Raw genomic sequence first — 71,716 nt, 5'->3', positions numbered from 1 at the left:
AAGTTTGAAAATCATGATATATTTTGCACATTATTTTCTTATATATCATATATTAAGTATGGTTCCAAATGTAATTGTGTAAATAACTGCGATTGTGTAAAATAAATTTAGTTTTTTTTAACTTGGAGTCTTGGATTCTTATAACAACCACGGGGGGATTTACAGTGTTATGTGCATAGATTGTTGGTCAAAGACGGCCAGATTTAATTCAAGGGATTATACAAAAAGTTTGCATTAACTGTTTAGAAATTACAGTCATTTTTATAAACAGACCCCTATTTTCAGATGTTCAAAATTAATCGACAAGCAGTTTCATGGCCACCTGAGACGTCTTCCCTTGCTTTATTGTGAAGCAGTCACTCAAAAAATGCTTTTCACCGTAATTTTAAATATCAGTTCCAAAGAGAACCTTTGAGAAAGCGAAGAGTGTCGTCACTAAAGCTGAAAAAAAAATTTTTTTAAAATAAAGACACGGTTAAAATTTTAGGAGTGGTCACACCCACGACTTGAAAAAATAAATGCAATGGCCAGCTCAGCAACACCAAACAGCCTGAAAGACCACAAAAGGCAGCTGAAATGATGAATTATTTCCATGGTTAAGAAAAAAGACTTCATAACATCTAAAAAAAAGTCAAGACGAGGAGAAGGTAGGTGTATCATCATCATCATCATTACAGTCAAGAGACGCCTTCATTCACAAATGAATGCCTTCATGGAAATAAACAACAGGGTTCACAACAAGGTGAAAACCACTAATCATACCCAAGAACAGGAAGACCAAATAAGAATTTAGCAGAAGACATAACGTAAGCATAACATACTCTCTGTTAGGTTATGGGCTTGTATACTTGTCAGTGGAGTTTCTCAAGGCAGTGAAATGAGAAATTCTTCAGTTGTAAAGTCAGTCACCTGATGTCAGCCAACACAGGACACTTACTGAAGACAAAACCGAATGCAGAGTGAGCCACAAACAAGCATCAACTGCAGGTGGATGCTGCAGAGAATCTGAAGGGAGGTAGCAGTCATTGATTCCAACTGATTTTTACCCCCAGGAAATAAATAAAGAAATAAAAATGATCCATGCACTTGAAAGTGTGTTTGCTTGTCCAATTAATTCTGAGCCTCTGAAAATGGAGAACTATTTATGGAAACTATTGTAATTCCTAAAACATTTAATTTAATCTAAAAGTCTGGGCTTCAATCACATATTGATTGTTTCAATGATAAACCCACTGTGATGGTGTGCAAAGGCAGACAAATTGTGGCTCCAACTGTAATTGAAACCATGTGCCACCAGATGCCGCTATTTATTTGCCATTAAATCCGCGTTTGCGTTGACCAGGTAGTAACACTAGCAGGCTGCAAACGCGCACACGCACACACGCGCACACCGTCACCTGTCGGAGCGGGTGGAGATCACTGGAGCATCTCGCTGTCTCTGCCTCAGCAGGTTGTTGACTGACTGGCGATGACTTAATGAAGCACAACAACTGCGAGACCCTCCCCTGTAGCTGTCTTTGCTGTTCCCCAGCCTCTGCGATTGGAAGCACAGAGAATAGAGGAGCAGCTGTTGGACCGATGGATAAGAAGCATCAGTACGGTTCACTGGAGCGCACTGAATGGAGCAGAGACACCCACAAAGCAGGTTATCTAGTAAACAATTGCTGGTTTATAATTACTTTTCGATAATGTCAGTCACGTTTAAATGACGTCTTAAGTATGTGTATGTGTTTTTAGTTCGCTGCAGTATTACTAAATTCTGTGCATTCTGGTTTTAGTGTGAAATGTTCTCATTAGCATTGCATTGCTACAAATAGTGTCTCCTGTCTTAACTGTTTGGTGAACTTGTAGTGACCTCATTAGCTTTGTACACACACAAAAAAGGAAAAAAAAAACATTTTAATGTAATAATTTAATGTATCGAGCATAATAAAAAACAACAGTAGCAGTAGGCCTCCAACAAACAGCATTGTCTTTGAATATATTTATATCGTTTTGCGCTTATTAGTATACGTTCCTCGTTTGACAAACATGCATTATGTAAAGTTTATTTCTTGTGTTTATACAGCTATGTAATCTAAATATATGGGGAAATTTGTAAAACACACAATAATAGGCCTTAACAATTAATTGGGAGCGTTTTCAGCACTGATAGATCAGATCAATGTATTTATTCAGTAGCAGAACAAGCTGCAGCTCAGAAAATGTCAAGAATCCACAGGTGTCTATTGAGTGGCAGTGTGTGTCTGTGTGTGTGTGTGTGTGTGTGTATGTGTGTGTGTGCCTGTTTGTTTCCTTGCTTGATTAAAAGTAAGGTGAGGTTACTTAGAGACCAGCTATTCAAATAAGGAATAATAGCCCACATGTGGGTCTTGGCAGGACGCTGGCATCATCTATTAGTAACTAAAAAGATAACTCATTTACGCCTCTTTATGACATTAATTCAATTAGACAGATTACATTTTCTCAACAAAATGCCCAGTGCCTTGATTTGTCTGAATAACAGTCTAGTACTCAAATAATGAATGAAAAAAAAGGCAAGTGAAAATTTATTTTCAAGGAAAGTGACTTTAACTGTTAATTATCAGCATTTCTGTTTTTTTTTATTGTAATGTCTTTTTTTATTGTAGACTCTCTGTTAAGCCCTCTATGTTTTTCCTCTACACTAAATGATTTTCCCACCTCTCTCTCCTCTGTGTTTGCCTTGGGGTCTCTAATCAGGCTGATCTGTCTGTCAGTATGATGGTTTGCCTCATTAGGCATAGAACGTATCAGGGCAGTGTAAGAGAGAAAGTTGGAGTCAAAGAAAAGAGTAAAACTGAGCTCATAATTTAATTCACATCTTTAGGGGTTTGGATGAAAAGAAGGGCAGGGCAGAGTAGGAGAGATACAGAGTGAGGCGAAGCAAAGGCAGATGAGAAACACTAACAGTGAGAGTGAGAGAACGGAGAGAAGGTGTAAAGGAAGTCTAGTGATGAGTCATAACTGCTCAGTGGCAGAATTACTTGTCTTAGAGAGCCTTTGCAGCAGAGCATATTGTGTCTAATGATATAATTCAAAGTGCATTTGACTTGTTAACTACCCATGTAATAATAGATCTGACCCCAGGATACAATACAGTGTTAAAAACAGATGGGAAAATCCCTGTTCATAGTGACAGAAATATTTCCATGGTTGAGAAAAAAAACTTCACAACATTTAACCAAGTCAAGAGGTGGACGTACCATTGTAAAGGCCCACAATCACAAATGGAAATACAGAGGGTTTACAACGAGGTGCACACCACTGCTTATATATGAGAACAGGAAGACCAAATTAGGTTTTGTCAGGAAAAAATGTAAAAGACACTGTGCAGTTCTGAAAAGAAGTCATTTTTTACACTATAATGATGTAAAGAGAAAAGTATGCAGAAGCAGAAAAACATCTTTGATCCAAAGTATACCACATCATCTGTCAAACATGGTGGAGGCAGTGTTATGGCATGGGCTTGTAACGCCAGTGGGACCAGGTTACGAGTGTTTTTTTGATGATGTGACTCCTGACAGAAGTAACGGGATGATTTCTGAAGTGTACAGGGTTATACTCTCTGCTCAGATTTGGCCAAATGCTGCTAAACTAATTGGACACACTTCACAGTGCAAATAGATAATGAGCCAAAGCACACTACAAAAGCAACCCAAGAGTTTTTCACGACACATTATAGTGTTTAACCCAGATAGGAAAATCCATAATCGTGTTTAAAAAGAAGCTTCAGCGAGTTTTTGAGTAGACATACATGTAGTGAATTGTGTATAATATTTATCTTCATACATCACTACATCAACAGTAAATATACACTAAAAATGATCAAATAAAGTAAATAAGGCTGTGTTAATACAAGTCAGAGTGCCCTGTTCAAATAGAACTGAAAGAGAGTGAGAATAAATAGGTTTTAAACAGTGTTTTAAAATGACTGAGAGACTGGGAAGCTCTCAAGGTAGGAGTGTAGATTTCTGAAAGTTCAGCAGAGTAGTGAACGTTAAAACATTGCATTTCATTTATGTAAAACCCAGGTGGCCAGCTGATCAAATACTGTGCTGTGTCTTGTAAGTGACTATTTTCTTTTTCTTTCACTTGCCTCTATGCCATAATAACACACTTTTTAATCCCCATATCTAAACCTTACATATCACATCTAAGAACCAAAACTGAACACTTATCTACACCTAACTGAAACCTAAACCCCCAAAACTAAGTGTGAAGTCCTCCGATCATGCCACAATAAAGCTTTATGGCCTCGCTAAATGTTTGGAAAAATGCACACACTGCTGTGACCATGTCAAAAAAATGAAAAAACAGGTTGAGCACTTAACATAAGTGTGCTCCATTTTTTTTTACAATTCAGTGTCACCTTTTTACTGGAGACATTTCATGTCTGTAATTTTGATAACAAGAAGAGCACAGTTGGCACAGCAGTTAAAGAGACTGAAACAGATTGCTTCAGTTAAACACTGATTTCCCTGCGCTTCAAGTGTTAGCTATAAGCTGAGCTAATTGCCTCCTGGCTCCAGCTCCATAGACAGTCATTAGAGTAGTTCTTATTCTCTATAGTTGGTAAAAAAGTGAGAAAGCACACTGGCTCAAAGGTCAAAATGCTTTTTTTGAAATCTGATGACACAAATTTCTAGTTTTTACAGTTTTAAAGTAAGACAGTAGAACCAAATTGCTGAGAAATAATGATTATATGGAAACACAAAAGACCAGAGGCATGGGGAACCAATTATCACCTTGTCTTATTTTTTTGCTCATGGAAAGCTTCCCATTTCTATTGTCAGCTAGAAGTAATATTTTAAGATTAAGGTTATACACTGTTTTATAAAAATCTTTATACCTTTTTTGGGAGGGGGGGATTCCTCATTTAATTAAAGTATTAAAAAGACATGTAACGTTGATGTCTTTCAAATAAATATTCCCATTAACAGTTTATGTTCATGTCAGTCAATGTTCTCTGTTCTAAAGCGTCAGGGTTGTGTTGATGTTATGCTGATGTCACACATATGTCTCTTATGCAGCAAAAAAACCCCAAGCTAATCTTTCATAGCAATGTGAGTCCATGTAAACCTGCAGTTATCATGAAGTATGGTTAATGCTTTTTACCCTGAAGTCACCCTGGAGTTTGAATTTCTATTCTGCTTTTTGTCAGGCTAGTGCAGAATAAGTGTTTTCACTGCACTTTGAACCTAGACAGCTCTGCTCCACCCCAGGGCTAATTGAGGCTTGAATAGAGTTTCCATAATAAAGCTCCACTGAGTAATGGTGTGTATATAGAAAGACTTTAATGACCTCAGGAGGAAACAGGGACAGACTGTCAGAAGTGGTATCTCCCTGGCTGTGTTCCTCTCAGCCCATAATGTAAGGCTGCTCTCTGCAGGGAAGTGACAGGTGTCCAGCACCGCTACACTGATAAAAGGAACAACTCAAGACAAGAGGTGACCTGTTTCAGTTATAAAGTCACAGTAGCTGTCATTGTCGGACTTCAGCCATCTACTTTTAAAAAGGTCAGCTTAGATTTGTATTAAGTTTTTGCCTGTGTTTTCTGATCTACATGGCTAAAATAAATGTTTTGATAGAAATTTGTTGCAGTTTAATGTTTGAATTAGCAGCTGCTTATTGGTTGAGTTCAGTGAAGCTGCTTCTGCTGCTCACAGTGTACAGCAGCTGCTCTCAATGAAGTACTTTGTCTTTTTGTACCACACAAAATTTTCTGGATGCTTTGGGACAGATTGTGTCTATTTTCAGCAAGTTTTGCAAATTTTTATTGTGGGTTAATGTTTTAACAATTGATTTCTTATGATAAATCTAGAGCCTGACAGATGTCAGGTTATTTAGACCGATACCTGTACTGATATTTGGTGATTTAACAAGCTGATATGTCGGCCAATTACTTCTTATTTCTTTCAGACACATGAAATCCAACATTTATTATGTTAGTTATAAGATAACCTTTATTAGTCCCACACGTGGGAAATTTGTTTTATTACAGCAAAAAGTGGATAGTGCAAAGATACATAGCAAAAATTAGAAAAACACTGGAATAGGATAAGAGTAAGAATAAGATACTGAATATGACTCCTTGCTAAGATATTATAACAGTGCAATTCAAAAATTATCTTGTTTTATTGTCACAACAAGTGCCTCTTTAAGCTCTGCGACTTTACTCAGACCAGCTGGTTGTTATGTTTACATTTCCACAAGCATGGCCAACAAGGAAGTTGCAGAATGCCCTCTGGTGGGCAAACTATGCAAAATAAACACCCTTAAAATGGTTCAAGTGTTTTTCTTCACAGCCGTGCTTTATTTATTTATTTTTTATTTATCAACCATTAGGCTTTTGTTGGACGTCATCAAGGATCTCTGTGTTACAAATGACTGTTTGACTGTTTAACTGTTTAAATGCAAATGTCGATGTGCACATACCACAAATTCAGCATGTTGTAAAAATAATTTGTGAATTGTTTCATTGTTCCTATTGGCGTTCATTGTAAGTTATTTTGCGGCCAGTAGTTAATTATTAAATGTCTTTTAAGCACGCAAAACAAGAATATCACATAGTCACATACCTACAGATGGTAAATTTTATTTATGAACAGCACATGTGGAAATTATAAAAAAAAGGCAACTGCAAAATTTAAAAAAAATGTGAAATATTACTAATAAACGTTAAATATAACAACATGGAATAGAATGTATATTTTTTCTCTTGATGCATAGTGACACACAGTTAGAGACTTAATGAAGTCTCTGTACAGCACAACATAGCAGTGTAAACAAAACTGCAGTGGAAGGGGTTGACAGCTTTACTGCCTTACTTCCTGGCCTAACGCATCATGCAATTAAAGTGTTTGTGTGTATGCACAGTTATGTGTGTGTGGGGGCGACAGCCATGCAAGTTGTGCCAGCTGCTGACACATGGTAATTTGGCTGTGACACTCTGCTCTTCTGCTCATCTAGCAGCAGTTTCTGCTGCAGCTGTTTATACAGTTTAAAATGCAAATTCATATGCAGTTATGGTTCTGAAATGCCACAGTAGATCATCTTCAAAAGTGTGCACACACATCACCAATCTGTGTGTGGCATGTTTTAACCTACTGAAGAGTCGATAATCTAAATGCATTGTTAGGAATGTTGTGTTTTTTTCCAGCGTGTGGTCTTTTGTCCAACGTTCAGAAAGACTAAGTCTCTCGCTGTCTCTCTTTCAGAGGACGACGTGGTGTCCATGGCAGACTCCACCATCACCGTGGATGACATCGAGGGGGAGCTCTTTAAGATTGAGAGGATCAGGGATGTCCTGGTTAGGAGAGAGTCAGAGCTCAGATACATGTGAGGACTTAAAAACATTGTTTGCTGTGGGTGTGAAAATTCATTGCTTGTTAGATTTTAGTTGAGCTGACAGATGACTTATTTTGTCAATATTATTATGCTTAAATTTGCACAACAGAAGGTAAAATTAATGCATGAAAAATTGAGATCCAACTGTGTTATTGTTAAATCTTTACCACTAGGTGTGTAAAAATGAAAAATCGGACTTTACAACTGACAAGTAGGGTCTTTTTTTAAATCTACATCTAATAGATAATTACACTGAGTATAATGGTCATTTAAGCCTATAAAAAGAGGACAATGTAAAGTTATTTATATACTCTTTGTTTTGTACATCGTGCCACAATTTGCACCGAGAGCAGTCACTAATTCAAGAATGTGCACTTTCTGTATTCTGCAAAGCAGAAAATAAGAGCATGAAGGTTGCACAGTGGTGCATGAGTGTAAATATCCATCTTGGGCTCAGCTCACATTTCAGAAGCTGCACAGCTTTGAAAATGGTCTGCCTGAGATGTGGTTAGGATTATCTTGGGCCTATTTTTGCTGATGCATAAACATTTTAAAACCAAATTTCCATGGCAATCTATCCAAACTTACCCTTCAAATCTTGCTAAAAAAATTAACTGATTGATGGAGTGGCATGAATTTACTTACTAGGATGTACTAGTATTTTAAATTAGATTTGTAGAAGTCAGTTTTGAAACTTGGATGACTGTGTACATTTTTAGTTTAGATGCTTCAAATGCACCTTAATGTTATTTGAGATCAATCTTTTGATTTTCTACTTCAGTCCTGTAGGGCAACTTGTAGATTCTATAGTAAATCTGAATAAGATAAAGGATTCAGAGTTTTTAATAAATGCAGAAATTAAACTAAACAACCTATAAAATTTGCAGTGATGCTTTCCCTATTAAGAGCAGTGTAATCATTTAGGACACGTTTCAGAAATAAAACCTCAGGCATAATTCCTCTAATTTTTTTGTCTGTAATTCCCATCAGCTACACCCCAAACTACCCCCATTACAATTTCAATGGCTCCACTGCAGCTTCCACAAAGCTGGCTAATACATGGATATTTATTCATATACTCCTCTGGAAGATAGGCAATTGCCCTGCTCAGATGGCAGGGGGAATGCGAGGAGTGACGTGTGTGGAGTAGCAAGCAAGAGTCAAGCAAATGGAAAAATGGGAGACTGAAAGACCGAAAGAGTGGATAAGGAGGACATGGAGACTAGAGTAGCAATCTGAAGCAGCTATTTTCAGGGGACCTCATGCAAACAAATACCAGGATTTTTTTTTAATTTTTTTTGTCTATTAAGTTAAGTTTCTATTCCAAATCGCCATCTCTTGGCCATTGGCCATTTTATCAGATGCTCATGTAAGGATGGTATCTGACATAACAGGTAGACAAGTGTGGCGTTGAGTCTCTTTTTCTATTGACAGCGATGAATGTGTGTAATATGTATGAATGTGTGTGTAGCCTTTTCTGAGCCTGTATGTGTGTGGTTCGTGATAAAAGTCTGTTCATAGGATATAGAGTTCATGCGATGGCCTCTTGCTTGACAAGCAAGGCACGGAGGGGCTTCCATCCCTCTTCACTATCAGTAATGATCCACTCACACTGATTCTGTGAAGGGTCATTGAAACAGAGAACGGCTATCTGGCTCAGACCTGCTTCAGGGATTTCTGCTCAGAAAAGATTGTGTCACCTCCTTTGTTAAATATAAGATCAATAACAAGCTTTCTCTGTTTGAATTTCATTTTTTTTCCTATTCAAGAGTGAAGCAAGAATTTACTCTTGAATACGGTCGTCCATCCCCATAAATCTACTTTTAAGGGTCATCCACAGCGTCTCACAGCGGTTGAGGCCAGACGATAATGATGACCACATTATATTTCTCTTTGCCATTTTATTGACATGGCAACCAGGGATTCAGTAGTGTTTCGTGTATGGTGAAGATGTTGTTTGTCTTTTGTTCAGCAGGCACAGTTCTTTTTATTTTTTACCATGACAGAAAACGGTTGCTTAAGAAGTCCATGTCTTGATGAGGTCATTATCTCATTTCCCAGTGAGATGGTAAGTACAGACAATGCCTCCTTCTTGCTGATGGTAATGATGGTAATGGCCTTGCTGAACATCATGAACATTCAGGGGCAGGATGAAGGTTTATGCACAAACTCTGGAGAGGCTGGAGGATTTTGCACTGAGTGCTTGCTTTTACTCCAGAGACACTATCAGTTTCAAGTACCTGTTTGCTGCTAAATGATGATGTAAAGTCCCATTAGTAGGCCTTTCTCTGACTGAATTAATCAATTCTCTGAGTCACTAGTCTTTATCCCAGGCTACATGAGAACTGTATTTGTGTAACGAGCTCTTTAAGTGGGTTTGTCTTTAAATAATATAACCCTAACCATTATACCCTGGCAAACTACTGACCATGAATTCTGTTTAACAATGTATATGGATGAAGCAATATGTATGTGAAAAAAACAAGAAAAAGGCTTTAGTAAAAAACAAAATATGTTACTGACATTAATTGCAAAGTAATGTTGGAACATGTAGCGTAAAAAGTGCTCTGATTTTCATCATCTGCAGTGCTTACATAAGTGCTCTTTTTCTGTTTATGTGTGCATGTGTTTCTTTTACGCCATCATGCCTGAACAGGATGGATGACATTCAGCTGTGCAAAGAGATTACTCGTCTGAAGAAGGAGCTTCACAAATTAGTGTCCATACCAGGTAGAAGTCCTTTGGGTGTTCATGATTGCTGCTATTGGACCAAAACAAACAAACACACAAACAAAATCATTATGACATATTGGGAATAGGTTTATTCACTCTGTTGCCAAGAACAGGATGAGTAGATCAATTCCACTCCCACACATTTGGAGCTGAAGCCAGCAAGTGCTTAGCTATGTTAGCATAAAGAGCCAGGGCAAAACAGCTGGACAGGAAATTTCTAATATTCATGCCTTATCTAAAAGTTTGATTATGGCTTAGCATAAACAAATGGAAGTAAACAACAGGGATGCAAAAATAATTATGGACATCTTATCCTACTCTCCAAACCTGCTCTGCAGTGCAGTTCTTTTATTAACAGATGAAGCAAACAATTTACAATAAATAACTTAGCCACTGATGGTTGATCAAGAACTCAACTAAGGTTAGGTGCATTGTTTTAAAGATCTTGATAAAGTGTTTCCTTTGCTTCTGGTCTTTATACTGACTTGCTTTTTCCATAGGTTTCATTTTAACTCTTAACTATAAATGATTGAAGTCAACTGAAGGATCAATCAAAATTTTTGCATGTGCGTTATTATAGATAGCTGTTCATTCATCTGCGTGCACATACAAATACATATTACTGAAAGTAGCTAATGTGGGACATAGTCCTGATGTCGTCTTCTTTCGTGCTCTTCCAGATAATGACAAGTCCAATGATGACCGGCAGAAGGAGGAAGAGCTGCTACAGCAGATCCAAAAGCTGGTAGAGACCAGAGATTTCCTCGTGGATGATGTTGAATTTGAACGTCTCAGGTGTGCTTTCATCTCAATGATTTACAGATGGCCTAGACTGGAGTTCTTTGTTCACCTCCACACATGAAATCTGAGTGAATCATTAAAAATGCAGTCCTAATGCATATGCAGATCACATGGAAGTACATGTAGGGAAAAAAGCTTGATATGTTTTTTTTTTTCATCTTTCATCCCTTCTTAAAATCTTTATAATGACTGATAAGCCACAGATTCGCACCTCCTCAGTAGTCACTAATGCTGATAAATGTTTCTCTCAGTTCAGCACCCAAAATATGCATGTCTCCACAAAGGAGTTCTTTTGCTCCCCGTGAAAAAAGTTGAATGTTTCCTCGGGCGCGTTGCTGTGCGAGAGGGTCCCACAGAGCGCACAGCAGAGAGCCATTTCAATTAAAGATGTGTCAGGGTGCATCAATGAGCTCTGCAAGGGGAGCGCGTGCTGATTTAAAAAAAAAGAAAGAAAGAAAGAAAGAAAGAAAGAAAGAAATAGGTTTAATGAGCCAACTGATGTGGAAATGACACATAGTGCAGCATCATTGTTTATTAGTTTAAAGCAGGCTTACCATAGGTCAAGTGTGTAGTAGGTGCTTTAAGGACAAATGCACCTAAACTGTTCATGTTGTTTTTGAGATCTACTGTAATCAACTTCCAGTTTGTCCATTTTGCAGCAATAGAAAATAAATGCATCTTAAAATGTTGACCCAGATGCTTTGCTGTGAGGATGAATTTGCTACCAGAGTAGCATATTCATCCTCACAGGTTCAAACATTTCACATTTAATTTGCATAGCTTGAAATCTAACGTTGCCTGCGAGTGGACAACCACGTGTAGAATAATAAGCATGTTTTCTAGGTTTGATCTCAGAGTGTATAAAACACTGTTAGTTTGTCTGAGCAGCGCTTTCTGCTGGCAGCTGACGGCATGCTGTGAAATAGCTGCAGGGCTGCTGGGAAGGTGAGAGCCACGAAGAAGGAGAACGGCAGTGTGTTAATGGGTGCAGAGAGGAGAGGATGCATGTGACAGCGCCCAAGGCCACGTTGTCCATGCTCATAAATATAAAGCTCTCTCTTCTGTTATTTTACTTTACTTTTATAAAATCAGGACTATTTATCACAGGAGAAATCTTTCTGTGATCTTTACCCGAGAGTTTTTATCTTTAAGACACATTAAAATTTTTTCAACTGAATATAATTCATTAGATATCACTTTAAAATACATATGATATATATCCATATACAATAAACACTGCAAGTATCCAAGTTATATACACTTATTTGCATCGGGGGCTGTATTCAAATAACACAAAATGAGACTGCGACATTCACTAATACGCACTAAGCATATAGAAACCTTTGCCAGGAAATCTTAACTGCCAGAGGTGCATTAGCTCGCTTATCTAGTGGGTGTCTGGGGAGGATGTTTCATCTCTCTGCTTTAGTAAAAACCAGCCTTCTTGATTTTTAAGGATGCTTTGGATAATGAAAGAATACCTGTGGAAAAGATTTTCTTTTTAATATTCCTGGAACAGGGGAAATTTAGGTCATAACAGCTTTGTCATTTTTTAGTGTTTTACTTTGTAATTGTAGTAATTACATATGTATTCATTTTTACAGGGAGAAAGAAGAAGATAAAGAAATGGCAGATTTTCTGAAGTCCAAATTGCCAAGAAATCTGAAAAAGACAGGTATTCAGTCATGAAAGCTGAAATGTTGTCCTGTTGTGAAAGTATCCACTCATAACTACATAAATACGACTGATAAAATGGAAAATGGGTGTGCTGAGACTGTGCTTTAGACCTGACTGAAAAATGTATGTATTTATGTTCCCAAAAAATGGATTCTGTTCATCTGGATGCAGCGTTTTTCAGTGGGAGAAATGTTTCATCACTCATCCAAATGACTTCTTCAGTCTTAGCTAGTTGGGGAAACCTGCATTCTGCTGTCACTTGGGTTTCGCTTCTTCCAGATGAACAGAATCAGTTTCTGGGGAATTTCCTTAGTTGGATGATTAAGCATGCATCAGGACATGCACTTATGGTCTTTGCCATAAAGGCATTAATTATCAGAACTTATTTATCCAGTGTACAGTATACAGTGAGGGATCTTGCTGTGTATGTATGTGTGCACACAGATGTAGATGTCTTTTGCAATACATAAATACAACACAGTTCATTGTACCGTGTTACAGGTGTGCCAACCAGAAGGGCACCCGCCAGGGCTCAGCAGACGTCTTCGCCCTTCACCAAGACAGGACTCACCCTCCTGAAAGAGTGCTGTGGCTTTACGTGCTCCATCATGTAGACTAAAGCCAAATTACAGCGCTCCCCTGCAGTGCTCTTCCACAGGACTGCTTTCTCCACTTTTAGCTCCAAGAAGGACTTTAAAGCATGGGTCGAGCAATGACAGTGTAGTGAGCTATCCATCCCAGGAATTCAGGAAGCAACTTCATCTATATTTATTTTATTATTAATTTATTAGCTGTGTCTTGGCTTTGCAGGTCAACCCAGTGTATTTGTATCTATTTGTCATTTTCACATAGGGTTTGAAGGGCAGAAACCTCATAACCCTGGTCATTGTAAGTAAGTTAGCACGTTCTCTTAAAGTAAAAGTGAAAAAAAAAACTACTATAGCCCACAGGTTTATATCAGGATGCTTCACTGAACTATGATTATTGTCATCTCCTCAATATGTGTGCATGAGTCAGCAGGATTCTAGACACCGCTATAATGTTATTTGCATTATGAACACTACAATAATGAATCTGGCATTAATCGGGAGCTCTGTCAGGATGAAGTTGCCTGTGATCTGACTCTAAATCCAAATAGGTATGACCTTTTGAATAGTGGTGGTTTGTGAAGGAAGAGTTAGTCATCTATCTCTCTCTATTATTCTTAAATGATTGGTAAGCTAACCAGGCTCAAGGAGGGTGGCTTTTGGCAAGACAGGTTTGGGTAAAAGGAAAGCGCATATTGGTGTTTTAGATTTTGACAAAAATGACTAAACCTAGCCCTTAAAAAAATCTGTTAAGTTTTCAACAGATTTACAGTGACATCTAACAAGTTGACATCGATGATAGCAGTGTCAAGACACAAAGCCGTACATATGGCACTGTATTCTCAGGACGTGGGGTCTTGTAGATAAAGGTCTTTAGTGCACAATAAGTCATATATACAGGACATGGAGTTCATGGATGTAGTGACCAATTAAGCTATCTTGCATCTCTTTGTGTTGCAAAGAGGAGTTGTCGCCATGGAAACCTTGTTTAACCCACATCTTTCGAATGGAACAGTGAGGAAAGTTGGACGGATCAGAGAGATGAGACTTCAAAAGTGTAACACATCCGAAGGCAATTGCTATCATGAAAGGCGGGCAGAGAACAAAATAATATTACTATTGCCACTTCCATTATTTTTTTCAATGTTCTGGATTACCAAAGCATCTGAAACTCTCCCGCACTCTTTCGGATCATCTACAAAACAGAGATTAAGTAAACACAAGATTGTTTTACTCAGCTGAAATGTAGATATGCTGAGGATACATGTCTCTAAAGTAGATTCTGTTTGAGACCACTAAATCTATCTAATTGGTTTAAATGATGTCTCTTCGGCACGCTTTCAGTTCTTTTCTAGACTTTTAAATGGATACAGCTGGCTCTTCACTTGAGTGATTGGGTCTTTTGATCAGTCTCAGCACTGTCACAGAGCCTCGGGGTCATGTATCACTCAGCAACCGCGACTGATGGCGTCACGAAAGTCCAGAAAGGATTCAATGTATGCTGGTAATATTGAAATACTGTCTCTAACAGCCAAATTAAAATATGATGTAGCAAGTAAACTTAGCCATAATATGGGTTTGTGCAAGTTTTTTGAGAAGACAGTATACTCTGATGAAGGCTTCATTTTCTCTTTCTCCAAGATATGAAGTGAAATGATGATGTGAACCATTTCCTAGAACAAAAGCTTTTAGTTAGTAAAGGTAGGCCAATTTACAAATTCACATGGAAAGAAATCATCATACCACCTTTCTTTTCATGCAGATATTGCCTTTTATGTTGGTTCCTATGACTGAGCTGCACAGTGATAAATAAAGCTTTCTGCTCTGCAAAGACCTTCATTTCTTCTGTGTTGAGACTTTGAGTATGTGTCATGTTTATTCTATTTCAATTTTCACATTTAGACATAAAAGCAGCCCACCAACTGAAAATGAATGCTACATGCCCAGACTGGGTATCCAAGAATTTTCTGTGAAGAATTCTTGGAAGAGACCACATCACTTCTTGAGTCAGGCAGAGTGTCACAGGAAAGGGTGCCACAGAGAGAAAATGATCTAAGAAGCAAGGTTGAAGTGGCTGAAAGCAGAGGAGCTGAAGAAGAAGGGAGAAAGGCAGTGGGAGGGCACAGAGTTAGAGAGAGGTCTCATCTTTGGTGTTAGTCATCTATAGTGGAAGCACTGTGACTTCTCACAAGGGCAGCTCTCAGTGCACACCACCTGAAAAGGGCCGGCCTGCCATTAAAATGTCATAATCACATAGGCCTTGGGCACAGATACTGTGTGTATGAAGAGATGGCGCGTGTCTGTTTGTAAGGGAGAATTACAGAGAATGATTGAATGTTTGTGTGGAGTGATATAAATATTCTTGCTTCTGTGCCTCGGCATAATGAGCACTATATAGTAGCTGTCATTGTTCAGTTGCAGCAACAATACTAAACTATAATAGCATATTCATTTCATTTATTAGGGTGTGCTAGATAACAAACTTTGCTGGATTCAGAGGAACAAAAGATGGCTAGCATTGGATTTTAAGTTTTCCGAACTGAATTTGATGCCTAAGCAGAGGTGACAGAAACCAATTGGTTGCTCAGTTCAAATCAATTTGAACTTTTAAGCGCCAGTTCACAACCTCAAGTGGCTTAATATTTTAAGGTAAAGGCCCGACAATACAGTGAAAACTCCAGCAACCTGACGGGTCCCTATGAGCAAGCACTTGGGAACAGTGGAAAAGAAGAACTCTCTTTTAATAGGAAGAGAAATCTGGAAGAACTAGGTTCAGAGAAGGGCAGCCATCTGCCAAGATGTAAGGGAAAGAAGAAATACAGAGTGTTGAGAGACAGGGCCAAGGACACTCCATGGCAGCAGTTGTTCTAGTGGTTAGAAAGGCTTCTTTCATAACTGGGTGTAATTGTAAGAAGACGTACGACAGAAAAACATCTGCTGAATTGTCCTTAAAGAGAACACCTGCTGAATCTAAATGTGTACATTCAGCCCTTGAACATTAGAGTGTCAAGCAGCCTGACAGTGACTGAAGTGTTCAGTAATGCATGTGACTTTGCAAGGACGTAGATGAGTAGCACTGAATAAAAAGGGCAAATAGGAAATGAAACCCACTTGCTGCCATGGATACCACAATTTCTCTCTCTTCCTCTCTCTCTCTGTCTCTTGTTCACACACACACACACACACACACACACACGCACACACAAAGAAACCTCTGCATACAATTACAAATACCACTTATACTGTTTTAGATTTATTTCTTACTTACACACCAGATGAGAAAAGTAGAACGTGTCCGTCTCATTTCTACTGGTAGCACCAGGCATATTTTCCATCATTCTATGAGGCTTGTTTGTTACAAAATGCTTAAAAACACAAATAGCTAAAACTGAACAAAACACTCTCACACACACACGCACACATACACAATAATACCATGGGGAAAAGGGAGAATGGGTGAAAGGCAGAAGCATGGTCATTAAATGGAGCAAGAAAAGTTGCGAGGAGGCATTTTAGAAAGCTGTCAGATTGGTGCTAAAAGGAAAAACTCCTCATGTTGTTCTTGTGGTGGTCACTTTTCCCTGAAACACTTACTGGAAAAGTTCTTTGATCCCAGCATGACCAGCACTGTGTGTCCTGGCTAATTAACAGTCCACTGACATCTGAGCACCAAGGATGCCAGCTGCTGGCACACAGGCTGCTACAGCCTGACTGTTTCATATTCTTTTATGTGCATAACCATGGCGATGGTTTGTACTGTATAAACACAGGTTATGTGCAGTTGGTGATAACATTATTCATTTTTCTCTGTTAGTCAGTGTCTGTTAGATTGCGTATTGTTTCCAGCTACTAATGTATTGTTTCCAGTTCATATTACCTGTTATCTCCTTTCAGTCAGGGAATGGGCCGATAAGTCAGAGGTAATGACAGCATTTGCAGTGTTAGCGCCTTTACTTGGAAGGCTGCCATGTTTAATTAACTCTCTCCAAAATTAACTAATATGGGAAACTGATTTCCTGTCGTTTATAAAAAGCAACTCTGACTCATTCCCCTAAGCCCTCCCTACACACTCCCTCTGTTTCCGTCCCCCACACCTCCTAATGTGGTTGCAAAGCACTCCCTCAACCAAATAATCAAATGATTGCAATGCAGCGGGTTGCCAGGTCTGGGTCCGTGTTTACTTGCCTGACATTATGTCAGCAGCAATGCCATGCTAGTGTGGTTTTGCTTACACAAGTAGCAATGACAGAGCGTGAGTGTGTGAGCACCTTTAGGTCTACCTGTGGTTTTTGGAAAGGGTATGCTAAATATGGCCACAAAGCTTAACTGAAGCAGTGGAGTTTCTTTACCTATATTTACTCCTTAGTTTTTCATTCATGTTTTTTTCTATTTGCATGTTAGGTATACTAAGAATTTGCAATGTTTGTTAAATGGCCTATATTTATATTTATATATAGTGTTATTTACAACCCCATAGTTTCTTACTGTAAAATATTTTACAGAAAATTAAAGCTTTACAGCATGTAGCATTTACAGCATTGTTATTATACAATAGTTTTATTTTAGGGTTCCTACTGTAATCTCCATAAAGAGCTTTCTTTGCAAAATATGACTGCCTGTCCTTGCATATACTTTAGTCTTTTTACAGCAAGGTTACTTGTATGTGAATGTATTCAACACTTTAACAGCCACATTGAAGGTTAACGCTGGCCTGATGTGATTAATCGCTGCGAGAATCTGTCATAGTGGCCTCTTGCTGTCTAAACCTCTTCTTGGTCACACAAAGACTGGAAACCACATTACAGATGCACAATACATGAGCAGTCTGCACAAAACAACCAAAATAAACACCACAAAACATTTTCATTAATGTTCAATGCAGAGCTTTTCATGAGTCTTTGTGTCCATCATAAAAATATTAAAAACAACTGGTTTGTAAAACTGACTGGAGCGGTGGTTCCCTATTTAAGAAGGAGGACTGCAGGGTGTGCTCCAACTATAGGCGGATCACACTCCTCAGCATCCCTGGGAAAGTCTATCCCAGGGTACTGGAGAGGAGAGCATATCTGTTAGTCAACCTTTGATCCAGGAGAAACAACCAGCTCTTTGTCCTCTTGAGCAGCCGTCCCTGGTTTATGTCCAAAAATATTTTCACGGACCGGCCTTTAAGGTGTTGCGGATAAATATAGTGAAAAAAAACCATTACCGGTACCAAACAAAGGAAGATTTATTCATAACACACGGGAAAAGACCCAGGTAAACCAAGTTAACGATAAAAACAAAAACCCTGAAAACCATAAATTTCACACCCAAGCCTCAACTCTTGCAGCCCGGTACTAAACGACTCACGGACCGGTACCGGTCTGTGGCCCAGGGGTTGTGGACCGCTGCTCTTGAGGACATTTGAGGGTGCCCAACCAGTCTACATGTGCTTTGTCGACTTGGAGAAGGCATTCAACCTGGTCCCTCTGGTTATCCTGTGGGGGGTGTCTGGCCAGTTGTTATGGGCCAATCAGTCCCTGTTTAACTTTAGTGAGAGCTTGGTTCATACTGCCGGCAGTAAGTTAGATTTATTTCTGGAGGGTGTTGGACTCCACCAGGGCTGCCCTGTCACTGACTCTGTTCATAGTTTTTATGGATAGAATACCTGGGCATAGCCAGTTGTTGGAGGGTCTCCACTTTGGTGGCCTCAGGATCTCATCTTTGCTTTTTGCAGATGATGTGGTTCTGTTGGCGTCATTGGGTGATGACCTCCATCTCGCACTGAAGCGGTGAAGCAGCAGGAATGAGAATTAGCACTTTCAAGTCTGAGACCATGGTTCTCAGTCAGAAAAAGGTGGAGTGCCCACTCCGAGTCAGGGACGAGTTACTGCCCCAAGTGGAGGAATTCAAGTATCTCAGTGTCTTGTTCACAAGTGAGGGGAGAGTGAAGTTGACATGGGAGGCGTTTGCAGTGATGTGGATGCAATACCGATCTGTTGTGGTAAAGAGAGAGCTGAGAATAAAAATAAAGCTGTCAATTTACCCGTCAGTCTGTGTTCTTACCCTCACATGTATTGATTGAAATAGTAAGGTCACAAAAACAGGTGGCAGAATTAGTTTTGTCGAAAAGTGGATGAACTGCTGCTCCTCCACAATGAAAGGAGCCAGCTGAGGTGGTTAAGACATCTGACTAGAATGGCTACTGGACACCTCCTAGGTGAGGTATTCCTTCCAGGAGGAGGCCCTGGGGCAGACCCAGGACTTGCAGGAGAAATTATATCTCTCGGCTCGCTTGGGAACATCTCGGTGTCCCTCCGGATTAGCTGGAGGAAGTGGCTGGATGGATAGATGGATGGTTATTTTTCTCTCTAAGGCATCAGTATTTGCATACTGTTTTTATAATTAACAATACATTACTGTACAAAATGTCATGTATTTATAGTTTGTTAGAGCATTACTAATGTGTGTGGAGTATATTACATATAGCTGTTTATTCCTGTATGTAATGCACTACTGTGTGATCAACTGTAAATTGCTATATGCACAATTTGTATGTACCGCGGTGATGGGCATTGAGGATTTTCTTTTATATATCGTTGCCCAGTTGGGGTGAGGTGTAGATTGCCGTGCCTTTAACGTGTGACACGTGGTGTTAGTTTTTAATAGATTCCCCGCAGCGCTTATCATGTCTTCCACCTACGATCGTACAATTTGATAGTTTTACATGTATTTAATAAAGTAGATCTGTTAATTGTCTTGGGTCCTATTGTTACATGTATAGAAAGATTTTGTTTTGTATTTGCATTAAACATTCCTATTGAAATGGATACCTCCTTCGGGTCACATTTAAATAATGACTTTGGAAACTAGGAGTTACTCTAAAATGTTAAGGATAACATAAGGATATAAAAGAAGCAGAAATAGAGACGCAGGAGCAAATCAGTATAGAGGGAAGGAACAAGTTTACCTCAAACTTGAAATTTGATTTGTGATTTTGGACCATATATAAAATTGACTTGAAACTTGATTCACTACATGTAACAAATGTTATATAAGCTTCATTTGACAGTTTGTAACTGTTGATACAGTACAAACAGTTTGATGGACAATGCATTGTAATGACAGTCACTAATAGCACTACAAGCATATTTTGAGTTATTACGACCTTGCCTTCAGCAGACATGAATTATTGCTGCCTAAACTATTTTTATTATAATTTTTTTTTTATAATGGAAAAAAAAATTGTGAGACAGTTGCACAAGCATTTTTGCAAGAATTAGAATTAGTCTGTTATTAATAATAGAGGCAGCCAATACAACCTTCGGCCGGCTATGATTAATACCCCTTGTCAATATCTCATGGCTGATAAATATCATCTATTTTGAGTGCTTGGCACTCTCTGGAGCCATATGCTGTTACTACGTTCTGATAAATCAGTAGCAGAAGTCATCTATACGCGTACTTCAGCATTCGACCTGCTGTCCTCTGGCTTCATCTTGTGGTCAAACAGAGTAAGTGCAACTAAAGAAGAAGAGCGGTACCACATTGTGATTCTCTGCCAAGTTGAGTTACACGTCAGTAGGGAACCGGTACTGGTGAGTGGACGTGTACCGTGCACGTCAGGCGGTTCCCGGATGCACCAAACAGAAACATGGAACGGGTAGTGGTGGAAGTGCCGATCAACAACGGTGAGATTCATTCCACCTCCACGTCTAACGCGCCTTTCAGCCACTTAAATAACATCTCCTAAACAGCATTTGCTGCTGCTCTCGATTAGTGCAGAGATGCTCCTCCTCCTCTTACGCATTTGGTTCGGCATTAAATTTGCTGTAGCCACAGTGGCGCTATCAGTGCTTTACAGGTTGTCTCGCTTCTCTGATTAATCTGTCGTAGCTGCAGGCTACTGTCAGCTTGTACACAGTGTGAGACAGTGTAGTCACAGAGTTGCTGTCATCTGTCAAATCGCAGTTCTGCAACTGGCACACTGCCTTTGCCATTTAACCTCTCTTCACCAATACAAAGGCCCAGTTTATTCTCCATCGTGGTTTGTTATGTCTTTTCCATTAACAAGCAGTAACATGCAATTGCACAATTAAACAGGTAAAAGTGAATTAAGGAAAATAATCCAAACAAATAAACAAATAGATTTTAATTCTATTTTAATCAAAACACATGCGGTTTAATATTTCGCAGGACGTCTACATCAGGAAGTGCATTTTTTTCTTTGATTTTCAAGATTACTCTAGATTTTATAGGTGTCGTGCAAATTAAGAGAATTATAATGCCACAGAGTCAAATTTATGTTTGATTTTCAAGTAGGTCAGAGGTCAAGAGGACCCTAACTAAGCCCACTGTATATGAAGAATGTCAGATCACCAATACACCTTGCTGTGTTTCAGCATGTTCTTTTCTACTATTTTGGAAAAGTTATTCTGTTCTATTGCCATCTTAAGGTTTTCCCCTCGCTTGCCCTTCCACAACCCCACGAAAGCGGCAGGTGCGGTTTTCAGCACGTCATGACATCATCCTTCTGCGAGAGGTTATTGCACAGAATCCCTTTGCCTCCAAAGAGCCAGGTTTGTCTTTTTTTTTTTAATGACTTGTGCTTGAATGCCGACAGCTGCATTTCCTGCATGATAAATGTGTGTGGTGGAAAAAAAGTTGTATTAATTTATTTTCTTCAAGTTGTTAAACGTGTCAGTATTACAAACCTCCTGTACACATTAAGATATGTGTGAACTGATTGATTTCAGGACGGATTTGGGCACGCGTGGGCGAGATTATCACTGCTGCCCTCCAAGATGAAAACTTTGAGGTGGATGCCAGGAGATGTAGGGAGAGAACCATGCTGCTGCTAGACTACTACAAGAAACAAGACTTTCCCAGCCTACGCAGGTTGGTTCAGTCAACACAATTCCAAAGCCAAGAGTAAAGAAATCTTTGCACTGTATGCACGATGTACAGTACTGGCTTTACTAGCAAGTTTTAGTATGAGCACATGTGTGTGCTTTTCCTTTACTCAGGTTTGGAACAGAGAGATTGTATGCCCAGAAGGAGGATCTGCTCCATGAAGTTTTGGAGCTGGAAGCTGAGAAGGGACTCATAGTCAGCAATGATGGCACAAAGTACCAGGTGAGTAGCATTATTATTGTGTCAGCAGAGAGAGAGAAGAGCATGTGTATGTATAGTACAATGCTAGTGTAAAAAATGCCTTTTTTAATAAGGTCTAAGTCATCATAAGTGATAACCGTAATCCCAACCCTACTGCAACCCTGTATTTTTGAGAAAGGCACTTTCTTCTGTGGAAGAAAATGTATTTTTTTTTTACAACATAGACCTCAGAGGGTTGCTTTAAAGGGGTAGATAAATCACTTAAGTTACAGTATTTCACTTTTTTTCTATACAGTTATAGATTTATCTTTTGGAAATATGGCTCACCAGATTAATGGGAATATTAGGAAAGAAAACATTTTAACATTCTCTGCAACAATCTGCCTATTTTGCTGCTCATAGTTTAGCTTATACCCAGAATTACAAGTCACAAAGGAAGGGCATCTGGCATAAAAATCTCTCAAATCAAACATCCAGGAAATAAGGAAGCAGCTAAAAATCACTACATGTAGCACAATCAAGCTCAAGTCATTTGTTGCAGCATTTTTTCCCCAAAGGATCATACTCACAATCATAAAGTAAGCAAAGACATTGAATAAAATGTATGTATTCTTTGTTGTTGAAATGATCTCTCCCTTATATTTCTTAGGATGAAGAGCGGAGAAATCGAGTCGCAGAAGAACTAACTCTACCAGAACAGGACAAACCCAACATCACAATCCCGCAAACAACCACTACAGGTGAACAGATTCAAAACACAGGGGCAAAGGATGTGTAACCATCCACACTGGTGTCACAGATGCTGTTTAATGTCTAAATCTTAGTATCATAACAGCTGGGAAAGACAGTTTACAAAGTATTGTGGTTATCGTTCATTAAATCACCATGATTTTTCAGTTAAAATTGTGATTCAAGGTAAAAACCCTTTAAAAAACTTTTTAAAAAAAATCAACTTTTTCTATTTCTGCTGTGGTAGCTTTAGGAACAGTAGCCTGAATTTTCACATAATTACAGAACAAGAAGAAGAGCATGAGGAAATGACAGAGCTGTCAGCAGCGCCCACAGCCAAGCGGCCCTGCCAGTGCTGCTGCCAGACCTACTCTGAGATTCTGAGCTTCTTGGAGAAACGCTCAGAGGCGGAGCAGCGGCTTCGAGAAGAAGAGCTCGCGTTGCGCCGAGAGGAACTGGAGATTCAGAGAAGTACGATTTTTGCCATAGTCAAGCTTCTTCAAAACTGAAGAAGCTTCTTGGATGGACTTAAAGAAGTCCAGACGCTTTTCTTTCCAAGCTCCTTAGACTACGATGACCTGGATGACTGAGAACCTTCACAGACATGTCACTAATAATACACAAGTAGCCTGTGACATTTAAATGATACTAGATGTTACTAAGGGGAGCAACATGTGCCAAGACAACATGCCCCCACACTATTAACATCACCATCCTGAGCCACTGATACAAAACAGGATGGATCCATGTTTTTTACGCCAAATTCTGGTTCTACCATCACAGAAATCAACACTTAACTGATCAGGCAACATTTTTCCAATCTTCTTTATAATTTTGTTGAGTTTCGTGAGTTTCGTGACCAAAACTGTAGTCTCAGATTCTGTAGCCAAAGGAGTGGCATCCAGCGTGGTCTTCTGCTTCTGTAGCCCATCTGCTTTAAGGTTTGATGTGTTGTGCATTCAGAGATGCTCTTCTGCATACCTTGGTTGTAATGAGTGGTTATTTGAATTACTTGACATGTTACTTGAATTACATCAGGGACGTATTTTCTTCCACCGAAAACTGCTTTCACTGGATATTTTGTATTTTGGGCCATTCTCTGTAAACCCTAGAGATGGTTGTGTTGCAAAATCCAAGGGGATTTCCTGAAGTACAGAGACCACCCTATCTGCCATGCCAGATTCAAAGCCACTTAAGTCAACCTTTTTTCCCAGACTGATGCTCATTCTGAACTTCAGCAGAACTGAAGCATCATGCTTAGGTTTTTAAGTTATTTAAAATGCAAGCGTGCATGAATAATAATAATAATGTATACTTTATTGATCCCCGTGGGGAAATTACTCCTCTGCATTTGACCCATTCACTCAGTGAAGCAGTGGGCAGCCACTAAGCAGGCGCACCGGGGAGCAGTGTGTAGGGACGGTACCTTGCTCAGGGGTACCTCAGGGTAGCCATTCAGTGGATTCGAACCCTCGACCTTCCGATCATGGGTCGACCACTCTACATCAGTAGGTAGAGTGGTCGACCCCCTGCCAAAAACAAAAAAAAAATACTACTGTCTATATTAATAAAAAGAATACTACTCAACTGAAAACAATACCCTCTAAAACTTATCTGAAAAGAATTTTATGAAGATTGTCACGCTGCCATTGTGCTGACATCCATTTTCACTTCACGTTTTCAGGTAAGATCGCTCTGGAGAGAGAACGTCTGGGAGCTGAGAGAAAAGAGAGGGAGCGGAGATTTGAGCTTGAAAGCCAAGAGAGGCAGGTCATCTTGGACCTTTTAAAAGAGAAGGTGCTGAAAGGCTGACAATGCATTTTGATGCATTTCTTTTAGTAAATTTGCAGAGGTTGGGAGTGGGAAGGGCAAAGTTATCCACTAAAAAGAGGAAGGAATGCAGTGAAACTAGAAATAAAAGATTATGAGTGCCAGATACTTGTTACCTAGACAAATGTGTGGAATTGCTTGAAAAAGTGTTGAGACATCTTATTTATGTGCACTTTCTTTTGTTTTATAGTCTTAAACTGGTAAAATTGGCTTTTCCTTATCAAAGTACACTCAATAATTTATTTTTACAGGACAAAACTGATAAAACCACCTGGCCTGTTTCCCCAGACATAGTAAAGCATAGTGCTGGTAGCATCATGTAATAGGGTCCATAAAGAACTTAAATACGAATTTAATTATGCATTTAAAATGCATTTTGGAGACTTCTAATTTGCTGAAAACAAAGCCAGATCCACCACAATTATTGGAATTAAGTTCAGAAATCCAGGTGTGCAAAGGCTCTGAATATTTTTGCACATAGATTTGCACATAGATTTCAGATAGATTCTTTTTCTCCAAAGTAAAAAAAACAAACATTTTATCACTTAGAGGAGATTTTAAATTAATGGGACAAAAAGACAATTTCATTCAATAGAAATGAGCTATAAAGCACTGAAAACTGTGCAAAGTTTGGAGACTAAAAGCAGCTGCAGAACTGACATACAGGTAATGACAGCATCTATAACAATCAGCCGGCACAAACTGCTCCACGTTAATTGTTATAGATATTAAGAGACTATGTGAATTTTATTTCTCGTGACAGTCTGAATTAGGTTTTTATAGCACTGCAGTAGCTGAAATTAAGTAATGGAAAGGATAAATAGGCGTGGTGTGGCATCTTAGGTGTGGTGATCCATTGAGCCAGAACTGGCAGACAGGATCATTGTGTATGTTCTGTTATATAAAGTCAATAAAGCTAGCCTTTTCCTAGAATGACACCAACAACATTATAAGCTCTTTTCAGAGAATATACAATTGTTTGCAGTGCTAGAATGAAAAAAAAAAGCAAACACAATAAATACATAATAGAGCCTGTATATTTAGGAAATTGGAGTTATGGACCTAAATGTTTCTTAGCTCTGTAGCATTTACCCAGATAATTACTTTACACATGCCTTATTAAATATTTTCTATCTGAAGGCATTTTAAAAAACATACATAGAAATAAAACTATATTTTACTGAACAAATTGCTGTATTTTGACTGGTAAGCACTTTTTAATGCAAAAATTCACACTAAAACAAGCCATGAAGTCTTTCACCTTATTCTTCAGATTGTGAGAATAAGTTTTTTTTTTGTTCTTTATAAAATTACTTTGTAATAAAATATTAATGAATTAATTAATGAAAAGTTAGCACTCTTTTTGTAAGTAGTCATTAAAGTTGCTAATCCCTCGTAGGGATCGGTCAGCCGTACAGTATAAGGTAGATATATGTTCACGATGCAGCACTTTTAAAAAAACATTTTCTGCTGATGTACACATTGTTTTTTTTATGATTACTTTAGTTTACATGATAGCACTACTGTGAAATTATATAGAAAACAAACTTGACATGTTATTTTTCCTTACAGTGGGTCCCCACAATGTGTTGTATAAAATATAAGGCAGATAAACAAATTGTTTTAACCTAAAAAAGGCAATGATGTCTATTCTGCAAATAAAACAAATAGTAAAGAGTGTTCGTGTGGCAGTTTATAATCAACATTGTTTACATTTATCCCCTCTTATTCAAGCACAGTATTTTTTAGAATCAAATGTACTACATGTCATAGTGCTGTTATAAAGTGATTCATCATCATCATACATTAATCTCCTAAACATTTAAACTCATGAGGTGGAACATCTTAGGTCTTGAAAAAAGGATCTTTTTGTGTGACCTCACATGGAGCAAGTTACTTTCCCATTATATGCAAGGTTTTGTTTACTAGGGAATGTTACACAAATTTGCAGACTGTTGACTAGATTTGTTGTATAACTACTATAGTGATGAGGGTGGTCACTTTTAGGTAACATGTTTCTTTGTATTTCTTCTCATTTTCCAGAAATGAATTAGTTCCTTTGTTTTGCTTATCAAAATGGAGCTCAAATGCAGACCTTGTCAGGAGGCAATAACATATGCACACACACACACACACACATACACACACACACACACACACACACACACACACACACACAAACTTATTCCATGCGGAAATTATCTTGTCTAAGACAGTAACTTGTCTGTACACCTGCGCTAAAATATGGGGATTAATAAAAATATATTTTTAAAGAGGCTAAAAAAATATCGTAAATATGACATGTTTTTCAGTAGAAATGTAAAATTAACTTAAAAACTCAGTATTTTGTAAATGATTTGATGCAGATAGCGTTTTTTGTTTCTTTCTTTTTAAAGCTATTTTAATCTGCTGGTACTGCACCTTAGACCGAGCGATTACTCACTCGCTCCAGCGTTGTCTCATACGATTTAAAGCAAGAATCCTTTTTTTTTTCCATTGCAGTCCCTATAAACAGTGCAGGGATAGCGGGGTAAACCAATCCCCGCAGGTCCCACCACATTTCTTTTTTTACACCGTTGCGCTTTAATTTTAGGTAATACGAATCCCGGTTTCTGATTGGTTAAAAATTTAATCACGCGCGCCTGCTATTTCTAACTTCTTTCTGATTGGGCCACCAGCTGTCAGTCGCGACTTTCCTACATCCAATGAGCTTGTGCACGTGGCGTTTTTCTCTTACTGCGACGGCTTTGATACAGAAAGTTTTAACACAGCTACATTTTAATTATCCGGGCGACGTGTTTGCAGCAGCGGGTTGTTGCTGTACCCAAGGCTGCTTTTGGCACCTTTCAGTTCCCTTCATAGTTTCGAAAAGCAGCGCGTTTGCTCTGAATGCGTCACAGCGTAAGTGACCGCATGGAAACGGAGAGCTCAGCTTTCCATCTGCTGTGGACTGTGGTAGAGTGGGGGTTTGTGTGGCGGTTGGCGATTTGTGGGTGGTCGTTGATTCGCTAACGCTAGTGTTGCGTCCACATTACACGTGGAGCATGTGCTCTTTGTTGGTGTAGCGTATATACAGTGTTTTTGGTTGTAGCGTTTTAGTGTTTATTGTATTTTTATTAATTTAAGAATCGTCTGCATGGCTGGGATCTAAAACGTGCTCGAACTAGATTCAAGTATAGTAGTCGGTTTTCAGCTAAATTGGGCACTTTAAGATAAACAAAACCAGAGCCCACAGTGAGTCCAAACCAACATGCCAGTTAGACGCTTTGGGGGTCACAGGTCTTTGGTCTCTCAGTCTCAGTCCCCAAAGCTGTCCTATGGTTACACGAAAATGAACATTGCCAGAGGTGGCTACCGTGTTTTTTCTGCCAACTCTTCCACCGCATGCACCGAGCTGGCCCAGAAGATAACAGAGTAAGTGAAATTAATAACTGTTGACTTAACGTGTTCGTGTCATTGCAACATATTTAACGATTTAATACATAGTCATGTTGAGTACACAGTCATGTTGCTTCGTGTGTGATGTTGACATGGCCTTGCTAGCAAGCCAAGTGTCTGTCAAAACACCACGTTACAGCTGCACGCGTGTGACTTTACGTTGTTTTTAATTCAGTGCGACAAAAACAATCACTATTGTGAAAACTGTGGACCAAGGCATGACAATCACACTACTCTCGCCACAAGATGATGGTGTAACTGCTCAGCGTAGTGTGACCCAGTGTACATGGCCTACATTCGTACATTACGTAATGCATGTTCAAAACATCCTTTTTAACACACTTCAACAAGTTTTATGGCAAATACTGAACCAAAGAATAAAAGCTTTAGAAACGGAGATTAAAAAAAGACTTTGCACTGAACATTTTAATAAAATCCAATTAAGTGGATATGCATCACCTCATTGTACCTGAAGATGTGACAGTAAATCTGCAAAAGTGTATAAATATTTGTTATATGTTAAAGTATTGATGTTTACTTCAACTAAACTGCCTATCTTACTTTTTGATAACTGATTCCAGATGTCATTGCATGCTGTGTAACTATTTAATCAGCTTATTGGCTGTTAAACTTGAATTTATGTATGCTCCAATTTATGTACCTCAATGGTCAACATAACCAAACCTGCCACTTTTCCTAAAAATCATTTTTATTTTGAAGTGCTATTACATAGTAACAAAACACTGAGGACAGCACTATACAGTGAAGAATTTTTTTTATTAGCTAATGACAAATCTGTTTTTTTTTCTGCAATGGGAGATAAACCTGTCAGACCTGTCAGTGGTAATCATTGTTACAAAGGGAGTATGCTTTTCAGATTCAGGTCTGTCTTCGAAGTAAGCATGGTATAGATTTACTACTGGGTATTACTGTGATAGCCGCAAAATACTTAATTGGCCGTGATTCATAGAGCATGTACACGAAGCAGTGTTTCTTTTGGTTAAAAACAAGTGGTTCTCTTACTGTAATTTGAAAGCATCCTTTATTTTTTTGTTGTCTTTGTTTTATTTGTTTTTTTGCTCCTGTAGCCTTGTCAGATAGCCAGATGGAAGTTGCACTTCCCACCCAGTAGGGAGGGGAAAGAATCGCGGTTTCTTAGTTTTCAGTGCTTGGCAAAGTTGCAGGAGATTTTTTTTTAGCCAGATTATGCTTGCATTTTCATGCTGTGTTTTCTTGGGGAGCAAAGGTTTTAAAAAATGACAGAGAAAATAGAGAGAAAAATATTAATGAATACTGTACTGAATATTTATGCTGAGGTGCACTCAGAGGCTGGGTGTGAATATGGCTGGAACAAAAGCATCCTTATTTTTATTCTTCACTGGATAATGAAAGGAAAACAACATGCTTGAAACCTTCCCTGGTTAGACAAATATATCTTTCTATGAACAGGAAAAAGAAAAAAACTTAAGGAGAATGTCCCATATGTTCAACCCCTGTTTTTATTGGGCTACTTTATGGTACCGTCATAACAAAAAATTGAGCTATCTCAAAGATTGTAACAAGTCTGAGATTTATGAATGCAAACAGGGTGAGGCAGCAATGCAGAGTACAGACTGATGGGTTCTCTGCTTGCATTTTGGCTGTTGCATTTTGACCTAAATAGCTTCTAGTTAAGATTTATAATTTTTTTGTAAGAACCACCAACTTAACAGAGCCCAAATTGAGGTGTTTACCTTTGAGACTAACGGTAAAGAAACAAAGTACAATTTCTATGATGTGATCTAGGGGGATAAAGCAAGTAAAGAAATGTCTTATTTTGTCTCACCAGTAAGTTCAAACTTCCAAATTTATATCAGAAAATAGAAAAGGTCAGTTATCAGTGACCAAAATTATTTGTTAATTATATGTATTTCTTAAAATCATTTAAGAAACTGATCATTTCACCTGCATAAATGGATTTTGACACACACGATGTTGATAGCCAAAAATATCAGGTTTATTTCCACACAATAATGTAATAATTTTAAACTTTAGTTCTTCAGATGGAGAGCTATCAAACTGCTGGGCAGAAAATAGTGTCTTAGTACAAAAATAATATTTATACGCTTCAGTTAGTGCAATACACCAAGGTATGTTTTTTTAACTCTGTTTTTTTCCCCAGGCGTTTGGGGGTGGAGTTGGGCAAGTCAGTGGTTTATCAAGAGTCAAATTCAGGTGAGGCCAAGCATTTAATGTCAAATATTAATGAACTATGGTTTCCTGTTGCCACAGTAACTCATGAATACATAAAAAAACTGTGCTTTTTATTCAGAGACTAGAGTGGATGTGAAAGAATCTGTCCGTGGACAAGACATCTTTATCATTCAGACCATTCCCAGGTGAGACAGATGTCTTTAGCAAAAAAAAAGAAAAATGATTCATCTTTTAAAGGTAGTATTTGGTGTTCTTAAATGTCTGTCATCCAGCGACACCAATATTGAGCTAGAAAAAACAAAAGAACAAACAAACGAAAAAAAGCTTAGATTAGCCACCTGGCTTGAAAAATTAGCTGGTTGTTTTGACCATGTCTGCATGACATTGAGTTGTTGAGATGCTTAGGCATACCTAATAAAGTGGCCAGTGAATGTATATGTTTTACAAGAAGTGAGAGTGAACGGTTGGCTGGATTAGGTGGAACCGAAAAAGATGACCCCAAATGAGTGCAAATGTATCACTTTCTGTTGGATATGTAAATGACCAATTAACTGCAAACACATCAGCTAAGACAACTTTATGCTTTGATAAAATAATACAGTTCTGATCAGACACAACTCTTAATCAATTTATTTAATGTTCTAAAGTACTTTATTACTGAAATCGGGGTGTTTTCAATGTTTTATGTTATAAGCATGTGTCTTTTATGTGACACAATAATATGGCCAGCTTTTTAAAATCTGACCTCAGATAGTTACTAGGAATTCTAACAGGAGTCGAAGCATATCTATTTTTGTGCTGTGACTCAGTTAAGTTTTCCTTTTCATGTCATGTGAGGTGAGTTTTCCACCTTGTTGTTTCCACCGTTGTCATTCTTTTGCTATGACGAAAAGACTGGCTCTAAAAAAACAACCAGAGGTCATCAAGGTTGTTTTTTTAGAGGCAGCAGATGAGGCACCTGCCTATCTACATGTTGTGTCTTGCCATTAAAAACAAAAAACAAAAGTAGTCAAACTGGTCTAATAATAATATAAATAACTTTCCTGACAGTCGTCATCGCAGCACAGTTTTGATTTGTAGTTACTATAGATCAGAATCATCTGTTAGACCTTTTCTTACATGCGAATGTTTTTCCTGAATCAAACTCATTTACGTTAGCTGACTTTTAAAGCTGTTCTTCTCTCGGGGTTCACAGGAAAAACCTGTTTCGATGGTGCAGGTTATTTGTAAACGATGCAAATAAAAAAAAGAAGAAAAAGAAAAAAGTGAACCTTTGTTCAGATACAGTGGTGTTTGCACTGTCTGTTGACATGATGTTTGCAAACAAATGTTTAATGGCAGACCGAACAGTCTCTTTCATCTCATAATTATAAAGCATCGTTCTGTATTTTTTGTCCTTAGATTCAATATTCCATACCTGTACCTTGCAGTCCGTGGCACCTGATATGGTCTCTTATTTCTTTCTTTCTTTTGATGTTGTGTTGCTCAGAGATGTCAACACAGCTGTCATGGAGCTGCTGGTTATGGCTTATGCCCTAAAGACGTCCTGTGCCAAGAACATCATCGGGGTCATTCCCTACTTTCCTTACAGCAAGCAGTGCAAGATGAGGAAGAGAGGCTCCATTGTCTGCAAGCTGCTAGCATCCATGTTAGCTAAAGCTGGTATATACGTTGTTCTCATTTCCTTTGTCATCATTGTTTTGTGTTTTTTATACCCAGTAAAAGAAAGTGCAGATTAAAGTCAACAAACAGTCAGTGACACTAAAAGTAGGAGGGGAGGTACATTACGACTGTAGCTTGAATAGTGAGTATTGTTTTAGTAGTGATGCTTTATCAGACCCAGGTTGAATTAGTGTATTTTTCCAGTCTGACTCAGTTTTTACTCCTCAGGCGTAAAAGGCTGGCGGGGGATTGTCGTCATCCTGCTGGCCGGGCGGGTGGCGTGGACACCCATGTTTTTGAATGCGATAACTTGAGAACGAGGAGTAGGAGTCTTGCCTTGCCTGCTTACTGAGCCTGAAGACAAGTTTTGTTGACCTTTTAAAAATGGTTGAAAATGTAAATTTAAAAAAAAGTTAAAAGGTGAATAAACGTAATACTGCCTGTTTCCATTCATGTTTGTTTTTTAGCACAATAACCCAGTTAGTGTTATTGCAGGATTCACAGGGTGGTCTTCTGCCAGAATGTTATTCAGTGTCTAGTTTCTCAGTATGTTCCAGGTCTTGCTCAGTCATACTGTTTATGCTTCTTCCAAATGGCAAACAAATACCTGCAAGTTGGTAGAAACAATCTTCCTGTGTGATTATAAGTCAGCCACTAGAAGTTGTGAAATCTACAAATGTTTCAAAATTTGTGCAGTATGTACAGGCTTAGGGATGTAAGAAACTGTACATGTAAATACCTAAATGTATTGTTTTACAAAATGTCCTACCTTTTTATTGTTAATTCCATTTTCTTATTTCAGTTGTCTTAGTTCACTGTCCTTAAAACCAGTGATTTAATAATTTGCGAAGCTATCAACTTTTAAAAAAGATCAAAATTTTATTTTTCTGTCACCAATCTTGAAGAGCTTTAATTTCATGCTACAGGCATTTCTGAAACTATATAATTTCACAGACACATAAACATATGTTATGTGTTTGTACTGCAGGGCTAACTCACATCATCACTATGGATCTTCACCAGAAAGAAATCCAAGGCTTTTTTAACTTCCCTGTTGACAACCTGAGAGCTTCCCCTTTCCTCATCCAGTACATTCAGGAGGAGGTTAGATTGCTTTATACTGTAGGCTCAACAAGACGTGCCTGATCATCAAACATACACACAAATAGTGTTTTACTGTTATGTATAAATGGTTAGAGGTCAAGAGTATTTTTTTTTCTCTTCAGGTCCCAAATTACAGGAATGCTGTCATTGTTGCAAAGTCCCCCTCGGCTGCTAAGAGGTAATTTGGCAAGTCTGACAATGCCGATATCTTTAAAGTTGCTATTATTAAATGCATTAGTACTGTTTCTCTTGACTTTTTTTGCCTTCACTATACTGAATGATGTATATGCAAAGTTTGACGTTAAAGGGGTATTTTCAAATTAAGCTGAAATAAAGTTTAAAGTGTTACCTTTTGTGAGCTAGAAAAAAGTCAGATAAAAGCTACACACACCTTAGTATTCAAAACGTAAAGACTGAATTAATGGTGTAGGATGTTTTCAAGCATGAGGTTCTTCCTCATACTTGAGTCTTGAGTCTTGTGCTCAAAGTCACATGATTACTAAAGTCCCTATGGGGCCTGCCTGGTGGGTGGGTCATTCTGTAAGCAGCTTAAATACCTAATAACCTATTGAAACCTTTTCGTCCTTTTATGATCTTCTTAATGTTTCAGGTGTTCACTACATGCACTGTGCACAATTCTCTTCAGAGCAAGCTACATGTTCCACAGTTTTTGCCATTGTCGCAGATTGAATCAGATGCTTGTTGTGTAGTAGCTTTATTAAATCATGACTGCTGTTAGTTGCATTCACAGAACATGACATCCTTTTTTTTTTTTTTTTTTTTTTTTTTAAAGAAAAAAAGATCATCACTAATCATAGGTTTAGCAATCATAGCAATCATAGGTTTCGGAGCTATTAACACTGTGGGCCTGCACCATTTATTTGCTTCGCTCATGTATGAACATACTGGCATATGCTAATTTAAGAAAGTGATTTAAAAACATATATTCATGGTTCTTCTTTGCATGCTACATATTAATTGTGTAAGACAAAGCAATCACCTACAGGCTCTGTTAGCATTACAGTTACTTGTTTAAAGACATGCATGACAGTGCATTCCAGTAACCCCCATGTGCCACTGCACTTAAAATTGTTTAGCAAAATTTATTTGCAAATGATCACATACACATAACAAAGACTTAATGTCGATGTTCATTTTGTGATCAGCTACTACACATATATGACTTGTAAGGATCTGAGTGTTATAAAAATAATTCCCAACACTATAAATGCAATATACATGTTAACGATCTTGGTGCTCTAGGGAGTTTTTATAGTAACTTTCATCCAGATTGAGGAACCCATCTATGGTTAAAATAAAATTAAAACCAAAGTGTAAAAGAAGGGGGAGGGGCAGAAATAACACCTATAGTAATAACAGCAATGAGAATAAAAAGAACAAAATAATAATAATAATAATAAGTGAGTAGGAATAACTTAAGTAAAAGCAATTGTGAATAAAGCTGTTTTAAAAATGACTAAGGTTGGAGACAACCTGACCTCAATGGGTAGTTGGTTCCAGCTATAGGCTGGTTGTGGGATGTGCAGTGCTTTGTAGGCTAAACTGAGCTGAAAGTGAAAGTGTGGACAAGCTAGAGACTAAATTAAGAAACAAAAGAATGCCTAACGCTTGTATGGCCTCCTAATTGTGCTTTTGTGTTTTCAATATACCACTTTTTCTTTGTTGGTGTAATCTCTGTCCTTTGCAAACTTCTTTCTGCTCTCTTTTCTCTGTGTATTTTTTATGTGTTGTTTTTGTCAGTTTCTTTGACATTGTGTGTCTGCATGTTTGTCTGTCCTAGAGCTCAGTCCTATGCTGAGAGGCTGCGACTTGGGCTGGCAGTGATACACGGGGAGGCCCACCACTCAGAGTCCGATATGGCTGATGGTCGACATTCTCCCCCTTTGTCTCGTGCTATCACAGGACACACTGGCCTGGAGCTACCATGTAAGATAAACGGCGCAAACCTATCTGTATCTGTTGTTGTTGCTTTTCTTTCTCTTTTTTTTCTTGAAGCCTTGATGGTCATTTACAGGTATTATAATTTTACTGGGAAAGGAAACTGTTTTATTACGAACTCTGTTTTTTGTTACTGGCTGTCTTTAGAAAAATTCATTTTTATTTATTTATTTTTTTTCCAAATCTCTTTATTTGGTTTTCCAGTTTTCTTTATCATAAAGGCAACTATGATTCAAATATAAATGGTTACATATATACAATAAAAATTAAACAAAATCAGAACAAAACAAAACAAAAAGAAAAAGCAACAACAAACACTGAAAGAACGTTAGACAGAGGATGCTATTAATCGAACTACCAATGAGGCTCAGTGATCATTTATGTCTGTACAGTATTGAAGAAATCTATAAATGGTTGCCAGGTTGAATGGAATTCCTCCAACCTCCCCCTTAATAGGAGTTTAATTCTTTCCAGCTGCAAGTGTCTCAATACATCTTGTGTTAACGCTGATGTGGTAGGAGGCACCTTTTGTTTCCAATTTAGTAGAATTAAACGGCGTGCCAGCAGTGTCACAAAACGTATCACATTATGTTGGGTGGCTGATAGGTCTACAACAACCGGCTTCACTCCAAATAAAGCACAGATTGGGTCTGGCTTAAGTGTTTTTTTAAGAATTGTAGACAGTATATGAAAGACATTTTTCCAATATGTTGCTATACGGGGACAATTCCAAAACATATGCGCCAGTGAAGCAGGTTGCTGTTTACATCTTTCGCAGGACGAGTTTACATTGGGGAACATCTTTGACAGTTTCAACTTTGATAAATGAAGTCTATGTAACACTTTAAACTGTAAGAGTCCATGACGAATACAGACAGAGGAAGAGTGTACATTTTTCTGGGCTTTTGTCCATTGACTGTCTGTGATTCTTGTGCCAAGGTCACACTGCCAAGCCTCTCTCAGATAGTCAAGTGTGACAGTTCCATCCAGTTGTGACAGCGCATTGTGAATTTTTGTAATCAGTCCTTTCTTGAGTGGATCAAACTGAAATAAGTTATCTAAGGCAGAGTCTGGGGGCCGATCTGGAAAAGATGGAAAAAGCCTCCTTACAAAACTTCTGATCTGTAAGTATTTGAAAAAGTCATTACTGTGTAAGTCTAATTTTTCTTGCAGTTGCCGAAATGTGGGAAAAACCTTGTTGATGAATAAGTCCTTTATTGAGTGCAGCCCCTTGTGGTTCCATTGGAGAAATGAAGTGTTTGAAAGTGATGGTGTGAATGTTGCGTTATTCGTGAGTGGAGTTAATATGGAGGCTTCCTTCCACCCGAAATGTTTCCTTATCTGTGTCCAGATTTTAATTGTATGAGAGACTACAGGATTTTTAAAGTCATGTTTAGGGATAGGGAGAGCTGAATAGATCATAGCTTCTAATGAGGAGGGGTAACAGCTTTCATTCTCCATCGTTGTCCAGTCGGCCCCCTCAGTGCGCAACCATAACGACATGGAACGAACATTACATGACCAATAATACAGACGGAAGCATGGTAATCCCATCCCTCCCTGACATGTCGGTCTCTGCAAGTAGCCTTTCTTGATTCTTGGATTCTTTCTGTTCCATATGAAATAGGATATTAAAGAGTCTAATTTATTAAAAAAAGGCTTTATTAATCACAATAGGGATACACTGAAATAAAACCAAGAATTTGGGAAGAATATTCATTCTAACAATGTTTATCCTCCCTGCCAGTGAAATTGGTAGATTAATCCATTTGTCTATGTTATTTTTTGTTTCCTCATATAATTTAGAGAGATTATGTTTGAATAAACCATAATCCTGAGTGATATTTATTCCAAGATATCGGAACTGATTAGAAACCCGAAATGGTAAGGCATTGAAACTACTTGGGTTGCCTATTCCTTTAGAGTTGATTGGGAACAGCACACTTTTAGATAAATTCAATTTGTATCCTGACACTTCTCCGAAATTCTGCAAAATTTCCATGATGACCGGGACTGATTTTGCAGGGTTAGAAATATACAGTAGTAAATCATCTGCGTAAAGCGAGACTTTATGTTCTGCTTTTCCCCTTCTGATCCCTGTATATTCGTCTGTTGAGCGCAGTAGAAGAGCTAAAGGTTCAATAGCTAATGCAAAAAGCAGGGGTGAAAGAGGACAGCCTTGTCTTGTTGAGCGATTCAGGTCGAAATAGTCGGAGTGGACATTGTTTGTTTGTACCGACACTTTCGGTTGGGTGTATAGTAGTTTAACCAGAGAGATAAATTTAGGGCCAAATCCGAACCTCGACAGGGTCAAGAAGAGATAATCCCACTCGACCCTGTCGAAGGCCTTCTCCGCGTCCAAAGAAAGCAAAATTTCAGGATTAGGATTATGCTTGTCTTGCGTATAGATAATGTTTAAAAGTCTTCTAATATTAAAAAACAGCTGCCTGTCTTTGATAAATCCTGTTTGGTCCTGAGATATAATTGTTGGCATGACCGTTTCCAGGCGTGTTCCTAAAATCTTTGCAAGTATCTTATTATCTACATTAATTAAGCTGATCGGTCTATATGAAGCCGGGTCTAAAGGATCCTTTTCTTTTTTATAAATCAAAGAAATGCTTGCCTGATATAGAGTCGGCGGTAGGGCTTTTTTGTCCAGCGCCTCATTATATACTTCTAGTAACAGGGGTGAGATGCGGTCTTTAAAGGCCTTGTAAAATTCTGAAGTATAACCGTCTGGACCCAGAGCCTTGGAGTTCTGTAAATTATCTATTGCCTGCTGTATCTCTTGTATAGTTATGGATTTTTCGAGTTGTTCTACTTTGTCTGGGTTGATCACAGGTACACTAAACTTGTTAAAGAACATCTCAAATAGTGCGGGGTTCTTTTTTGATTCTGAGGTGTATAAGTCTGCGTAGAAACTTTTGAATATACCATTTATCTCCTTTGGATCCCTCGTTATTTGTCCCGTATTGGTGCGAATTTCTGTGATCAATCTTTTTGCTGCTTGTCTCTTGATTTGTTGTGCTAGAACTTTACCCATCCTTTCCCCCTGTTCATAATATTTATATTTTGCCCTGGTTAGAAGCTTGACTGTTCTTGCGGTATACATCAAATCCAAATCGGCTTGCAGGGACAGTTTCTTCTTGTGCAAGACTGTCGAGGGCTGCGCCGTGTGTTGTCTGTCTACTTCCTGTATCTTGTCTTTTATACGACTTTCTTCTTCTCTTTGTTGTTTATTCATTAGACTCTTCCGGGAAATTGACTGCCCCCGAATGTACGCTTTTAGTGCTTCCCACAAGGTAGACTTGGTAATATCCGGAGTGTTGTTAATTGACAGGTAAAAATCAATTTGGTTCTTAATATCTTCTATCCCCTGTTTATTTGATATTAAACTATTATCAAATCTCCATATCTTTGTTGTGTGATTAAACCCGAGGGCTAGTTGCAAAAGGAGGGGGCTGTGATCCGACAACATTATTGTGCCATATTCACAGTGCTTTACTGACGGTAGAAATTTAGAGTCGATTAAAAAAAAAGTCTATCCTGGTATATGTCTGGTGGACTGGAGAATAAAATGAGTATTGTCGCGCATTAGGATTCTGAACTCTGCACGGATCAATTATTCCATAATTTCCCATAAATTCCTGGATGGCCTTTGCCGATTTAGATATTTTGGCTGGTTTACTTGATGATCTATCAAGGTTAGTATTTAACACCAAGTTAAAATCACCTCCTATGATTAATTGATGAGTATCGATATCCGGAAGCTTCGATATTATCGACCGTATAAATTGCTCGTCGTCCACATTTGGAGCGTAAATATTTACTAACATAACTAAATGACCATAAAGTTTGCCAGTTACAATAACATATCTACCCTGAGTGTCTGGTAGTACTTTTGCTGCTGTAAATGGTACTGATTTTTTGATCAGTATGGCTGTACCTCTGCTTCCAGCATTAAACGTAGAGTGAAATATTTGTTCTATCCATTTGCATCGTAATCTATTATGGTCTTGTACTTTTAGATGCGTTTCTTGGAAAAAGATTATATCCGCATTTACTTTTTTTAAGTGAGCTAAAATGTTTCCTCATTTCACTGGTCCCCTGAGTCCCTTACAGTTCCATGTTACACAGTTGACAAGATTTTGTGGCGTTCTCTCAGTAGAGGTACCAATAGTTATTAACTGTTACTGAGTGGTTGATGGATCTTACTCTGAGCTTTCTAAAAGTGATCCTCTGAAATTCACAACTTTCTTGAACCAAACTAAAGATCAACCTCACGAACTCAAACCAGAACCAATTCTTCATTTGCAGCAAAATCGAGCTGCAAATGGAAAATAAAAGAAAATAAAAACAATTTTTGTCCAGCTTTTTACAGGCTGTAGACATTAGACTTACCACTAAACTCCTTAAGATTGTCTATTATTATATACTATTCCCTCCTGGGTTATGTTGTTTGTAGAGATGGCACTCACTATCCCTCCTGAGTGGTAGATGTGGCTGGACTCTGGACGTGGGTACTGACGAACTTCTCTGCCTCACGCGGATCTGTGAATGAGTGCTTAGCGTTGTCCACCGTTATAGTCAGCTTCGCGGGGTAGTACAGACTGTACGGGATGCCAGCATTCCGCAGTTTCCCTTTCACGGAGTTGAATGACGCGCGAAGTTTGCTGACCTCGGGATTCATGTCAGGGAAGATGTGTACAGGTGATCCTTTGTAGAAGAGGCGGCCTTTTTCCCTGGACAATCGCAGAATCTTCTCTCTGTCGGTGTAGTAGTGCAGGCGGACTATCATGGCTCTTGGGCGCTCCCCTGTCCGCGGTTTCGGGGCAAGGGTTCTGTGGGCTCGGTCTATCATAATACGCGAATCATCATTTTCTTTCCCGAGCACTTCTGAGAAAAATTCTGCCATGAAACGGCTGGGGTTTCCCCCCTCTGCGTCCTCATTAATGCCCACCACACGCAGATTTTTTCTGCGGCTTCTATTTTCTAAATCCAGGCATTTGTCGTGTAGCTTGTTGTAATCTTTCTTTAGGGTCTCGTGATCTTTCTCCAGGGCTGTCAATCTCTCTGTAGTGTCGCAGAGGGCCCGCTCCATGTCCTTCTGTATACTTGTCGTTTCTGCATGAGTTTCGTGCAGTGCCTCTATTTTCTGTGATAGCTCATGTCGAAGCTTATTGGTGTCTGCTTTAGCTTCTTCTCTTAGCGAGGAAATGTCCTCACGTAAGTTTTCATGCATATTCTCTATCTGCGTCTTAATATCGTTCATCATACCGTCTCGGTAGGCTTGCAGTTCGCTCCGAAGGATCCTCACGGAGATTGGTGAGTTCTCGTCCGCCATGTCGTGTTGTGACTCTTCGCTGCCAGATGTAGCAGAAATTGACGACAAAGTTTTTTGCGTGTATTTCCGACTACTCTTCATGACTCGCTTTATTCAGGAGGAGTTTGTATAGTTGAATCTTGGTCCAAATCAAAGTCGATATATGTCCCAGGAGGTTTGGATAATCAAAAATCTTAGCGGAGCTGCCTTTCGCTGCTACTTACTCCATCGGCCGGAAGCGGAAGCCCATTTTTATTTTCATGTTAATTGTTAGAAAGCTTCCACAAGCTCCCTGTTCCTGTTTTGATTCTTTGCCAAGACACCAGCAGTGTTCTTTTAATGTTTGAGTTCCTCAATTCTTACCTTAGTGTGCATAATAATCATGAGAGCTGCCCTGTAAAAACAGCACTGGCAGAGTCCTGACTGAGAGGCTCTCCCATTGCGTATTATTTATTTTGACCACTAACTCAATGGTATATGCCAGGTTTAAAACATTGTGTTGTCAAACATGACATTTTTAGTAAGAATATAATGTTTATTCAAACTTACGGCACTAATAATAAAGATTAGCATCAATCCATCCGTCCATCCTCTCCTGCTTATCCAGTTCAGGGGACTGGAGCCTATCCCAGCTACCAAAGGGGGAGAGATGGGGTAAAATTTAGACAGGTCACTGTCTTGTCGCAGAGCCAGGAGAGATTAGCCTCTATGGCTAAGTCTGACACATTTGCATGATGGATCCATATCTGGGTAATTAATATGCTTTCTCCCTTTTAAATGAAATAAACAGAAAGCCTCTTCTTTGTATTCACTTTGAACAGGCAACTACATCTGATCATAATCTAAATCAAAACCATTTCATTCGTTTGTCCTAAGCTTGACAGATTAGACCTCCATAAACTGGCACGGTGCTGTAGTTGCTGCAGGAGTTTTAAAAATATTAACACGTTTTAAGATAAGAGTAATGCTGATGGCACAGCAACAAACAGCAACATGTGCAGTTTTCCCAAAAGCTTGCAGGCCAGCTCTGCCTCAGACATTGTTATAACCACCTGTTATAACAATGTCTGAGCTACCTGCCACCGTCGCTTCCTTCATTTCAGCGCCAGATTTATTTCCCTCATCTCATTCCACCCTATGTACTCTCCTTTCAGCTAAACCATCTCCCCTGTTCTCCCGCCTCAACTTGGAAATATGTCTGCAATATCTTTTTGCTGTCTCCAGCAAGGGCTGAATCTGACTCTTCTTATGTCATCTCCCCCAATTTCACTTTGCATTGATTACATAAAATGTCAGGCCTTTTAAGTCTAAGCCTGGTTGCTCTGAGTTTTTAGAATAATTTTGGGGGCGGTATTGAATTATTTGTCTAATCATGCCATAATGTTTTGTACCATCCTATCCTTTTCCACAGCAAGCAGGAGACAGGTCCCATTCCCTGGGATAGAGCTTCCAAGTATGATAATATTGCCTGAATCCACTCTTGACTCCTATTGATTGTTTATGCTTCCCTGCATGGAGTGACAGTGAGTTGCTGAAGGCTTCCACTTCTAAGTGGCGCTGGTCACCTGTAGAACCTGAATGAGGTTTCCTCTTTTTTAGGATTAAATCACTACTTTTTTCCTATCACACACTGTTCTGAAAGATGAATACGGCATTTCAAATTGACGTTAATAAAACCAGTTAGTGCAGCAAAAGAAGGGTTATACCCCATACCATGTCAACATTAAATACTGTGAGTAATTTTTTGACTTACAAAGTTATTTACAGTGAATTTCACATACACTGAGTGAAATGCACTGTCTTGATATTCATCTTTGAGCCACAGTGTCTGGTGAGTGTTCATGGTAATTGCTGGAAGCCTTCTTTTTTGCATCATCTGTTAAAATAATATCGATTCTTATAAAATTAATAATTGTTACCCGAGTGAGAAACTCTTAAATGAATGATATTATGAATAAAGTATTAAATTATGGAGAAAAGCCTCTAGGCCAGGGTTGGGCAACTCCAGGCCTCGAGTGCCGGTGTCCTGCAGGTTTTAGATATCACCCTAGGTCAACACACGCCTGAATCAAATGATTAGTTCATTACCAGGCCTCTGGAGAACTTCATTACATGTTGAGGAGGTCATTTAGCAATTTGAATCAGCTGTATTTGACCAAGGACACATCTAAAACCTGCAGGACACCGGGACTCGAGGCCTGGAGTTGCCTACCCCTGCTCCAGGCATATTAGCATTTTAGTGTTAACTCAAAACTATTATTCATTAATTGCTTAACATGAAAGAAATCCTGACAAACAATAACACCACCCTTTGATAGTTATGTTTTGCACTGTGATTACATCATCTTGTTTGAAGTTTCTGTTTTTGAGTTTTAGGTGTCAGATTCTGCGTGATTCCTTCTGTCCAAAACGTCTAAATAGTATTAAGACTTTAGTTTCATGACTTCCTTCTCAATCCAGAAATAACTATTTTAAAATGTATATTTTGCACAGTAGCCTTTGTACATCTGATTTTTGACATTATTGGGATTTCCATGTGGGAAGCGCAACAAATAAGATGTGTTGAGTTCTAGACCTGAATCAATTGTTGCTTGAAATCCCTTCAGGTACATTTTAATGTTATATGTTTGGGTTGAGCAACTTAAATTTCCAATGACCCTTAGTGAATCTCCAAGATGAACCTTTTTATATTCTTATGGTGGTAAATAGTGTTTTGGATTACAAATAAGAATCGATTCTGGTCTGTTTTCAAAGGGAAACCCAGTTCTGCAGTCATACCTACCACTGTACCAAAAGCAGCTGTACGTCTTGGTTTGGATTTAGTTGGAAGGACAAATGTGAAAACTGTGGAATTATATATTTTTGCCAAAATCTTAACAGTTTGAATGGTACTGTGGTAGTTGAAGCTTATTGGGTTAAAGGTGTCTTGCATGGTGTTTGCAGGTTTTAACCAAATCCCTTCTCACCAAATGTTCCTTAACTTTACTTCATTCCAATAAGCTTCCTCTGATTTGGGTTAAAAGAAAAGACCTGTCTTTTTTTCCTGAGAGTAATGCTAATATTTTTGTGTCTTTTAGTGATGATGGCAAAGGAGAAGCCCCCTATCAGTGTTGTTGGCGATGTAGGAGGCCGAATTGCCATCATTGTTGTAAGAGCTCTAAGTTTTATGTGATTATCTTAAAACAGTTTAGAAATCTACTATTTTAACTGAATAATGGCATCTCATACATATATGTATTGGTAGGAAACAGCTTTAGTGGGGGGTTTATAAAAAAGTGCAGTGTGATCATATCTTTTCTGTGTTCAGAATCTATTGTTAATTTTCAATAAATTAACAATAAATAATCATCTTTCCAATAAAGGATTTCAAATATGGTTAGTAATGCCACTGCATAAGCTACAGGGAAAAGGCTTCTTTTTGTTTACACCAAAATGTAAATGCTGAAATTCAGTTTTTGTCTGTATGTGTGGGCATTTTCTTAGGATGATATTATAGACGATGTGGAAGACTTTGTTGCAGCAGCAGAAATTCTGAAGGAGAGGGGAGCCTACAAGATCTATGTCATGGCTACACATGGCTTGCTGTCAGCAGAGGCTCCGAGACTAATAGAAGAATCTGCTATTGATGAGGTAAAATAATGTGCACTTGGTATAATTGATTATAATTACCCGTTACTGACATTAACTTTTAGCAGTCCATGGAAACGCATCAGCATTAGAGATCTGCTGTACTCTTTCTGTAAAAGTAAAACTAATGGGTGAAAAATTTCACAACCAAACTTTTGAAGCGGTCTCATCCTAGGTACGCACTCACTGGCCACTTTATTAGGTACACACATTCATTAACAATACTGTCTAATCAGCCAAGCACATGGCCGTGTCTCAGAGCGTTTAGGCATGTAAACTTTGTCAAGATGACCTGCTGAATTTCAAACTGGGCATCAAACAGGTGATTTAATGATTTTAAGTGATAGAATGGTTGGTGGTGCCAGATTTACTCATCTGTTTTTCAGAAATTGCTCATCTACTGACATCTTCCTCTTCTCTGGGAGAGAATGCCTTATTGATGTCAAAGGAAAATGGCCAAACTGATTTACACCTCGGTTTCTGCTGCAACACTGGAGCGTTAGGGTCAGAATTCAGTGTAAACATGAGAGCGTGGCTCCATTCTGCATCGTTTCAAAGCGGGTAGTGGTGATGTTTATGGTGTGGGGAATAATTGCTTGGCATACTTAGAGCTGCTTCCAGCAAGTTAATGTGGCTTGTTACAAATGGATCTAATTATCCCAAACTGGTTTCTAGAATGTCACAGTGAGTTCATGTAGGGGTGGGCGGTAGAAACGATATAAATTTGGCCAACGGTAGAGATTTTGACTATACCGCTCTACCGCGATAGCACATGTTGATGGTGTCATCCAGCTGCGCCTGTTTTGGTCGAAAGCATTGCAGTGGCTGCAAACAACATCATCTGCAAATTATGCCGGGCGACAGTAATAGCAAAGAGACGAAGCACTTTTGGAATATGGGGAAAGCCAAAAACTGCACTTCCTCCACTTCTGTACCATTGATTCATTAGTGCTGAATTCTCTCGCAGCTGCTCTATTCCCATGTTGTTGCAGTATATTAATGACTAACCTCGTATTGCGGATGGACTATCTCAGTTGTTCTCCTGACTGAAGTTTGGTCCGTTTATAGCATCCTGCCATGCAATTTGCATTTGTCCCTAACCACCAGAAACCCTCACGTTAACTTTTATCGAGTGGTAAAAAGTTTGTAGCACATCGTTATATACCAGCTAGTCCGACTTCAGTAACCTTACAAAAGTCACTGCTGTTTAGTTTTCTGTCTTTATTTATGTTGGAAGTGATAGCAGAGCTATACGTTTTAATTTTTTCAGAAATCTCTCAGTCAGAACATGGCATATCATGTTTAGGTGGAAGCTAGCGGGCTAACTTCCTGCTAACTTCTAACTCCGTTGAATTTAATAAATTCTGTTTTCATGGATGCCTGGATGTTAAACTTAATTGTTCCACCTGGTAAAGCAGCAACGCCGATCATTTTATTAAAGATGAAAGAATTTAGACAGTTTTTAACTACTCCGCGAGGCTCCTGCCTACGGTAGCCGTAATGCTCCAACAATCCATCAAGCGGTGCGCCTTCATAGCTTACCAAAGTCGTACTAAAACATTTTTGACAGATTTCTGCGCGCCGTGTGCCACATAAAATCGGTTCGAGGTCAGTAAGCATAACCAGAATTTATACATAAGGCACACTGTCGATTTTTGAGAAAATTAAAGGATTTTAAGTGTGCCTTATAGTGTGTAAAATACGTTATACAGAAGAAAAGAATATATCGTGATATATATCGTTACCGCACATGCTTCAAATTATACCGTGATATGGATTTTAGGCCATATCGCCCAGCCCTAAGTTCATGCTCTCAAATGGCCTCCATAGTCACCAAATCTTTATTTAATACAGCACTTTTTGGATGTGGAATGGGAGCTTCTCATCATAGATGTGCAGCTGACAAATCTGCAGCAACTGTGAGATGTCATCATATCAATATGGGCCAAAATCTCTGAGGAATGTTTCTACAACCTTGTTACATCTATGCTACAAAGAACTGAGGCACTTCTGAAGGAAGTAGGAATCAAACCCAGTACTAGCAGGTTGCAGCTAATAAAGTGTGTGGTGATGTACATCTACTATATGTCTAATGAGATGTATTCCTTCCCAAAAAGGGAAATTAACAATCATAATGTTTTGTGTATATTAAATCTTTATTTGTTCATCTTTCTATGCTTTCATGCTTGGGTGTTGTTTTGTGTTATAGCTTAAGAAGGAACAAAGCTCGAGAGTTGGGGTGAAAGAATTGCTTTTAGTCATAACAGACGTTATAAATGAAAGATACAATTTTATTAACATGTATGTGTGACATGTAATTACAAGATGTAACAACATTTGACACACAAACAAAAAAAAATGAAAATGCACTACTAAATAAAGCTGCATTTATCCTTAACTTCCGGTGTTGTTAAATAATAGAAAATTTAAGATTGTGGTTCAAAAAAACCTGTGTACCTGTGTGAAATACTTTGAGATAAAAGGGTACATTGTGCTTTCAGGTGGTGGTGACCAACACTGTTCCCCATGAGGTCCAGAAGCTTCAGTGTCCAAAAATCAAAACCGTGGACGTCAGTATGATCCTGGCTGAGGCGATCAGACGCATCCACAACGGAGAATCCATGGCCTATCTGTTCCGCAACATTGCTATGGATGACTGAGGCAACACACACGTACATTTAGGCTACATCATTAATAAGCACATACACTGAGGACCAAGAATCCAGTTTACTTTAAGCTCGGCTTTTAAGCTGTTACAGTTTGTTTTCCTGTTAATCTTTAGAGAATAACTGACTCTGTGTACTGTATGTTACATATGAAACTCAGACTTTGGTTTATTTCTCTTATCTGTTACACAGAAAAACTGTACACACTACTCAATGGTTTCACTTCGCTAATGTGTCTTTCATACAGTCGTGACAACATAAATGTCACAAATGATGTATCACGTGGACCCTCTCATTACACTGTAGCGTTTGGCAAATAAAGCTGTTCTTCATGGGGCTTTTTTATGTTTATTTTTTATCTATTTATTTATTTTTTTGATACCATCTTGATTCAGAATGATAAATGCTAAGCTGAATAACTGGGTGGGGAAGTAAAGCTCTATACCACATCTGGCATTTTCATATACATTCATTTGTATTTTACCATAGATGTGTGAAGACTTTTGTGGAACTGCCAGAAAACTACAGTAAAGCGGCTTCACACCTGAACTGAAACTCTCGGTAGCAGTTTCAGTCACTGTTCAGGCGGCTGTTTTTGTGAAGCATGGAAAAGCATGAAGTACCCACCTGCAGTTAGTTTACAGTACTTCATGATTAATACTTTTACAGTTGTCATATGTGATAACGCACAATACTTAGGAGGAAATGAAATGCAGTCCAGATAAGGAAGGGGAAAAATGATTTGTGGTTTTGGAGCCAGGCCGTTGAGATTTTCTTTTTTAAAATAAATTCTGCAAATAGAAATCTTTTGCAAGCAATGTAAAGTAAACTAGATGATCAGAATTTCAAGTGTAAAGCGGAAACTAATAGTGGATGCTGCTTTGTATTAATTAAAATTTAATGTAATTTTCAGTTTACTTTTTTTCAACATATTTCAAGCAAAGGCAAATTTATAAGTGTATTACTCATCGAAACATGACTCACAAACGAGTAAATATAGACATGTGGCAGATTTTTTTTTTTTTTTTTTTTCTACAGAGAGACAAAACGTTTAAATAACTACATTTTCACATGCGGGCACCACGTAGACATTTCGTAATCTTTGTGTTTCTGTCCAAGACCCTGAACTTGTTCTAAACGCCTCAGAGTCACTTCAATCTGCTGAGGAGCTTTGACCAAGTCTAGGGGCAGAGACTTGTTATTGGAAAAAGTCAGAACTGTTTAAATAGTCACCAACCCAGTAAATATGATCATTTAGCATTAGTAAAGCATTCTCAGTGGGATAATAAAATATGTACATGTATTCTAAAGAGCCTAAGCTATTCCTTGGTGTAAATTAAAGTACAACTCCATGTAACAAGATGGCAAAAGCACACACCTGCATGACTGTGAAGCTGTTAGGCCTCCCTTCCTTCGCAAATGAGCAAGAGCAGAGTGCGGAAGAATGTTTAAATGTGGACTGAAAGAGGAACTGCCCACAAACGTCTACCAGGCCACTTCCTCAAATTAAAACAGGAAACTTTGTTCAGTCTAATCTGATTGGGGGGGGGGTGTTCGGACCAGAACTACAACTGTCTCCCAGTTGCATGTAGGGGAACCATGCACAGCCATTTCAGGAACTGCATAATGATCTGTGTTGTCACAGCTACACAGTAGTAATGCACAACTGTTCAGTATTCAAATGTTGTGATGCTAATGAGAGGCTTCATTTCTTTTGCTTAACTTTGTCTACCATTGCCTCAGGGGTGGAGACAGTAGTGCTGACCTTACTAACCTATGCTAAAGTTGACATAAAAGTCTTTTTTTTTTTTTATAGATTTGGCTGCAGGTGTTTTGGTGTCATACATAAAATCCTTTTCCTCAATAGGCCTGCCTTAAATATGTCTGTTTTTAAAGGTTGTATTTAACCTGTATATAACCTTGTTTGCAGGTACCACAGTAAATATAGCATACCCACATTGAGGCCTCAGTTAATGTAATGTGTGTTTTTCACCAGCAGATGGCAACAGAGGTCAGAAAATACTGGCAGACGTGCAGTTAAGAAATTTAGAGCACAAATTGCGCTAATCACAATTGCTTTTATCGGATGTTCTCATTTTTTATTTTGTTTAAATCACTCGTCACAAAAAAATGAGTAGCAAGAACAGTGAACAGTGAATACTTCATTTTGTAATTTTATGACTGCCCATGCAAAGGGAACGGTAGATGGAGCATGCTGGGGCCTCACCCAAAACAAACAGTCTTTACGGTCCTATAATGTATGCATGGCATTAACAAAGAGATGCTTCTAAGCTTTACTTCATCATATTTAACCATCTCATATTATGTAATTATACCTTTCAGTTTAGCTTTTTGTGTTATAAGAGGGCTATAAGACTCCAAAACATATGTTCTAGAAAATAATTTTTGCTGCATTAATCTTGTGACAATTAAGTCTTCTTCTTGGCTTCCAACTTTATGTATACACTACTTTTTATCAGCACGGTTTCTATTGTCTTTTTGCTTATTTTGTTACCTTATTACTACCTTATGAATTTGTAAACTCCTGACATCCTTTAGTGTAAATAATAATTCCGGTGCTGTGGTTATCACTGTTGCATCACAGAAGGAAAGCCCTGAGTTTAAATCCACTGGCCTGCTGGGGCATTTCAGTTTAGTGTTTGCATGTTCTCCCTTTGCTTGTTTGGGTTCTCTCCCATCTTCCTCCTACAGTCCAAAGATATGCATGAGCATTTTGAAATTGGCTGTAGCTGTGAATGGTTGTCTGTCGCTCTGTGTTAGCCTTGTGACAGGCTGGTGATTTGTCCAGGGTGTATTCCTATCATTCGCCCTATGACAGCTGGTAAAGGGTCCAGCCCCTCTGAATTGCATGGGTGGAATAAAATTGATGTTGTACTTCTTCACATACATATCAATGCTTATCTATTTTTCATGTCTTTAATTATGTACCTAGGTATGTTTATTTACAGAAACAGAAACATTTTCACAAGTGTTGCTTTTCACTTTTATTACACATTAAAGACACTATTCCACATACATTTGTTAAATAAACAGCTAAAAAATATATGCATACATGTAATGATAAAAAAATGAAATTTATAAAAACAAGCATTTTGAATGGCCACATCAAAATGAAAAGTGCATTTATATTTCCATTTGACCACAGTTTTTTTTTAAATACAAGGGTAATGTTATGCTTAGTAGAAAATCCCAATTAAAAAAATTCAAACAGTATCATGTGCTACAGGTGAATCACTAAGTTAAAAAAAAATTACATGAGATATACAACTTTTGCAGAGGCCACACCTGATACATATAAACACAAACTTCCCCTTAGTAAACAAAGGATAGCAACAGTCCAGATAGCTTAACATGAGGAACTTTTTACATTGAAATTCAATAGCTTTACAGTGATCTGAACACCAGCAGCATGTCACCAAATAAGCAACAACAACGTTACATCAAGTACACATCTAATTCATTCTCTCCATTTAATTTTAGGTTCACAGATATTCATAAGGTAGCAGTCTGTTTAGGTTCGGTCTGTACTTATTTTCTTCTTCCTGAAGTGTTTTTTGTGTGTGTTTGTGTGTGTCCATAATCCCAGCCAGGCAGCTCTTATGATGTCCAGGTTTCTCTCTCATTCTCTCTGTCCAGCAGCACTGAGTTTCACAACATACCTTCCATATTCTCATCCACCCTGGCTTTTTGTGAAGCAAAACACCATCTCCCCTCCTGTGACACTCACTATGACAAAATACAGCTGTTGGTCTTGTTCATGGGTGGCCGAAAATCGGTGTCTTTTGGAAAGGTCTCCCTGCGTCGACGTAGTGCGGGGCTGAGGCGGCTGGGAAGGTTTGCCTGTTGCAGGAGCTCCTTGAACACTTCAACGACATTGGAATTTTCCTTTGCTGAAGTTTCCACATAACTGTTGTTCCAGTCCATCTCTACAGTTGATAGCACGTCCTCGTTGGACACTTGACGCTCCTCTTCTCTGTCCACCTTGTTTCCCACCACCACGATTGGTGTGTACTTGTCCTCTTTGATCTCAAGAATCTCATCTCGGAGGCTCTTGACAGCCTCCAGTGATTCTGGGTCATCCACAGCGTACACCAGTGCGAAGGCATCACTGCTTTGGATTGAGAGCTTGCGCATGGCGGGGAAGGAGTAGCTACCGCTGGTGTCCAGGATTTCCACGGTGACTTTGACCCCGCCAATGTCATATTCTTTACTGTGCAGCTCCTCCACAGTACGCCGATGTTTGGGCTCAAAGGTGTCTTGGAGAAAGCGTCTGATAAGGGCCGTCTTCCCCACGCCTGCTGCTCCCAGAAACACTAGGCGCACGTGTGTCTTCTCCTTCACCTCCAGAGACATGTCTTATTTTTCTTTCTTGGCCCAATTGAGAAAAGAAAATGTCCCAAAAAGTGTCTTATTTTATGCACTTGCAAATTTTAAACCTGCCAGTAATCTTTAACCTAAATATTTTCTCAAGGAAATCTCTCCATGTGCAGTTTGGAAATTCTTGTTCCTGAGCTTCTTTCCTTTTTGTTTTTTCACCTGACAGTTTTTAAGCTCCCTGTCGAAGCTGCTTATTGGGTACTTCACTGTGCCCTAAACCTACACACACTGCCTTTTATGCCTGTTTTGGTGAGAGAGCTCAGTGGCCCACCCCTGCGATTGCAGCCAATCAGCTCAAGGCAGCCTGTTGAAGTACAACATCTTGACAACCAATGATTGCAGAGTATGTAAATCAGTGTAAAGGGCCACTTCAGGCAGAGAAAGGAGGCGCTATCTGAGAGTGGATACATGACAAGCATAGCATAGAAAATATTGTCTGAGTAGAGCCCTGATTATTATTCCAAAGAGTCGCAGAGTACTTCAGTGGAAGGAAATAGTACCTCAGGTTTGATAGTATAAGGAAAGAAATGCACACAAATAATCAGGTAGTTTATTTCATTAAGCAGCATTTTGACATTTTCTTTGGTTGCAGCAGGATGGGCAGTACTTTTTTATCTTATCTGTTGTATTTATTCGTCATAGAGTTCATCTTGATTAGACATGGTCATCCAATATATGAACATAATTTCTGATGATAAAAGCTCTGACGTCTTATTCACCATAAATTGCTATCAGTAACTCATTTGCAATAAATAATATAAGATTCACAAAATGATAAACAGTCATCTCAGGTGATGAATTCATGGTGCATACAAAATACACAATGAATTTGTTGCAAAACCAAACATTGTCCATAAGATTATCTTCACTTAAAATGAATACAGGAATTGAAGGTTAGCTTCCAGGTAAGCTGTTGTTGAGCAAAAGCTGCCATTGCATATAATAATTTGGAAGTTGAGATAATAAACAAAAATCAAGCAAACAAAAGAAATGTGACTTAAGCTCCTCAGCCTTTATTATTCATTAATGTGGGCTATTACTAGCAAGTATGCCTCTAGCTGTCTAAGAATTAATCCTGCCTGCTTTCAGTTTGTTCCTTGGGAGTGAATCAGACTTGTGAGCCTCTTAAATTCCCCTCCAGGAGATTGACATCGTCTCACAGCCTACCCGGTTTGTTAGGTTACGCAGCAGCGTGGAAACACGGCAAGCTCTGGAGAACACTGCAACCTGTCCCAGCTGCTCATATTTTTAATATGCACTCGTATGCTTTCATCTGGGGACTGATCTGTCTGAGCTGAGCAACAGAGCAAAGCGCTGTGGGAATTCAGCTGTGGACTAAAACAATGCGAGGAAGTCAGTGCTCGGGAATTTAAATTTGTAGAAAAGCAATTTCACAGCTTGATTTGATCACTTTCAGACGAGTCAAAGGTAGTTCAGTTAAATCACAAGATAAACTGTATCCTGTTGTTAGGCTCAGGTTGCTTTGTACGCATTGAAATCTTAAGAATACATTTCAGTGCGTTGACAGTTTCTGAAATTGCAAGATTGTCAACATAGCAGGTATTATTTGCATAAACTTAAATAGTGGTCTTCTTCAGGCTCTTGTCCATTACTTTGTGTAGTATTTCATTTTATTGCTATAGTTATTAGATACTGTGTACAGTGTGCACAGTGTGCTAAAATACATCCATGACATGATCACTGCATAAAATATAATTTACTGTGCAATATTTAACTGAGCAACAGCATGTAGTTGGAGCATAAAATAAAAATATATTTAAACTACCCCAATCTAGAGGTGTAATGTGGGAAATGTAAGAAATACCAGCTGACGTACATGAGGCAACTAAAGAGAAATATACCATAAAGAAAACAAAATTTAATTAAGCACTGTCATTAAGCACAGCTTTACTGTAAGAGTTATTGCTTTGTTACTGTGGCTTCTTGTTACAAGCCTAATGCACTAAAAAATGCAGTGGAAATATGTAAATTAAAAGTGGACCTCACACAACGTGAAGCCCTGCCCATTAATAGTTAACAAAGTAAATGAAAAGTGGCCTTCCCATCTGTTGCCTCTGGATGTTTTTTTGTGTACTTCATGTGCCATTATGTCTCACATCCCAGGCATTTTTCTATTTACGGTCACGTTGCCCCGTGGAGATGATAATGACCAGATGGCGTTGCCTGTCGGACTGAAACGAATTCAGCTCTGATGTGTGTTAGCGCTGTTGTATACCATAGAACAACATAATGATTCCGTGGCTGTTCAGTCCAATGCAGTGTTGATGCTGTTTGATGCAGAAATAGCACTTTTGTTTTATCCTCCTGTCGTCTGAACGCTTTGATTTTTAGTTTACATGCAGTTTTCAGTGGCAGCTCAACAGGTTGCTTTGTTTCCACGAGCTGTGTCGTGACACTATTGTAATGAATGTGCCAATCTACTTCAGCTTATTTCCTTTTGTATGCATGCACAACCTTGCCCCAGTAATGATGCAGTGGCACACAAAATGTATTGGAGTTACAGTTTGTTTGTTTTTTCCCTGTGGAACTAAAAGAAAACTAAGAAAAGATGCAGAAAAATGCTTAAAATATTCAAAAGTAGTACATCTTTTTCTCTCTTTGTTGACAGTGAGGACAACTATCGTTCAAGGCTAATCGTGAAAATATTCTGTAACTGATGGACATCAACTGGAGCACCTCTTAGACAGGTCTATCAGTTTTTGTAAAGTGACTTATTTTTTGCATTTTTACCTCTGCACGCCAAAATGGTGGATCAATAAAGGTGTAATTGAACTGTAAATTTAACTTTAATTTAGCTTAACCAGTATTGGATTAACTGCTTTGGAAGTAGCCATTTTATACACCGTCCCCAATTTTCTGAGAGTCATTGTCAAAGTCTGTAATCAAGAAACAGCATCATGAAAGCAATTACACGGTTGACAATGTTCATCACCATGCTGATGTACTGGAGCAAAAACGTAACCGTCCAAAAACTTACTAAGACCTAACTGTAGGTGGAACTTGAACCAGTACTCGGGTGAATAACTGAAGTGAATTGGGACAAACACACACTTAGTCCAATTTCTTCTTTTTTTAAAAAAAAAAAAAAATTCTCTTCTTTTAATTCCAGTGTAGTTAATTAGAACTTTTTTTAAACAGGAGAAAAGTTCATATTAGTGTTATTAAAAAGAACAAAAATAAAACCTCTCTCGGGTCCTTTTTGTTCAGATATCAGTCCCTGAACTGTCTTTTAGCCAAAGTCAATTATGATTAGTTTTACATCTTTATCTGAAACAGGGCTCCTTGAGGCTATGAGCCCCTTGTGTATTATTGAGAAGCATAGGCCCTGGCTGTGTGTATTGATAGAAAGTGGCCTGTGTCTTGGCCCCTCTGGCCTGATTGTCTGCACTCCTGTTGGAAATGCGTGCACTGCACTGCTGTCTTGTCAAGATGATGACATGAGATGACGGTCTTGGAATCTGACAGATGCCAAATATAAATGTTGCCCTATGTCACAGTTGACCTTGGCTGCTACTCATGCATTCTTTGCCTCTATATGTTCTTATATAAAGTGAGATGTTGTTGGAAAAGTCTGATCTTTCAATACTTTCTGTCATCCCTTCTGTTGCTGTGCTACTTGGCCCTAAAGCCATTTTTTTTTCCTACTGAGGAGATAAAGAAGATATAAATCTTTAAAAGTGGATCGTCTTTAAAATATAATATGGCTCATTTGGACTTCAACTAGCTGATTTGGAGCCAGTTGAAGTCAAAAGCAGTTGACCATCAAACTCCCACATGGCACGCACCAGGCCAATTTAATGCGTATACTCTTTGGTTGTTACTGTAAAATAATAAAGTGCCTTTTATGTTGATCTGATAGCCCCAGGAGTTACCTTTTGGAACTGGCAATGTGGTACTACTGAGAAAATGCACCTGACAAGATTTGAAGTTTGCATCGTCGAACATTTATCAATAGACATTATGTTCTAAATAGCTTACTGTAGTAATTTTGTGCTTAGTCATATGCCATCCATCATAAACAGAACTGTGAAACTGGTTAAAGGTTTAAGTAGCACAGTTTATGCATGCTGATGATCATGATATTAATGCAGAAGGTTTCCTTTACTTTCACTGTTTGGTATTTTCCATGATTGCAGGTACTTGTCATGAGAGCTTTCTGCTGTCACCATGAAATCTTTCCTCTGCAGCTGTAACACTGTGCTGATATGGTACTTGTTCATATTCTACTGTGCTGTGCAGTCTGTCAGAGTCGCACCTTGTTGAAGCAAATTGATTCGTGCATGTACAGTAGATGAGCAAATAGCAAGTAGTAAATGTTAATGGTAGAAATGATACCAACTTTATGGTCGTGTTTTAACTTTATGGCCGCACAGCTGGCTTTGCTGCCCTTGTCATTTATTTCATGACTTCCTTAAATAGAAAGTAATCACCTACCTTTTTTCTTTAGTATTTTCTGAGGAAAGAAGCTTTATGATGAAAGTGAAGTTATAAGCGTCTTGACGCATGCTCATCATCATCCAGGTAAGGAAATCTCAAAAAGTTGTCACTGTTCATCTAGGCGTCACTTGACTCCATGAAGAAGCCTCTTGGACGAGTGACGAAACATTTCTCCCACTCAAAACGCTACGTCCAGATGAACAGAATCACCTTTTTGGGGTAAAGTTATAAGCCCAACTAGCTGATGATATCGTTTTTTAATTATATTTGACAATCAGGCTTATTGTTTGTGCTCAAATATTGTAGCAGGCTATCCTTCTCATTCAAGGACTGACAGGATGTCTCCCAGGATATTGTACGTCAACAGTCAAATCATCTGTATGGCTTGCCAACTACTATTAGAGTCATTGCATCTTTGTCAGTGTACAGATAAACATGCAGTGATAATGGTTATCACTAAGTTCCACTTGTGTCTCGTTCATGGCGAACACATCAGGACAGATTATTATCCACATCATTTTATCATACTTATCTGTGTCCTTTGGCATAGCTAATGATAGTGTTATAATGGTAAGTTAAATTATCATAATGTAATATGTGTCTGAGTCATTTTACTTTTTGGGATTAGCTCCACTATCTGTCTACTGATATTGATTTTAAGGGATGAATGTGCTGGTATTGTGATTTTTGTTATTAATAAATGCTGCTAAAGCGGTCCAAGTACTTTTTCTGCTGATAAGGTGGGCATACATCGCCCTGCTGCTGTAAATACTCACTAAAGCTTGAGTAATTTACATCAGTTTATTCATATGTCACATGTTGACCAAAGTGCTGCACAGCAAGTAAAATATCAGATTGTTAAATAATACAAATAATTGATGATAATAATAATAATAATAATCCAGTTTGGATGTAATAAAAGCCTGAATGACCTTCTCAAGGATGCTAATAGAGAGAAATGTTTTAATGTTTTAACTTTAGTTTAAAGTCTTAACTGAAAGTCACTGGCTTTAACAGCTGATTTGATCTGTAAGTCAAATTGAAAAAAAGAAACAAAGATGACACCAAAATTGGGGATGTACTGGGGATATATGGGAAATGTAGCTGTCTGTTGGATAAATCACAAAAGGTATAGTTTTTAGGGAATTGTTTAAATCTGGATATAAAACAATCTATTGAAATGTTTTTTATCGTTCTCTGGAACCAAGACAGAAAGGGAAATCAGAATGACAATAGTGGTTAAAATAATGAATTGTATTTGCTCTTTTTACTGTTACAAAGTAGTTTTTCTGTTTAGTTATATTTTTGAGCATTTTGTACTATTTTACCTTGCTAAAAGTTATATTTTTCTATGTCGAGCAGGGCCTCCTGCTCGATGTAGTGAGATGCATGAAAGAGCAACTTTTTCCAGTGTGAGCTAGTGAGCTCTGTATTTGGTGGCTGTTTGCTCCTGCTCTGTGGACAGGAGTACATTCTGGTGACTTGCCTGTTTTTACTTACATTTCAGTTTAGTGACCAAATCCTGTAATTTGTTGTTTTCCTTATTAAAAGGTGATAGCAGCTTGCCCCTGTCTTTTAATTTTATTTGTCATAGAAAAATTATTAAAAACCTTTCATTTTGCCTCCCTGTCTTCTTTTTTCAACCCCCACTTTTTGCTGCTTTCCCACTTCCCGTGGACCTTTTAGGGAAACGTAACACGATGGTTAAAAAAGTACTACAAGCAGTAGAAAAAAGATGAAGTTAAGCTAATGAAAAGCCTTTCAGAATCCAATTCAACAGCAAATAACCACATAGTTCACTTTGTATAAGTCCAAATAAGTTGAGATTTATTGCTACACCAACCAGTAACCGACCAGTAGGAAATGCCAAGCACCTACAACACAACAAAACTTTTTAAGTGGGAAAATCACTCTGGTTATATGACAGCTGTCAGCCCTGGATGTCATTTGGTTGTTGAAGCCAGCAATGTAGCTCACCTCGTGTCTTCTCATGAGGTTTGTTTAAGGTTATAAAATATCAAATCAAATCAAATCAAATCACTTTTATTGTCACATCACATGTGCAGGTACACTGGTACAGTACATGTGAGTGAAATTCTTGTGTGCGAGCTTCACAAGCAACAGAGTTGTGCAAAATACAATAACGTAAAACAAGCAAAATATAAAAATGGCTAATCTAAAAAGTAATAAATATATGTACAATATGTAAAGGTATATACATTACTGAATGTGTATACTAAATATGTTTTTCTACGTGTGTGTGTTTGAGTGTGTATATAGTATGTATATACATGTTTTACAAATGAAATAAAGTAAACAATAAAATAAGATATATAAAATATACAGAGGTTGGTATGTGCAGAACAGTGGTATTTATATACAGTATGGAGTGCATAATGTTGAAGTTCCAGTAGTGAGGGTGAGGTGTCTATGAAGTGTTCAGCAGTCTGATGGCCTGATGGAAAAAGCTGTCTCTCAGTCTGCTGGTACGGGACCGGATGCTGCAGAACCTCCTTCCTGATGGAAGTAGTCTGAACAGTTTATGGCTGGGGTGACTGGAGTCCTTGATGATCCTCCCCGCTTTCCTCAGGCACCGCTTCCTGTAGATGTCTTGGAGGGAGGGAAGCTCACCTCCAATTATCCGTTCAGCACACCGCACTACTCTCTGGAGAGCTTTGCGGTTGTGAGCGGTGCTGTTGCCGTACCAGGTGGTGATGCATCCAGTGAGGATGCTCTCAATGGCACAGCGATAGAAGGTCCTGAGGATGCGGGGGCTCATGCCGAATCTCTTCAGTCTCCTGAGAAAGAAGAGGCGCTGCTGCGCCTTCTTCACTGTTTTGTTTATGTGTACTGACCACGTAAGATCCTCAGCCAGATGTACACCAAGGAAGCGGAAGCTGCTCACTCTCTCCACAGCAGCGCCGTTGATGGTGATGGGGGTGTGTACTCCTCTGCACCTCCGGAAGTCCACTATCAACTCCTTTGTCTTTGCGACGTTGAGGGTGAGATGGTTGTCTTGACACCAGTGGGTCAGGGCGCTGACCTCCTCCCTGTAGGCCGTCTCATCACCGTTGGTAATAAGACCCACCACTGTAGTGTCGTCCGCAAACTTCACAATGATGTTGGAGTTTCTAGTGGCCGTGCAGTCGTAGGTGTAGAGTGAGTACAGGAGAGGGCTCAGTACACACCCCTGTGGAGCACCAGTGTTCAGTGTGATGGGGGATGAGGTGGTGCTGCCCAGTCTGACCACTTGGCGTCTGTCAGACAGGAAGTTAAGGATCCAGCTGCAGAGGGAGCTGCTCAGTCCTAGATCCTGCAGTTTCCTGTCCAGCTTCGAGGGAACGATGGTGTTGAATGCTGAGCTGTAATCTACAAACAGCATTCTCACATACGTGTCTCTCTTCTCCAGGTGTGACAGGGCAGCATGGAGTGTCAGGGCTATGGCATCATCAGTGGACCTGTTGTGGCGGTATGCGAACTGTAGAGGGTCCAGTGAGTCGGGTAGTGCAGAGCAGATGAAGTCCCTGACCAGCTTCTCGAAGCATTTGCTCACGATGGGGGTCAGGGCTACGGGTCGCCAGTCGTTCAATGAGGAGATGGTGGAGGATTTGGGTACAGGGACGATGGTGGCCATTTTGAAGTATATATAATAAATATAATATATTAGTATATATATAGTATATATAGTAAATATAATATGCTGGCCGAATCTGCCACTGTGGACACTTCACTCGAACACTCCTGTATCAGTCACATTTGGACACTCCCACAGTCAGTGACATACACATACACACACTGTGGAAAAAGTGGCTCTTTCATGCATCTTGTAGGCTGTGCCGTTGTGATCTTTCTATTTTTGGGTTTCCATTTTCCCCCTGTAACTGCAGTGCGATTTAGGCCAGCGAAGCACAATATCATGTCTGGAGTGATTTTTCAAAGCACTGACTGTTACTCTCCTCTTTTCAAAACACTCTTACTTGGACAGATTAGGGTTGTTTCCTGAAGCTATGCACACTTCTTCAGCCTGATTTGTTCTCTTGTATGTTTTGGACATTATAACGTTGCGCTAAAATAGTTTTCTCTCCAGCTCCCATCTGTCTCAGTGTTTTGTGGAACGGCCTCAATGAATCTATGGAAAATGACATGTTCAGTGAAAAATGTGTATTTTTAGTGTTTCACTGATAAAACTTTATCTGAAAAACTGGGGAAAACAAAAAAAATCCTGGTCCAGGTCACGAAAACATTTCTCTTTAGGTTCATTCTCATTGTGGATTCTCAGACTAAGTGTTACACAAAATGTGATCCTGCATAATCTACCCAAGCCAAGCAGAACCACTCGCAACAGCATAATTAACAGCTCCTTCTTGATTAGCACCTCAGTAAGAGTGTTAGGAAGGCTGTCACAAATCACCCGAGTTTTATTAGACACGCATCACAGTGGTCTGCAAATATAACAGCTGCTAAACAACATACTACCATACTATATCTATTGAGTATAATAGGTAACACAAACCACTATCTCACAGCAACAGCATCCTCTCAATCAACAAGAAAATCTTCAAACCAATTATGCACATGGCTATTGAATGTGGGAAGCACACGTAGCGATATTGTATGTGAGTCTCTGTGCCTGGGGGTGAAAAAAATACTTCATACAAATTATGTTAATATCTCATTTGTCCCAAGCTACTGATTCTCTATTAAAATGTGTTGAGGTGATAAATAGATGTGGAGGATCATAGTGAACCACAGAGGATCAAAACTCCAGAAAATTAAATTACAGCTATTACTACAAAATTTTTTGTCATTATTTAAACCATGGAGAGGATTTAATTTTCTTACAGAGAGGGCAGCAGATTTCTGTGTCTTAAAGTAGGGGGATTAAACCTAGGTTACAGGATACCTAAGATACTGAAACACATTTCTGTTCATCTAATTATCCAGTTGATGATTACAAGAAGGGCTGGACCCTGCACAGATCACCAGCCTATCACACCCCAGAATTATTTATCCTATCATATTATACACAATAATAATTTCAGTGGATACTGTTGCTTTTCTTATGTGTCCGTAATGGCGTTAAAAGTATTTATTAAGGCATCACAGGAAAACATTTCTGCAAAAAAACAAAAAAAAAAACCCAGTTTGAGTTCAAGTTATTTTTTAACTGGAATAAATGGATAACAGTGCAATGACAGCACAACACATCAGAAAGAGATGAATCATACTTAAAAAAAAAAAGATTAAATATTCCTTTATTTATTTAATTATAGTCATTTTTCCAGATTGTTGATTGTCATTTGATTCTTTTTTTCAAATGAGGATTAGGGGAGAGCTGCAACCATCTGCACTTTCATGTTACAAAGCAAACACTGTCTGTTCTTGTTATTACCGAGAGCTTCCTGCTGAAGGGTTTAACTGAATTTCAGTAAACGATCAGTAAACTGATCAGGGCGTCATATCTCATTCCAAAATATAATAGCTCAAATAGCGGTCGGTAATCAAATATTTCAACATGTTATCTCCTCATCCTCATAAATGCTGAATGCAGTCCACAGGAAACAAGTGAAACCAATTGAGCCGGCAGCTCAGTCAATGACTCACCTCCAAAAGTGTGGGTTAATGTATCCTGTTCTATATCAGTTGGTTGTTATAGCAGTGACTCAGCACCAGGATTTTCTGACAAGCAGAACCCTGATACCTTCCGCAAACACTTGCTGTGTGAATGTTTTTGTGAGTCAGTGAAACAGGAAAAAGGTAGCTAATGAGAAGTTTAGTCTACGTATTTCTGGAAATCGTGTGCATATGTCAAAACAATATAAGAATCATTTTAGTTTAATTAATTCTGTTTTATTTATATAGCACCAATTCACAAGTACAGTTATTCAAGTCATTTTATATTATAAAGACTACAATCACATGACCCCCTCTGAGCAAGCAGCTGGTGACAGTGGGAAGGAAAACACCCAGTTAACAGGAAGAAACCTCCAGCAGAACCAGATCAGGGAGGGGCAGTCCCCCCTGAGGAGGGAAAGAGAAAAGGGCAAAGAAAGTGATGGGACAAAAGGCAAAGTATGGGAGAATGAGCCAGACTTTAAAAATTACTAATGACTAAATATAGTAGTGCTGTATAAACACTTAAAAGAGATAAGCGAAGAAGAAACGCTCAGTGCATTATGGGAAGAATTATGGGTATAATGATGAACTGATACTTTGTTTTGAAGTGGGGCTTACTTCAAACAACACATGCATACTCACTGAGCAGCATTAGGACCATTAGCACCAAACCTAAAATGCATCACATTTTAGTCTCTTAGGAGTTTAACAGAACACAACAAGCAGTCTAAAATTACTCCACTCAGTGTTGCACTACACACCTAAATGCATAGTTATAGAGTGGGGTTGCATCACTCATCCATCCATCCATCCATCCATCTTCTTCCGCTTTATCCAGGCCGGGTCGCGGGGGCAGCAGCCTAAGCAGAGAAGCCCATACCTCCCTCTCCCCAGCCACCTCCTCCAGCTTATCCGGGGAACACCAAGGCGTTCCCAGGCCAGCCGAGAGATATAATCTCTCCAGCGTGTCCTGGGTCTGTCCTGGGGCCTCCTCTGGAAAACCTCACCCAGGAGGCGCCCAGGAGGCATCCTTGTCAGATGCCCGAACCACCTCAACTGGCTCCTTTGGTTGTGGAGGAGCAACGGCTTTACTCTGAGTCCCTCCCAGATGGCTGAACTTCTCACCCTATCTCTAAGGGAGAAGCCAGCCACCCTTCGGAGGAAACTCATTTCCACCACTTGTATTCGTGATCTCGTTCTTTCGGTCCCTACCCACAGCTCGTAACCATAGGTGAGGGTAGGGACGTAGATCGACCGGTAAATTTTACGCTCAGCTCTCTCTTCACCACGACGGACCGGTGCAGCGTCTGCATCACTGCAGCCGCAGCACCAAGGATACTTGAACTCCTCCACTCCTTTGCATTACTCAAAAATCTAAAATACTAAACACTTTAAAGGGAGGGAGACCATCTGTCCATTAATATGCATCCGTGAGCCTTTTTTGGCCACCAAGACAGTATGTCTCCTATAGGATTGCAAAGTTGCACAGGTACAGTATTTCAAAGTTTGTGCTCTATATATTTGAAGTAGTTTAGAATAGCAGTAAAGGATTGCAGCTTTTCACTTATGAAGACTCTTCAAACCTCTCTTACTCCAGGTATATCTCTATTTCCTTATTGTCTACCTGCAGTCTATGGTAAATGTTTTTGACACGTTTACATTTTATAAATCTGTCCTTGTAAATTGTGGTCCATATTTACCACAGGTTTGTGTAACAAAAACAAAAACTTTCTGATCCAAATAAATTCCTTTTATTAGTGGAACTCTAGAGTTTTAAATCGCCCTAGCTTTTAGTTTATTTCTCTCTTTTTTAGTTTTTTAGTGTATGAATCTACATGCATGTGAGTCAGCAGCTGTCAGAAGGTTTGTCAGTTTGCACTTGGCTCAACAATGTGACAGTTGGGTAATCAGTAATGCCACATCCTGTCAGATTCAACACAACAACAATTCCAAGGGTCCAAAAATTTCACTTGATGAAAATGTAGGAAAAAAAGATGCATTTTGAAAAATTTTCCAAGCATTAATTCATTTGTTACTGATGCGTTAATAAACTAATATGGTTATATATATATATATATATGCATGTTTATGGGTGCATTTATATCCTTAAATGGTCGTGTATCCCATCTACAAGTGCAAACTTAGTCATGGCTCCTTTATTGCTGGTGATGATTAAATCTTAAATCTGTCTGTTAATCTCAAAGTCTGTCATGCTTTCATGATTTAATGAAGGAGAGGCAGCCAATGCCAGATCCTCCCATCAGGCTCATATGACACACAGAGAAGGACAGCTGTCACACAGAGCTGGTTTTTAGATAGAGAAGAATCATATTAACTGTAAGTAATATTTATTGGCCAAACTCACTGAGATTCATAGACTTAAACAGAAGAGATAACTGAATTACTCATTTCAAAATTATTTTTTTATTGACATTTGACCTACTTTTGACTTAATGTCGCTGAAAAGGACAATGCCACTACCTCTCTTAGCCATTATCAGTGGATGAACAAGCAACTGGATCAATATAAGACACGCTGATTATTAATTAACAGCTATTTGTGCAAGCGAGAGGCTATTATTATTTTCACAGAGAAAATAGAGTGGGTTGTGTTTCTAGCTTAACTAGATACCCTAACTAAAATTACATAAGTCTTTAAAAATCTCAGTAATTAAAAACTTTTATACTGTTTCTAACTAGCAGTGCAGACCATTCAGTATGTGGAACAGATGCCCCTCAATCTTTTTTTTTTTGGTATGTGCTTACTGGGAATTTCCATGCATATTTATTATGAAATGGGCCATATTGAATGTGGAAGAGAGAAGCTGTTGGCCACAGGCATTCAGCTAATGAGACTCAAAGGGTGGCATATTTTGGTATTTTTTTTTAATATTATTTCTTTTCATTGCTTTCAGGGTTTAAATGTTAAAATGAGTTAGGTTGTGTGACTTTACTTTAAGGCATTTTTCCAACCCTTATGCTTGACTTGACAAATCTGTTGTTTCACAAAACCTAAGTACCAATTTACAATTCTGGTTTCTGCAAATGATGGGTTTGCATTCATGTAATTCTGTTTACTCTAATTTTTTTAATACAATGATTTGCAAATCTCATAAACCTGTTTTTTATTCACAATAAACAGGAAACATATCAGATGTTTAAAATGGGAAAATGTAACAATTGTAGAAAAATATTAGCTCGTTTGCCTCAGTCCATTTTAAATTAGCTTTGGCCCAGACAGAGAAGACAGCAGTGTTTCTGGGTCATGTTCACCTATGACTTAATCTTTGCATAGTATACCTTTAACCTGTATTTATGGATGGCACAGTGAACTGTGTTCACAGTGATTTCTGGAAGTGTTCCTGAGCCCATGCAGTGAATTCCTTGACAGCATTATGCCAAACTTTAATGCAGTGCTCATCTCAGGACCCAAAGATCACCTGCAATGATACTGACGTTTGGCCTTGTCACTTGCACATAGAGATTTTTCCAGATTTTTGATGATATTATGTAATGTAGATGATGAAATATTCAAGGTCTTTATAATATTCTCAAAATTGTGCCACAATTTGTAGACACAGTGTTTCCAGACCTTGACTTCTGAGAAACTCTGCCTTTCTAAAATGTTCTGTATATACCCAGTTGTGTTACTGACCTGTTGCCAGTTAACCCAATTAGTTGCAAAATGTGATGTGATAACTTGAGAACGAGGGGACATAGGAGCTGATGGAATTGATAGCACAGGTGCACCTACTAAAAATCTTGGATGAGCTTGAATCTCAGTGACCTCAACCTCAAAGTCAAAGGTTAAGTTTACTAAAAATCTTGTAAATGCGATAACTTGAGAACAAGGTAACGTAGGACTCTGAAATTGATATCACAGGTGTGTCTACTAGAAGGCTGAAGGGTAGCAATGGCAGTTGCCAGTATTTTGTTTGTTTAACTTACTTTTCCAGCCTTTTGTTTCCCCTCTCTCTTACCTTTTGAGGCATGTTGCTGCCATCAAATTCAAAATGAGCCATTAATTTTTTCTTAAAATGACATTTTCTCTGTTCATTCTGGTTCATTTACATTTTCCACAGAATCCCAACATTTGTGGAATTTGGTTTTTATATAACTCTTTGGCGAATGTTTAAAAATATGTATTTTTGATGAGGTTGATGATGTTTGACACATACTGTCAAATATCATCATCACAAAACAACTCCAAAGTATTCAAATACTGTGTGTAGCAGTTTTACATTATGTTGGCAGATGCAGTACAGTTAATGCTTGTGTGCATGAATTAACTGTTTGTGCAAATTAACCCTGTGTGAGTACTGATCCCTACAGCTTTCCTGGATGTTTCTTATGTCTGGGAAGGGCATCTTTTAATATCAGCCAAGACAGAGGAATCCTAAGCAGTGTGATTATAATGGCATTGAAAAGCATTTTACATTTTGTATTATATTCTGGTGAATACTTAAAGATGTTTTAAAGTCAAATCAAGATATAAATGTAAGCAAAAGTGAGCATTTTTGTCCAGCAGCTTCACCATTGCTGTGTTTGCCTCAGTTTTCAAGTATTTTTTGCTGTTTAACCACTGATTTAGAATGGATGGTCAAGCTGAACTTTTAACTTTTAAAGCCATCTTAATTTAATCATTACTTTCAACATCATAAACTGGTATAAATGCTGGGGAATTAACTGGCCGTTACTTTTGCTGTTAGCTCATTGAAGCACTTCCACTTCGCTATGACATTTGGCTTCTGTTGTTAAAACAAACAAACAAACAAACAAACAAACAAACAAACAAACAAAAACACCCCAAAACAAAAGCCTTTGGCCAGGACTAACACATTGTGAAAGTCATAAGTCATTTGGTCCAACAGCTATTAATATTGCAATATGCTGCAAGGAACAATATAATCTAGTGTATGCATGTATTTTCTGCTTAGCTTAACACTGTGATGTGCCAGTGTATATATGTATATCTATATATGTATAGCAGGCACTGTAGCTTATGTTTTACTTTCTCAGTAACATTGATTAAGGCTTAAATAAAACCTCTGGTTAATGTTTTTTTCCCCTTGGTTTAACGATGCACGTGCATTTTAATGCACAAATACAGTGAGTGATATTTATCATGCTTCTTTAATTACTTATGACTTTATGCACTGGTGCCCATTCCTTTGAGAGGCTGGTGTTACACTGATCCCAGGTCTGCTGGTGCTACGTTACCCCTTAACTGGTCGATACTCTATTAATAGCAGGATAATGACTTAAGATTCAAGGCGATACATTCAGATTAGACAAAGCTTCCACGAACAGAGGATAGAGTTCAAATGACATATGCAGCTAATATTAGCAGATTACAGCACATAGCAAGCTCAAGTAATTAACCCTGGTCTGAGGTCAGTACATCAGGGAGCTGAGAGATAACAGCATCTACTGTGTTAATGCTACAATATGGAGACACACAGTATAGAAGTACATTACATTTTAACAAAGAAAAGCAATCATTTTGACTTCTTTGTGATCTTTTTACATTCTAATTGGAATAAAATCTCTTTCTCTGTAATTATAAAATCCACATCTCATATTTCTGTGAAAATATGAGTATGAGAATATTTCATGCTGTTATGAGATACCCAGGTCGGACAGATAACCCTAACCCTTTCGTGGATGCACGGTGTGTCTTCAATATAATTCTCTTAAAATGAATTCAAATTGATATTGTGCTGGTTTACTCATTCACTTCCAAAGAATGTGATTTCCATATCCTGTGGGAGTTTTGTCAGAAAGTGGCGTAAATATTTGCCAAATCAAACATGCAGAGCTACCTGCAGTGGTGACCTCTTGTGAATAAGGGAGTGGCAAAAGGAGTGGCAAAAAGTAGCACTCATTCAAAACAAATCCTACTGCCCCTGCTTTCTGGCATAATGTAAAAATTAGAGCTAACTGTACTGAGCATTCAACCATGGTCTGGTCATGAATACAACATCGAACTGAGAAACATGTATAAATGTTAACTTAGACATGTAAAATTAGGCATAAACCCCATTGTTGTGCTTTTTTTCATGCTTTTGTTAGCCATGCGATGACTTTCCATCGTCTTTTTTTCTTCCTATTTCTATGATGCTCTGTACCAACAATTAAAGCCTACAGTACCATAAACGTACTATATTTTGCTGCTGGCCCTGAAATTTATTACAGAGACATGTTTAGAAAACAAACTGCAGATACTAATGTGTTGGCTGTAAATTAATTTCGAAGGGAACTCAAATTGTGAGCTTTTGTGAACTTTGTATGCAAAAACTTTTCTGCTTCTTTCATAATTTAGATTTCAGACTGACATCAATGACTATGCTTTTGCATTGGCAAGCTAACAATATTATCACTGACCCATATATTTTCTCCCTCCAGTAGATTTTAAATTAATACCACGCATGCGGAGTTCTGGAGCTCTGGCCCAGAAAGTTAAAAAATGGATGTCATGTTGAGCCCCTAATAGACTTTCATTTTTTCCATCCCATTATGAAGCCACGATCCAGTGACTCGCTAGAGTAATTGCTGTTATTGTGTTAAATTTGTGTCATTTTGGAAAGCCAGTATCTAGGGCACAGTGATGCTTTGTTATTACATGACATTTTTGTTTATTTACTGCTCATCGCTTTTTAATTGTAGGGTTCTGGTTTATCTGCAGGGAAAATTTCAGTTTGAGACTTTAGTGCATTTTAGTATTTTCACATTTTGATATGACGACAGTGCTAAAAAATACTTGGAGTGTAAACACAAATTATTCTCGAAACATCACGTTTTACTTCAGCTTGCAATTTATGATTCTTATGATCGGGGAAAGTCAAAGTCAATGGCCGCGTCACACAAGCAGCATCTAAAAATGTCCATCTAAAATGAGCATTACGGCCTACCGCCTTACCACCACCTGTCGGGAGATTCTATCAGTGGCCTATTTTTCTGGACTGACGTGGGAGAAGTGAACATCAAGGTCCTTTTCTCGCTCACATCCTCTCAGCTAATTCTCTTCATCACTGGCAGTCATGTTGTACTGCAGCCATTTAAGCAGAGATGAAATGAATCAGCGTTATATCACCTCATATCAAGTGTGATAATTTGTCCTATTTGTATGTACTTATTTTTCCAACATGTTAACTTGTTACTTACACTTATTTCACAGCACAATCTAAACAACGACCCCCAAAGCAGTGTTGGCTGTTGGTGCGTTGGATCAGTCCGTCACATGACGCTGATACACCAGACACGCCTGTGTGACTATAGGTTACTTTTCAGATGCTGTCAGAGTTAAATGCGCAGGGTTTTCTTTAATTTTTTATTTGGCAGACATTAATCTGTAACTGCTTAACAGGGCCTGAGTGAAAAACCTCTTCATATTAGCCTCTTCAGAAGTCTTACCTCTATTGAACTGGTAAATTTACTGAAATCATCCACAAGCCAAACCCAGTGCCCTTTTTGACTGTTTTAAAAACAGTCACCTGGCTCCAGAACTGTCTTGTTACTCTTTTTTGCCCATGTTCCACTTCTCCATTCAGCTTGGTAGTTTTTGTCAAATACTGCAGGCAAACAGAACGGCTGTCATGGGCCATGACTTACCGCACGAAATACTATGATAATCTGCTGAGTAGCTGCCAGTAGAAATCAGGGTTTCGGTCTGAACAGATGAGTCAGGGATGAAGTAGTCAGTAGAGCCGTAGTCTGTTATATCACCAACTGTTGAATACAGTCGACGCAGGTTTATTTATGTTCATTTGTTATCCCCAGAATATGAATTATCAAAAAGTTTTAGCAAAATAATGGATATAAGGGTGAGTCCCCATGTCCTCAAGGTCTCTGCCCCCACGCTTTGTAGAGTCTTCATAAACTCATCATGAGGAGCCTGAGTCTGCAGAGGGTCTCAGTGCTGGGCCTTGTTCCTGTACCAAAGATGCCAGGATCACAGACCTGTGGCACTGACTTATTATGTCACGAAGACCCTGGACCCCATTCAGTTCTTTTACCAGTGTCGTCTAAGAGATGAGGACGCCATCATCCACCTGCTCAGTTGTGTCTACACCCATCTGCACCAGCTGGCGAGCACTGCGCGGCTCATGTTTTTTTAATTTTTCCAGTGCATTCAGTACGTTCAGGTCGACCCTCCTGGATGACAAGATGACAGAAATGCAGCCCCTGGCTGCCTCTCTCATGTCCTGGATTGTTGATTACCTGACAAGAAGACCACAAAATGTGCATCTTCAATATTTTACGTCTAATAAGGTGATCAGCAACACCGAGGCACCACGAAGGACTATCCTCTCTTCTTTGCTCTTCACACTATACACCACAGACTTCAGCCACTACACAGAGACCTGCCAAGTTTTCTGATGACTGTGCAGTGGTTGGATGCATCAGTGAGGGTGATAAGACAGAGTACTGGACTGTGGTGGACTGCATGTTTTCGTTGTAATGAGTGGCTGATTGAGTTACTAGTGCCTTTCTATCTGCTCAGAGCACTAGTGTCTCTAGAACTAAAACTAGTGTCCTCTGACATCAGACATCAGTAAGAAACATTTGCTAGACCGCCGTTGAATGTTTAAGTAGATAGACCACACCTATGGGCCTAAATGCGCTGAGTTTTGCTATGTTACTGGCTGATTAGATAAGTGCTTTGACAAGCAGTTGAAGAGGTGTACCTGTTCAACTAAGTGGCCAGTGAGTATACATGACCTAGTTTTCCTATACTTTCACAAACTCTTCTGTTCCACTTGTGGAGAAATGTTCTTTACCATCACATTGCCTCCTTGTTCTATTTTTGCATGATTTCATGCTGTTTTTATCATCTGTAATGTTGTACTTTTTTCCAGATCCTCTAGTAGGGCAAGACTACTCAAATGAGTCATGGCTAAGGCTCGATAAATAATTCTGTTGATACTACAGATTTTGAGATATTTTACATAGCATTTCACTTGTTCTTTATGTATGAAGTGCCAGCTCTGCTCATAGATTTTAGTGAGACTAAGAATACTGGAGATGACAGCATCTTCAAAAAGTACACTGTCTTGTGGCTTGCAGGCTTGTATTTCATGCTCACTGTATGATTCAGAGGGTTTACTTTTCCCTCGTCTGTTTCACTGTCCTTCATTTAGCCCTTTAGCCCTCGCTGTGTTTGGGACTTAGACTCAGCAAGAGTCATATATACACAAAGCTGCCTCTGCATAATTGTCAGAAATATTTAACCAAGCTCATTATATAATAAAATAACAATTAATTAACAAGTATAAATGACCATGAATTGCTTGCTTTAATCAGCATGCACAAGGAGCTCCCCTACCTCCTCTAATCAGCTTGAACACAGATCTGTGGAGTCCTGAGAGCATAAATTCACCAGGCCAGAGCTCAGCTCTAATGGCTTTGTGGAGCAACGAGGTGAGAGGAGTAATCACTAAACATGAACACAGTACATTTCTCCGAAGCAGGTTCAACAAACTGAAATTCCCTTCATCCCCAAAGTCTGTGTTGTTCAATTAAAATGCTTCTGTTGGACAGCAGCATTAATCACAGCATGTTGGACTGCTCCATGTTTCTCAGCCTGAACGTAGCGAGGACATAGGTGTGACACTGAAAGTCTAATTAGGAATAAGCATGTCAGACATTGTAGCTACTGGAGCCAATAACAAACTGACTGTGTGTATGTGGGAACAGACTGATTTCAGTTTGACCAGGGGCTAAAACATTAGTCCTCTGAGTTTTCAGCCTGAAAACCATATTTTTGCTTCTTCTTTCTTTCTTATATCAGTGTAAAGATCTCAATATTTCCTCAGAGTTTGTTTTAGCAAACCTTAGAGGAAGAATTAAATGTGTAGAGCAGAATATGAAACTGATGTGCGAGTATCAGTGCACCTGTGCTTGTGGACATCTGCTTCCCTTTCAACACTGACCACATTTGTGTCTTCTAATGAAGTATCTCTGAGTGGAGGAGTTGCCTCTCTTCTTTGATGTATTTCTTTCTGCATAATTGTTAAGTGTTGGTGCCAAAAGGAACCACAGAAAACAAGATTTCAACCCCAAAGTTCGATTCAATCATGTTCTCGCTCATGCTTTGTGTAGAGATGCTATTTCCTCTATAATAATGTATCTTTTCAAATAAACTATAATACAATAATTCTAATTTATATAACCACTTGGAATCAAATGTTTTCAGTGTTTTCCCAACCAAGCTATTTCCTACATTAAGAAAAATAATTTTCATTCTCCATATATACTATATGTGCATGACATGCGTTATGTTTTCATCTTATATTAATCCCCCTTATATGCCACAGTGCTGCTGACAGGTAAGCTGTAATAGGCGACAGTGGGAAACAGCCTGCTGGGCATTCATGTGCTAAGAAGTCACATTTGGTTGTGTAACTGTCAGCTATCTAAAGTCTTAAATTTAAGTCTTTCGTCATTTCTCTCCTC

At 38.7% G+C, this 71,716-nt stretch overlaps 4 protein-coding genes across 5 annotated transcripts; 3 read left to right on the top strand and 1 right to left on the bottom strand.

The window, feature by feature from the left end:
• The first annotated feature begins 1,396 nt into the window (after positions 1-1,396).
• On the top strand, positions 1,397-14,930 carry LOC134623352 (bMERB domain-containing protein 1-like). The gene is made up of 6 exons (XM_063468514.1): positions 1,397-1,645; positions 7,239-7,359; positions 10,025-10,098; positions 10,782-10,896; positions 12,507-12,577; positions 13,081-14,930. Exons 1-6 carry the CDS (start codon positions 1,477-1,479, stop codon positions 13,191-13,193), a joined length of 663 nt encoding a protein of 220 aa, XP_063324584.1. The 5' UTR covers positions 1,397-1,476; the 3' UTR covers positions 13,194-14,930.
• A 5,804-nt stretch (positions 14,931-20,734) lies between these two features.
• Positions 20,735-26,403, top strand: LOC134623353 (scaffold attachment factor B1-like). Its single transcript, XM_063468515.1, has 7 exons — positions 20,735-20,836; positions 21,602-21,724; positions 21,902-22,043; positions 22,172-22,280; positions 22,909-22,999; positions 23,274-23,459; positions 24,673-26,403. The coding sequence occupies exons 1-7, from the start codon at positions 20,800-20,802 to the stop codon at positions 24,798-24,800; spliced, it is 816 nt and encodes a 271-aa protein (XP_063324585.1). The 5' UTR covers positions 20,735-20,799; the 3' UTR covers positions 24,801-26,403.
• Positions 26,404-27,518: 1,115 nt separating this feature from the next.
• Positions 27,519-47,149, top strand: LOC134623350 (phosphoribosyl pyrophosphate synthase-associated protein 1-like). Of its 2 annotated transcripts, XM_063468511.1 has the most exons (11): positions 27,519-28,232; positions 30,418-30,470; positions 30,568-30,634; positions 31,939-32,111; positions 33,100-33,215; positions 33,338-33,393; positions 35,017-35,162; positions 41,909-41,950; positions 43,575-43,645; positions 43,981-44,127; positions 46,626-47,149. In XM_063468511.1, the coding sequence occupies exons 1-11, from the start codon at positions 28,069-28,071 to the stop codon at positions 46,782-46,784; spliced, it is 1,194 nt and encodes a 397-aa protein (XP_063324581.1). In that variant the 5' UTR covers positions 27,519-28,068; the 3' UTR covers positions 46,785-47,149. The 2 variants fall into 2 exon arrangements, with proteins under 2 accessions (XP_063324581.1, XP_063324582.1); XM_063468512.1 differs by lacking the exon at positions 41,909-41,950 and having other exon boundaries at positions 46,626-47,147.
• Positions 47,150-49,796: 2,647 nt separating this feature from the next.
• On the bottom strand, positions 49,797-51,600 carry LOC134623351 (GTP-binding protein Rhes-like). The gene has a single exon (XM_063468513.1). The coding sequence runs from the start codon at positions 51,162-51,164 to the stop codon at positions 50,538-50,540; it is 627 nt and encodes a 208-aa protein (XP_063324583.1). The 5' UTR covers positions 51,165-51,600; the 3' UTR covers positions 49,797-50,537.
• Between the last annotated feature and the right edge of the window lie 20,116 nt (positions 51,601-71,716).

The sequence above is a fragment of the Pelmatolapia mariae genome, unplaced genomic scaffold, assembly GCF_036321145.2.
Source record: "Pelmatolapia mariae isolate MD_Pm_ZW unplaced genomic scaffold, Pm_UMD_F_2 NODE_ptg000570l+_length_109192_cov_1, whole genome shotgun sequence".
Lineage (NCBI taxonomy): Eukaryota > Metazoa > Chordata > Actinopteri > Cichliformes > Cichlidae > Pelmatolapia > Pelmatolapia mariae.
Note: the sequence above shows the minus strand (reverse complement) of the source record. Positions and strands in the feature narration are given on the sequence as shown.

Excerpts from the sequence above, each read along its gene's own strand:
- LOC134623352 (XM_063468514.1), top strand. The coding sequence starts at position 1,477 with ATGAAGCACAACAACTGCGAGACCCTCCCCTGTAGCTGTCTTTGCTGT. Across the intron at positions 7,360-10,024 it reads GAGTCAGAGCTCAGATACAT|GATGGATGACATTCAGCTGT; the intron begins GTGAGGACTTAA and ends ATGCCTGAACAG. Across the intron at positions 10,897-12,506 it reads GTTGAATTTGAACGTCTCAG|GGAGAAAGAAGAAGATAAAG; the intron begins GTGTGCTTTCAT and ends TCATTTTTACAG.
- LOC134623353 (XM_063468515.1), top strand. The coding sequence starts at position 20,800 with ATGGAACGGGTAGTGGTGGAAGTGCCGATCAACAACG. Across the intron at positions 20,837-21,601 it reads GGAAGTGCCGATCAACAACG|GTTTTCCCCTCGCTTGCCCT; the intron begins GTGAGATTCATT and ends TGCCATCTTAAG. Across the intron at positions 21,725-21,901 it reads CTTTGCCTCCAAAGAGCCAG|GACGGATTTGGGCACGCGTG; the intron begins GTTTGTCTTTTT and ends GATTGATTTCAG.
- LOC134623350 (XM_063468511.1), top strand. The coding sequence starts at position 28,069 with ATGCCAGTTAGACGCTTTGGGGGTCACAGGTCTTTGGTCTCTCAGTCT. Across the intron at positions 28,233-30,417 it reads CTGGCCCAGAAGATAACAGA|GCGTTTGGGGGTGGAGTTGG; the intron begins GTAAGTGAAATT and ends TTTTTTCCCCAG. Across the intron at positions 35,163-41,908 it reads CACTGGCCTGGAGCTACCAT|CAAGCAGGAGACAGGTCCCA; the intron begins GTAAGATAAACG and ends CCTTTTCCACAG.
- LOC134623351 (XM_063468513.1), bottom strand. The coding sequence starts at position 51,164 with ATGTCTCTGGAGGTGAAGGAGAAGACACACGTGCGCCTAGTGTTTCTG.